Source organism: Corylus avellana, chromosome 2, assembly GCF_965113065.1.
Source record: "Corylus avellana chromosome 2, dhCorAvel1.hap1.2, whole genome shotgun sequence".
Taxonomy (NCBI): Eukaryota; Viridiplantae; Streptophyta; class Magnoliopsida; order Fagales; family Betulaceae; genus Corylus; species Corylus avellana.
In genome coordinates this window covers 14,276,531-14,337,478 of record NC_142491.1, presented here as the reverse complement: position 1 = coordinate 14,337,478, position 60,948 = coordinate 14,276,531, and the positions used below count along the sequence as shown (strand labels likewise).

The window sequence follows — 60,948 nt, the reverse complement described above, 5'->3', positions numbered from 1 at the left end:
TCACACCTATTTAATTCTTTACAAAAGCTAAGTATGTTTTGAAAGAGTTTTAAACCCTTCTTTTATTGCTTTGAGTTGCATGATAGCATGTTAATCGCCTTGCATGTGCTTGCTTAGTAGCCTAGAATGAGATATATCCGCCCTTAGGATGAATAGAAGCCTTAAAACGCGGTTTGAAGCTTTTGGCCGGAATACCTAACTCATTGACCAGACGTACGCTCTCGAGCCCGTACGTATGACTAGGAGGTTAGGTGTTTGCCCTTTAGCTCCACTTGTGCAACTTAGATTCCAGCAACCCCTTTTGTTAGGTAGGACTTAGTACCATACTCGTAGAAGTCCTCTAGTACTGCGCATAACAATGTGTTGTGCTTTGTTATAGTAGGGTTTTTGCGATATCGAAGGACTCAAGTGAGTGCACGAGGTAAGTAAACGCTTACGAACACTTTCCTTAAAAACGTGGGATATGTCAATTGACTGACCACGCGTACGATATGAGCATGTCTACTTTTTGTAATAACTTGGTAACTGCTTTAATAATTAGTTGATACGATGCATCGTATGACATGGGTACCGATACGTACGGAATAATGGCCATGAGCTTACTATATAGACTTCATTCTATAGTCAAATGTGTGTTTGTGGGCTTTGGATCCAATGGTTTCGTGAACAGGCACAACTATTCACTAATGGCTTAGTCACTATAGGACATACATTATTAGTAGTGTGTGCCACCTAAGGTCGGATTCGGTCATGCCACTAATGTTATGTACGGTAGCGTATAATGGTCGAAGTACCAACATTGTATTACAGGTCCCTCGAGACAGCACCAAACCCTACATTAAAAACTAATATTTTAATGCATACATGAGAATTATGACCTATAAAACATTAGTTTTTATGCATTAAAATATTTAGGCGCTTGCCATCGGGAGTACACAACCTTTTATCAAACCAAACAATGTTTTCAAGGTGTATTAACGGAGACAACACATCTTCTTAAAGGTTTAATTACCAACACTACACGTTTATTTCTGCTTAATAATGAGCTCATGTTATACCCAAATTGTGAGGTTTACTTACTAAGTCTTAGACTTACGCTGTTATTACTCTTATAGGAAGCTTGTTTCTAGAATTCAAGAAGTAGTATGGATGCCACTACAGACTTTACTTTTCCTATGATTGCTATCAAGTTTGTCTATTATTGTCGTTAGATGCTCCATCTCTTTAATCTTGAAGGTTATAATTATCCATTTGACGATTTAATAGTTTTCTCATATTTTATTTCACCTTCCTATGTATTAACTCTTATAATGCTTAGAGGGGTGATTCATCATTTGGCCACAAGTTGGTTATACTGATGTAATTGCTAGTAACCCTACGAGGTTAGCCAAGACTAATTTTGGGGGAGTTACATTACCAATACGTGGAAAGGCATATAGAGGCTGGAGGTCCCAAATGTGGTTAAAGTTTTTATGTAGCGTCCCTGTAATAATGCCTTGGGCAAACGCAAATTTGCTCGAAAAGAAAATTGTGTCTGATCCTTTATGCCTCATTGTGGTTTGGAGGAGGAAACAACGGGGCATATTTTATGGAATTGCCAAGCCTTATAAACCCATAATTAACTCCTCAATAGCAAAAATTCAAATCTTATAAACTGAAATCACCAATTAAAATCCATAATGGTAACTATCGGTTTATTCCTAAGATATCTCCAAAATAATTATTTCCTCCCTAAAACATGTATTCCTCCAAAATTAATAAATTTAGGAAATAATTTTGGGGTATCACACTATACTCCAATGAGGTTCTGTTCTATTTAAGAGATAATATTTGGAACAATATAAAATAGAAAAAAAAAAATTAAACATATTAAATGATAATTGGTCTAAAACTAGCCAATGAATCACAAAACATGCAACATACAGCAACTGAAAATTTATCAACTATGGACCAAAAGAAAAGAAAAGAAAATAAATCATTAGTTATTGCAAGTATACTAATTTTTAATGGAGCATGCTTACTTTATACAACAAAATAAATAAAGTCAAATCCATCGCTCCATTTTCTTATCAAAGATGCCTGGTCCATAAGTTGAAATGAACATGTCAGCAAGAAGGGGGAACTGCATCAATACAAATAGCGTAATGGGTATGGTTGCCAAACAAACAACAGGAATGACAATCCATGATTGTCCATGTAACATAATTAAAAGAGCAGCAGAAAAGGCCATCATCATGGCTGCAATGGAAAAGAAAAGAGTGGAAAGGCCTATGATCATCTTTCTTGGCAAGGATTCAAGAAAATCATCTTCTGCATAGCGTGATGTGAGGATTCCCAAAAACATTAAGACTGAAGTTGAGGAGGAAAAGAGCGACAAAGCATCAGATATTATAAAGAGCATGAACAATTTTTCGTTTAAGAATATAGGGTAGCCAGTGTCTTGTACGTTACCGCCTGGAACAGTAAAAGCTGCAGGAAACATAATAGTAACAGTGAGAGCGCCTACCACCGTACAAGACGTTGCTGTGCCTTTCATCCATTTCTCTCCCTCTTTCATCAAGTCCTTGTGGTTCTTTGTAAACAATTCCCTAGGAGTTAAATGATCATTGTTCAAAAATTCCTTAAACCTCATAGGGACAATGCTCTCCACCTCCTGCATTGTTGATTTAAATATTATAAGTCCCACCTTATTCCAATTTTTTGCAATATTACTCATCCATTAGATTTTTCTGTCAATCTTAATGGAGGGGTGTCAAAATTACCAAAATAACCCGTTTCTTATTTTATTTATTTATTTATTTAAAAAAAAACAAAAAATTGCATAGAATTACGCATTGGTCAGGATTTAACAGAATTTGTAAAAAATTTCACGCCCGAATCTTATAATTTTTTATTTTATTTGTTTATAGGGAAAACTTTACAAAATCTCTCAAAACTTCCACATGTTTTGACATTACCGCTCTAATGTTCAAAAACTCTCAATTTAGGGTATCGAAATTTTAAAAATGTACCCCTTTCATTAGGATTTCCGTTAAATCTTGTCAAAATTCCCAAAATACCCCTATTTGTATCATAAAAAATTGCATAGAGTCAAGCGTTGGTTAGGATTTAACGGAATTTGCAAAGACACCTATGCCTGAATATTTGCAATTTTTAAAATTGTTTTATAAAAAAAATAAAGTAAAAGTAAAAAAAAAAAAGAAAAAAAAAAAAAAACAAGGTTATTTTGAAAATTTTGACAAGAGTTAACCGAATATTCTAAATTTCTAAAGGAGGAAGACATTGCAAAAAATTAAAAGTTTGATACCTTAAATTCAGAGTTTTTTAACACTATGGGATAATTTAAAAACATGTATAAGTTCAAGGGGTTTTATGAAGTTTCTCATTTTTTTAAGAATAAAAAATTTGAGTATATTGAAAATTTTGACATGATTTAAAGGAAAACTTCAATTCAGTTTCTAGGGTACTAACCCTCGCAGTTAATAATGAAAGTATATGAGAAAAGTTTGAAAGGAGAGATATGACCTTAAACCACTGTAGTTCTCTTTGCATCTGCAAAGCTGCACCTGGGATTCGATTTAGTAGAGTAGAATCTCCTGTCATCCCAGCCATATGTAAGATGTTATTGCGGTTTTTATGAATCCAACTTGTCATAGATTTCTTCACAGCAAGCCCGTATATAAGGCTAAATATTTTTGCTTGCCGATGTAGGACAGCCAATGAAAATATGGATCTTGAGTCGTGATCTCTGCTCCACACAAGATCTGGGTTTGCTTTGACTATACCAAAAATAAATTCAAAATTCCCTCTCTCAATAGAAGAGAAGATGGAAAAATAAAGGCCACTTTTCTTCCTTTGCTCCTCATTGGAACTTGATACTTCTTTGCACATGCGATCCAGAAGTTCAAGGGATTGGACATGAACTAACTTCATTTCATATAAATCCTTGATTCCTTTGTCAACCACATGAAACAATACCAACTTAGCTAGATGAATATATATATATATTTCAAAAAAAGAAAGAGTTAAAAAGCTAGAAAAATTAAGTAAGGTATGGTATTAATTGAATTAACGTAGCGTACCCAATAATCTTAGGATATTTGAAACTAGTTGGCGCAATAGATCAGCTAGCACTGCAAAATAAAAAAGAAATTTCGTTACTGCTCATACACATTAGAACATTATTTCTAAAAAAAATATTATATTTTTACTTCTTCAATTTAAAAGTATGAGTTTATGGATCGGATGGTAGATAATATCTAACCAACCTCAAATTATTGAGCTGTGTGATATATATTAGCAAGCTTTATACTAGATTTACCATTCAACTTTATCTTGAACCATATAAATAAGATTAAAATCCGTTATGGACAGAAAATTTATTAATTGATTGAACAGTTAAGCAATGGTGTAGCTAAAGCGAGAGGAAAAGAGAGCTAGAGAACAATCAAAGAAAGCTCCCTTTTGTTGAAAATGCTGAATTTTTTGTTGGGACATTCTATACTCATTTTTTTGCCAGTTCGAATGAAGTTTGAGAGAATGAAAGTAAGAAAGAATGATGAATAAATAAAATAATGCATGGCATGATGATGCATGCGATGTTTGTATGTGATTCACAATTAATGATGAATGGTAGAAAGGATGCATAGCGTGAAGATGCATGTAATGTGTGTACGATATTTATGTTAATGAATGGAAGAACGCATGAGATGAAGAACATATCCACACAGCTAAAAGCCAGGGAATCAAGGACTTGGTAGCGGTTAGAAACATTATTCGTCAGAATTTGTTGTAGATCTGAAATTTATTGAGACGGTAATTTTTTATAGATATTGTCTTATAATAGCCCGAGAGGCTATTATGTATATCATAAATAATGTTTGAATTGTGCAGATTCCAAATTATATCTTTAGTATTGTACGGATCATTTTGCCTTATTAGATTGTTATATCAATAAATGGATAATTCGTTAAAAAAAAAAAAAAAAAAAAAAGTCAAAGTGTAAATATATAGTCCGAGATTTACATTGCGTTTGTGCCAGACAAATTAATATTTTTGGCATTAATAAATATATTTTTTTAATTTTACCATAAGATTTAAGTGGACCAGTGTGTTCTATTAGGCTCGCTTTCTTGTTGGATGAAATATTTGAATATAATTATATAACACAAATTGGAATATAACACAAATTTTAAATGTTAGATTTTATAAGTGTTGTACATTAGTAAGAGCATCTAACTAATGTCGCTACCTATATATCGGATTGAATCTGTCTGGTACAGACCTATTGTTACAACTGAAAATTAGTCATGGGTTAATGGATTTTAATGTCATAGATAGGTCTTGAAGTCGGATTGTTATGTATGTATGTATGTATGACTTGTAATCTTGTACCTTCGGCTATGATTTTCTTAGAGCTTTTGCTCTGTAATGTAAGAGCTTTACACTCGTGATCTTTCATCAATTAATATGACTGGAATGATTTTCTCTTAAAAAAATAATAATAAGAGCATCTAAATGTTTTCATATATTAACTCAATCATTATATATTTATTTTATTTTTTCTCTCAATATATGTCATATTTGACTTTTACTTTAAGGGCAAAGTAATTTTTGCATTGATATTGCCAACACAGAAAGAAAAATAGTTATTCGATTAACGTTTTCTATGATGAAGGCAATCGTAGTTTTATCATTTAATTAATTATGACAAGAGAAATTATGAAGTTGTCCAAAATATTATTTGTAATGTTACAAGCCAAATCTTAGGGAAAAGTAGTTTAGGCTACAACATACCTGGTCCGATGACTTTTACTTTATCTCTTTGGTTTCTTTCTACATTTTGAATGTTCATACGAAATTCCTCGGTGCCACGAGTTGGTTGAACGTGTATACCTTCCACAAAAAAAGGCTAATGAATCTCAAGCAAGAATTTAGCTCTATGATGTAGTGTGTTACAATATTTTAAAGGTAAAACAAATAAGCACCAAGTATATATATGGGTGCAAATGCGACGAGAAACTATTTTACAAAATAAATGCTCTTTATACTTTTCTATGACATTATAAACACAATATTATGTATTGGGTAGCAATCTCTTTTGGCTTGTTTTTGTTTTTTTGAAGAGAATAGAGATTTCTCATTAAGGAATCAATCAGATGGAGTAGAGACCTCCAACATCACAGCGTCACAAATACACTCTGGCGGCACTAGCTGCCATGAATTATTCACACAATTCTTCACTGCAAAATGCGCTAGGAGATGAGCCACGTTGTTACCCTCCCTTCTAACAAAAGAGACCTGCCGTTGATGAAGGTCCTGTAGCTTCACCTTTATGTCTGCAATGACATGCCCCATCCAACTATAATCTGCTTGCTCTGAGATTACTGAGTCAATGACAGCTTTGGCATCTCCTTCAAAGTGGACGTGATCCAGGCCCAGCTCGCCGCAGAAGTGTACAGCCAAAAGAAAAGCCTTCGCCTCAGCTGCTGCCGGGACCAAACTCCCCTTCTGGACCTCGCACCTTGCTGCCACCATGCTGCCATGTGAATCTCTAATCACCACGCCCAGCCCCATCCAGCCCGATTTCCTGTCCAATGCAGCATCCCAATTAGCTTTAACCCATCCATGCAAAGGAACAGACCATCGTACTCCAGCCGATTCCCCACTGAGAGGCGTACTCTGTTCTCCCCGAGCCTGGGCCGAATTAAATTCCTGAATAGCCAACTCAGTTTTTTCCATGAGAAGTTTAGGGTGTGAGAATAAACCCCCATGAACTACCTCATTTCTCCGCAACCAAATTCTACGTGCCAGACCCACAAATTGGCACAGCACCTCCTGAGAACAACTCTCAAACAGGGACGTTACCACCTGCAAAAATTCTGGCCCTGCAAAATAGCTCTTTTGAAAAATTTTGTGTCCCATAGCCCACACGTCCATAGCCGACGCACATTGCCACAAAATATGGAAACCCGTCTCAACTTCAAGACCACAAGCCGGGCATAGAGGGTCTGAAATTATCTTTCTCTTATATAGATTTTCCCGCGTCGGGAGGATATTGTGACATGCCTTCCACAGAAAATTTTTCTCCACCTGGGGCACCGGCAATTTCCATAATTTCTTCCAAACTGCATCCCCTATATTTGGAGTAGAGCTTGAGGCCATGGCAGAAACTTCCCTCTCCTTTTGCAGATGATATGCACTCTTAACCGAAAATATCCCATTCTTTGTACCCCTCCAAATAAGCAAATCCACTTGGTTAGTGCAGCTGGTGGGGATCTCCAGAATCTTTGCTATCTCCTCTTTTGAAAAAAGAGCTTCTAAAAGAGGCCTATTCCATCCCTTAGTAGTAGCATCAATTAATTCACTGACCTTCGCATCCTGATTCAGAAACGAAGGTGGTGAACTAATCTTGTAAGTAGTAGGTATCGGGACCCATTTATCCTTCCAGATATTTATTTTACAGCCATTACCCACCCTCCAAATCAAACCTTCATTGAGGAGTTCACAAGAGCTCTGAATGCTTCTCCATGCAAAGGAAGGCCTCCGTCCAATCTTCGCCTCCAAAATAGAACAATCCGGATAATATTTGGCCTTCATTATTTTGGCAACCAAACTATCCGGTTGATTCCATAGCCTCCAACTTTGCTTGGCCAATAAAGCCTTGTTGAAACAAATAAAGTCCCAGAAGCCCATTCCACCATGTTCTTTTGATTGGCTTGTTTTTGTTAAAGAGAGAGTCAAGTCCAAAACTCACGCAACCCAGGATAGTTAGCGGCTACCATACTACTATAAGCCTACAAAAGGACTTAAGCCCAAACTCCAACAAGACAATAAAGCTTACATAAACACAATTAACAATCTTAATATTATCCTCATTACCAATTATGGCTCTAACATTAACAATATTTGCAAAATAAAAATAATAAATAGCAATGACAATTACAATATTTACAGTGAAGGAACAGTTGCACTGTATATGTTAAGAATATTATGTTTGGGTTATTTACTTGTTATTTACTTTCTTAAGGTATTATTAGTCTAGTAGGTTTACCTTTCCTTAGACTATTAGGTTACTTGCCTATCTATAAATAGAGGCCTATGTATTCATTATCATTAGTTAGTAGAAAATCAATACAATGTAGTTCATTGTGTGCTTCCGCTCTTCCTATTATTCTTCCGCTCTTCTATATCTCTTCATTATTCTAACATGCTATCAAAGCATTCTAACATGGTATCAGAGCCACCTTCTATAGCCTTCAATAAACGTCTTTGACGTTTTTCGGCGCTCCTTTCGGCGACCTCCCAATTCCGGTCGTCGGCACGCCACCAAGCGGTTTTCCGCTCACAATCCGGCGCTTCCTCCGGCGACCTCCTAAATCAGGTCATGGGCGCCGCCAAGCCTTATCTTTTCTTTTCTTTTCTTTTCTTTTCTTTTTTTTTTTTTTTCACTCAAAATCTCTTCCACTCCTTTAGATCTACAGATCTGTGGAAGATCCGTCGCCATCGGCCCTCCGAGCTCCTTCATGCTCCTCCAGCAGTTTTTGCCTGAGCCAATCGTGCCGCGATCGTGACTCCTCTCTACCAAATAACCACCAGAAGTGTAGTCTCGGCCCCAGAACGGTGGATCTATGCAATCTCAGCCTATTCCAGCATTGCACGCGCCTCCACGCTCCGCCTTTAGAAACTGCCGTCTTTCCAACGTGCCTCCAAGCGCAGCTACCGCTCCTCCACGCGCCTCCACCCATGTCGGATCTTTGTGGTTCTTGCTCCATTCGGTAGATCCGTTGCCGATGATCCCAAATCCATCGAGATCGCCACCATTGGAGTATCAACGCGCCTCCACGCTCCGGCAAGGGCTTTTGTGCTTGGGCTTCATGCGCCCACGTGTGGCACGCGCCAGTCAACCCTTCTGGCTCGTGCGGCACACACGCCTCTCATGGCCGCCAGCCCTGGGGCATGCATCACACACGCCAGCAGTTCTCCTTTCTCTTCTGCAGCCACGTGTCCTCCAGAGGTGCCGCCACATCAGCCCCTGTTCCTCTGCCACGTGTTAGCTTCGAAAAAAACAAAAATCAATATGATCCGGATCCAACCATTTTCGACCCGATCCAAAATCGGTTCCAACTGGGTCATTTGGCTCAAATCGGATCTCCCCAACCTGGTCTAATACTGGTTCCTAAACCGGGTCACTGGGTCAAGCTCTCCAAACCGGTCCAAATTTGTCAACCTGATCCATCGGGTTAGACTCGGTTCACGTAATTTTCGGGTCAACCATTTTATTGGTCCATAGGTTGTCTTGCCAAAATATTGGCCCTTTTAACCGGCCCAATTTCTTCAAGGCTTTAAGCCCAAATTTTGGAATGGGTCCAAGGCTTCAGCCCATCCAGCAGGCACCGTCAGCCACAAGCTGCCGGTGCCATCCACGGTGCATTACCTCTGGCCTCCCAACTCCGGCCACCTCCGGAGAGTTTTCCGGCGGACCTAAAAAAAAAAAATCCCTTTCTTTTTCCCAAACCTTAAGTTTGAGGGGGGATATTGGAGTATTTGAGAAATCTCCCGAATCCAAGATTTCAACCCAACAGGTTAGAACTGGGTTCTGCCACCACCAACCTCTGTGCACTGCCTCCGGCCGCCTAACTCTGGCCGTCACTTCGGCAACTCTTTCGGCACAAGCAGCTTTTTCGGCGAATTCATTTTCTTTCCCTTTTCTTTTACCCAAACTTAAGTTTACACATTGAGTTTGATGGGAGATGTTAAGAATATTATGATAGGGTTATTTACTTGTTATTTACTTCCTTAAGGTATTATTAGTCTACTAGGTTTACCTTTCCTTAATCTACTATGTTTACCTTTCCTTAAACTATTAGGTTACTTGCCTCTCTATAAATAGAGGCCTATGTATTCATTATCTTTAGTTAGTAAACCTATTACATCACCCAACACCCCAGCTCACCTCCATCGAAAACCCCATAGACAACTGCCCCTCAAAATCTCTCCCAACTAGCTCTCTCCCTAGTTCCATCTCAATTCATCTAAATAGTTTCAACCCTGGGCCAAAAGCTATCTCCAACAAAAAAGCCCACACAAAATTGGGGAAAAAGCCCATTGCCAACCCAACTTTCTCCTTAGACAATTTCTCTTCCCCAATGGCTTTACCTAACCTTTTAAACCCTGTCTCCTCCCCCGCCATAAAATCTCTCCCAAAATTAACCCCCCCCCCCCCCAACCTAGAAAAACCCTTGCCTACCTGACCATGAACCTCCACCCCCTCTTCCCTCAACGCACAAAATGCACCTCAAAAAGAAAAGAAACCGTCTCACTAGTCCTCCCAAACCTTTAAAAAAAGGCCCAGGATCCTCTCACCCTACTCTATTGGATTCTGATGATATGGACACCTCATACTAGTATGACTCCATCTCCACTCTGCCTAGCGCCCCTCTCAACCAATAAACTCGCCATTTCTTCAAAGCAGCTCGCAAGGGGAAGCAGGTCTCATCTGTTGCTCTACCTTCCCACAGCACATTCTCTGATTCAGAGAACAATGAAATGTCACCCAAGCCATCATGAAAATTCTATCTTGGAACTGCAGGGGGCTTTCTAGGCCTGCTGGAGTTTGTTCCTTGTGGATGTTAATCCCTGACAACTCCCATGATGTGTCTTTTCCTCTCTGAAACTAAATCTTCCCCCCTCAAGTCTCTTCTATTCTCAATAGACTTGGTTTCTTCCTCCTGTCTCAAGTTCCCCCTGTTAGAAGGGGTGTTAACCCGGTTTGGTTTCCCAGTTTTTGGCCAAAATCGGGAACCGGAACCGAGGTACCCTGGTTCTCAATTTTGAGAAACCAGAACTGGAACCAGGACCCGGGGTCCCGGTTACCGGCCAGTTCCGGTTTTACCCAGTTCGGTAACCGGTTTTTTAAGAAAATTATTTTTTGGGCTTATTTTAGGTATTGGGCCTAAAATAAGCCCCCCTTTTTTTTCTTTTTTCTTTTTCATAAGTTGGCTCATTTAAAAAAAAAAAAAAAAAATCTGTTAGTGTTTTTTGTCTAAATTAAAGGAGCCTTGTTGTGATTGTTTCAAATAATTATTACAACAATAAATATAAACTACCAACAATAAATACTTTATATATATTCAAACAGCATATTTCATTGTGAGCCTAAGAAATTGTAAGAACCAAATTTTATGCAAAGAAATGCATCAAATAAGTGACCCAATTGACCAAATTTCCAGATGCTTAACACCTCAACATCAAAAAATGAACAACTACTACAATCAACCCAATAAACCCAACATCATAATTCCATCAAATCTTATTTAGATGTTAATATTATACACTAAAGTAACAATATATATAAATATTATAACAATAAATATAAACTAACAACAATAAATATATATGTATATAAATATTCAAACAATATATTTCTTTATTTTCCATTTTTCCTATTCTCCAAACTAACTGTCTGAAAATTTCAACTTAGCATAATATATATATATATATATATATATATATATATATATATATAATGGAAACTCGGTTCCCAGTTTCGCGGTAAAAATCAGGTACCGAAACCGAGGTACCCGGTTTTTGGATCAAACCTGTAGCTAGCTCTTCTTACTGTCCTTTCAAGTGCTTCATTGATCATTTTGGTTTGGTAGATTTGGGGTTCTCTAGTAACCCTTATGCTTGGTACAACCAAAGACAATGCTTCCATCAAATAAAGACTAGATAGAGGTATGGCCACCTTTAGCTGGATTCACCTTCACCCTGAATACTCCATTATACATATCCTAGCCTCAAACTTGGACCACCACCCCATTTCCCTCAACACTGCTTTCCCTTCCTCCCTTCTTCCTAGGCCCTTCAGGTTTGACGAATTTTGGACCAAGGATCCTACATGTGGTTTAGTCATTTGATGCAACCTGGAAAATCCATGTCATTGGCACCCCAATTCACTGCCTGGTTAAAAAGCTATACCATACCAAAACTTCTCTGAAGAGATGGAATCATATTCACTTTGGGAACATACAGGCCAACATTAAATCTACCTTAACCAAAATTGACCAAATCCAACAATCTCCTCCCTGTCCTAATTCTTTCTCTATGGAATCAAATCTTAAGATTGCTCTTGATAATCTTTTCCTTAAAGAGGAGTTTCTTTGGAAATCTAAATCTATAGAATCTTGGCTCACTTGCACTAACCTCAACACAAAGTTTTTCCATACCTCCACCATTATCAGAAGGAGATCCAATGCTATCAATTTCCTTAAGACTAATGATAGGGAATGGATTTTTGATAGAGCAGCCATTGAAGGTAATTTTGTTTCTCACTTCTCCAACTTGTTCTCCTCCTCCTTCCCTCCCATTGATGAGGAAATGCTTGATCTTTTTCCCCCATCATCACTGAGGATGACAACCAGCTTCTTTGCTCCATGCCATCTGAGCCTGAGGTGATTAAAGCCCTCTTAAGCTTAGGTTCCACCAAAGCTCCTGGCCCTGATGGGTTTACAACCTTTTTTAACAAGAAATACCGGTCTTCTATTAGAGAAGATGTTCTAGCCTGCATATGGAATTTCTTCAATAATAAGCATCTTCTGAATGAACAAAACCATAATTTCATTACACTTGTGCCTAAGCAAAGTGGTTCACACATAGTCCACCAAGTCAGACCAATTAGCTTATGCAACATCGTCTACAAGATCATCTCAAAAATTTTGGCAAATAGATTGAAAGTTCCCCTCCCCAAGATCATTTCCCCCCTCTAATCAGCCTTTGTCCCTGGCAGAAATATCCAAGACAATACCAATCTAGCCCATGAACTCCTTCACAATTTCAAAAACAAAATAGGGAAATGGGGTCTCATATTTCTTAAATTGGATATGGAAAAGGCCTTAGATAAAATGGAATGGCTCTTCATTTTGGCCGTCATGAGGAAGTTGGGGCTTCACTCTGCTTGGATCATCTGGATTTGAAACTTGTATCTCCTCTTCCTCTTTCTTAATTCTCCTCAATAGGAGCTCTTTTGGTTTGTTCTCCCCAGAAAGATGTTTAAGACAAGGAGATCCTCTATCTCCTTTTTTGTTTATTCTTTGGGGTCTCTCCAAATTGCTGTATAGAGAAGAACATCTTGGTAACATCATAGGTCTGAAGAGTACTAGAAACAACCCTACCATTCATTACTTGCTATTTGCTGATGACCTCTTTATTTTCGGTAAGGCCTCCCTCACTGAAGCTAGAAGTATTAAACTTTGTTTGGACAAATACTGTCTATTGTCCGGGAAGTCCATCAATGCTTCTAAATCCTCCATAAGATTCAGCAAAAACACCAATCCCATCACTTCATCCAATATCCAAAATATTTTCCCCTTCATAGCCGACCCTCAAAACTCCATCTATCTTGGTCTCCCCATTCTGATTGGCAGATCCAAATAGGCTGCTTTCCAAGGAATCATTGACAACGTCCACACCAAGATAGAAGGTTGGAGAGCTAAAACTCTCTCTCAAGCAGGCAGATTAGTTCTTATCAAGGCAGTGGCAGCTACTGTCCTTTCTTATGCTATGAGTTCTTTTATGCTCCCTTCAAGTATATGCCACAAGCTGGATCAAATGTTCAAGAATTTATGGTGGGGTTTCCCTTCTAAGAAAGCCAGAAATCTTTCTCTCAAGTCTTGGGATTCCTAAATCTCATGCGGGTTTAGGCTTCAGAAACATGAAGGATGTGAACCTTGCTCTTATCTCAAAGGTTAGTTGGAAGCTTCACTCCAGATCAGACTCAATGTGCGTGCCTCAGCTCTCAAGAAAGTATCTCCACTCTGGTTCTTTTCTCTCCCCCCTTCCCCATTCCTCTCCATCTTCGACATGGAAAGGCATCCTTCTTTCGCAGCAAATCATTTCTCAAGGTGCCTGTCATAGAGTCCATCCTCAGTCTTCCTTACCTATCTAGGATTCCTCCTGGATTCCTTCTATCCCCTCTTTCACTCCTTCCCCTGCTTCCTCTACCCTTAACCCCCCCAACCTAGCCATCTCTGACCTCATCACCCCAAATGCCACTTGGAATCTCCCCCTGCTTATCTCTCTTTTTGATTCCTCTAGTGTGAGGGAAATCCAAAAAGTGAAATTCCATCCTTATCCTGTCAATGATCATTGGACCCCTTCTCCTAATGGTGTTTTCTCTTCCAACTCAGCCTACAAACTTATCCATTCCCATAGAGTCTCCTCTTGACTCTAAGTCTTGGAATCTTCTGTGGAAACTCAACCTTAATGCCAGGCTTAAGCTGTTTTTGTGGAAAATAGCCTGGGATATTATCCCCACCAAAGCTAGGCTTAATTCTATCTTCCACATTTTTGCTGCAAATTCTCTTTGTCCTCTTTGAAAGTCTAAGGAAGACTCCCTTCCTAACTAGTTTTTTCGTTGCTGTTTTGCTAGAATAGCCTGAAGATCCACTTTTTGGCCTTTTGATTCCATGGCGTGGTCTTCCCTAAGCCTCCCAAATTGGATCAAAGGCATCACTCGTCCTCACACATCTTTTGGCATTTAAATAGACTCACATCTTTTTCAAATTTATGTTGTTATTCTTTGTGATCTTCTTGGGTTTAGGAAAAACAAAGATCTCCATGAAGGCATCATTCCTAACATCTCCTCTCTTGCATCCTCCATCAAGAAGACTGCTCTAGATCACTCAATAGCCTGGACCTCTCTTTCCAACAAGGTGGCTAAATCTTGGTCTCCTTCTATTCAGGAATCTTTCAAGATCAATTTTGACACAGCCATCCGTGACAAATTTTCTGCTCAAGCTGTTGTTTGCAGGGACTCAAAAGGGACTATCATCAAGGCTATCTCTCAGATTAATCCTCCCTGTGATCCAAACTTTGGAGAAGCTCTTGATGCTTTTCTGGCAGCCACACCAGCAATTGCTTTGAAGCTTAAAAATTTCACCATTGAAGGGGATTCTCTCACAGTTATCACAGCTCTTCAATACCCTTCCATCACTCAAGATTGGCACATTGACAAAATCATTTCAGAGTCGTTATCTATCCTCCTAGCTTGCTCCAATTGGGAGGCTAAAAAAATTAACAGAAGTGCTAACTTCTATGCCCATCACGTGGCATATTGGGCCGCGCCAAAAGTTCACTCGGGCTGCATTCCCTCTTACTTTCCTCCCCCTCTTTCTTTCCCTATTTGTAGTGGCAAAGATCCACCCTTTGGTTTTTATGCCCTTTGTGGTTTGTAATGTTCTCTAGTTTTTAACGCAAGTTTGTTACAAAAAAAAAAAAAAAAAAAGGACTCTACAACAAGCTTTAATGGCTGAAAAGGCTTGAAAGATGGTGATTAGTCAAAGTTAAGCTGAGGTTTAGTAAATTGTTTTCTTGCACAACACATTTGTTGTCAAATTCCCTAAAGACCCATCAATTGTGCCAAGCCACGCAATGCATGGTCACTCTGTGTATAACGACAGATTGGTTCGACCATAGTCTTACCTATCAAGCCACAATTTCCCTTCTTCCCCCTTAAACAATTAATGAGCTTGGCTTGTGGTTGCAAACAAGTTCGTTAAGAGCTGAAATACGTCATGGGTGGTTGAGTTCTTATAGAAAAAATTCTCTTTTAGCATTTCCAACGCCAACCTATGCATTGTAATGATCATAGTCGTGTTGACCGAGGTGGAAGAAGTAGGGGCGGAACTAGAAAATTTTGTTTGGGGTAAAGACAATAAATTTTTTGTGAAGAAGGGAAGGACAAACACCTAAAGCCTCATCGTGGCTAGTGAGTTTGATAAGTGAGCCTTATCATGTTGAGGGTGGAGAACGGGTTGACAGGGAGGTGGGTGTGCATAAAAAATCGCATTTTTTTTTTAGTAGGATTAACATAATACAATTCTTATATGGATTTTAAAGAGACATACTATATAGTAGATTTGTTATATAATTGAGATGACCTGACCATAAAATTCAGATTTTAGATGCTTGTAAAAAAAAAAAAAAAAATTCAATGATAGATTTTCACTGTTTAAGTTATCATAGTTATATGATAGTTGTATAACATTCTACTAAATAGCATCGCTCAATTTTTAAAGTAAAAATATCATGCTTTAAAAACAAATGAGTAATGTTATTTAATAAACTAGCATACGACTGACATACAACTAAAATAATGTAATAATGAAAATTAACCTTAATTAACCTTTTTTTTTGTAAGTACAAATCTAATGACTAATTTTAACTACACATTATCAAGTGAAACACCAAATGGGCGATGCTCCCTCCATGGTAAAATATCAGTTGGTTCACAAGCCCTCCATATTAACATACTAGCTAAGTGGTAGACCCTCCACATTAGTTGGGCAATCAACCATCACGATAGAATATTGGTTGGATAATTGACCCTTTGTATAGGTTGGGTGATCTACCGTCCATAATAGAATGGTGTTTGGGTGATCCACTGTTACAGTACAAAGAAGGTAGAGGAAGGAATCAAAAGGAGAGCTTGATTTGTAGCAGGTTTCTTGGCTAGGCAGTTGGAGAATAAGTAGCAGAAGACCTTTTTAGACATGAGCTGAAATGACACATGGAGAGGGATTGTCTTGACAGGCTAGATACTGTTAGGGTAGTCAACGGACGTGGCTTTGAAGAGGTTACGTTAGTTGCAACAGCCTGGGGAGTTATGTTAACCTACTGGTGGTTCTATTGTAATGGGGAAACTAGTATAAGTAGGCCAAAGCTTATTGTAGTTTGGCATTCAAGCTTTCTCCTCATCTGAATTGTTATCCAACTAGCTTAGCCAATTCATTAGCTAGAGTAATCCGTAGCATGAGTGTGATCATACTCGAAATGATCTTTGTGGTTACAATTTTAGCTTGAATCAATAATGCTTCATCATTTTCTCATCCATTACTTTCTCTTTTCTATTATTCCAAACACTTTTCCCTCCAAAATTACATAAGAAGCAACCAAAGTGTAACATCCAGCCTCCATATAGGCTAGGTCATCAACTCTTCGTATAAGTTGGGTGACCGACTACTGTAGATCAGAGTGCTTTGTCTGCAATCCCATCTACAGTGCATCCAGACGAGCCTAAACTCGAGAGCCTCATCTGAAAGTCTCGTTTAGACGCTTATGTTATATTGCTTTTTTAGTGCTTTATTTTCGTGACTATTCGGACAGCTTTATGTTCCATTCGGATAGCCATCGTAGCTTCTACATGTTTTACATTTTAGGTCAGCTCCAGTCCGGCTGGCAATATGTTCCATCCGGACGGGCACCGTAGCGTTCCATGTTTTAGGGTTTATGTCCGTGGCCGTCCGGACAGCCTTAAGTTCGGTCTAAACGAGCTCCATAGAAGTTCAATCCTATTTAATTTTGTGTTTTATTAGGTTTAGGATTTGGAGGCCTATAAATACATTCTTATAGCCTCCAGAAACGGAGTTATTGATTATATATGAGTTTTGTTCAATAAGAAGTTTCAGAATTGAGTTTCTTTATGGTTTTCCTTCAAATCCTAAAGAGTACTTAGCGTTTAGAGAAGATTTATTTAAATCTTTGATAGAATCAAGATCTAAAAATACCTATCCGTTCGTTATTGTTGTTATTCCCTGTAGCCCACTAAGTCACGCTGCATCACTGACCCTCCTTGGTAAAATATTGACTGGGTTGTGGGTGTTTCATGATAACGTACCAACTGAATTATGTGCCCTCTATGATGAAATGCCGATTGGGAGATTGGTTAAACTTAATACTCATGACTATCTTTGTAAACCACTCACTCTATGTGAGCTACTCATCATCTTCTCAATAAGAAATCGGGGTATTATAATATGTCAATTGATAGGAATCACTTGCTAAAGTATTAGGCAGCATACTCCTTATTTTTGAAAGGAAAAATAAGATCTTATGTGGCAATCCATTATAATTAGATGATGCTATATATATATATATATATATAAATTATATATTGTGCATAACCAAATAGTAATAATAATAATGAGAAAAATGTCCATATACTTCTCAAACTATCGCTCAATTGTTAATGTCTTCATAAACTATTAATTGAGTCAAATAATATTTTAACATATTGATAATTGGGTAATAGTTTGAGAAAGTTATGTGAACTTTTCCGTACTAATAATAATGAGAAGCAAAGATAAATACTAACGGGAGTAGATCCATCGTTTCCAAAATACGAGCTGCTCTCCACCCAGGAATGCCGAAGTCATAGAAGACAAAGCGTACAATGCGGAAGAACCTTGATAGTCTAGAGCAAGAGCCAAACGTGGACACCGCTGAATTAAATCCAATGCAATATCTATTGTGTCGTGCCAGCAACGTATAGAAAACATTGAACAAAAAGGGAATTATATTGCGAAGATTGCAAATGATCAAAAATAATGAACGAGAAATGAGTGTTTGTATGGTGTGATCATCTACTGTCCGCCAATTTTACACAGATACCATAGATTCAATTGTGATTTTGTAAAAAATGAAAGAATGAGATCGAGAAGGACCACAACATACTGTATAGCACATCTCATAATGAACGATGGATTGTTAGACTTAGGCGAAGAGTTGGTTGTTACCTAAATTTCTGGTATATATAGCCTGGGTACAAAGTGTAGCCCCGTGGACGCCTTTTTCTGGTGTTAGATCATCCAGTGTAGTGAGAGAATAGAGATAGCGAGCCAATTCTATATGCCCATTGAAAATAGCCTTAACAACTGGAATTTGTTTATCCTCTTTATCTATAATGCTGAGCAAGTTGCGGTTCTTTCTAGCCATGCACGCTGCCATCCTGTAGTTTCCAGCATTAGTTGTATTAAACAGAGCTGTGGTACCAAAGCTATCAAGTATTTCCATGTCTTGCTCCGACATTAAATCCACCAACTTCTCCACTATATCCTCATGCCCTGCATTAACAGCAACGTGAAGAGCCGTCTCGCCAAAAAGTGTGATTTGTGCCCTTGTTGCACCGGGATTGCCGTTTAGAAACTCCTCTGCAGTGTTCCAATCACCACCACGCACTGCCTTTTTTAAGGCCTCATGTCGAAGAACATGGTCAACGTTCCCATTGTTGTCGCTGCCTGCAATTAAGTATGTGTGGATATATATAATGCACAATCGACAAATTAAGTACTGGATTTTGTACATAGTTATCATATGACACTAAATTGATGGTTGAATGGAAAAAATCAATCATTTACCGACTAACTTTTGGTTAGATAGTTTACCATACCCTGCACTACCAATAAGAATAGAGTGAACTAATTAATTATTGTCCAAAAATAATAAAATCATGTTGCTTACTACGCATTGTTTCTTTATAAATAGAGACCCATCTAATGTTATTTTATATAATTCAATACAATAAAGATGTAGTTAACTGTAAACTATTTCTCCGCCTCTATCTCCTCTCTTTTATTATTTTCAGCACGTATTCCTACAGCTTCAAGGCCTAGCTTGAGGTCTTGAGTAGCCTCATCAATCTGGCGTCCAATTAGTTGACCGTGTGCTATATAATTTCGCTAAATTAATGAACATGGCTCGCTTATGATATGTCATATATATGTTAATTGTATCTTTTACTAGGCAGTTTTACCTTAAATAAAAGGATTAATAAATTTTTTAGTACCAAGGTTTTCAGTTTTTTATTTTTTCTCACCTAAGTTTTAATTTGTATCATAGATGATACTTGACTTATGCATAAATACCAGTTTAGTACCTTTGTTACCATTTCGTCAATCAAATTAATGTACTGACACGTGTTATAACAAAAACATGCCATGTGTCCTAACAATTTTTTACTACCATCCCAATGACAATTTACAACCCAAATTATCAATTGCGACAATTTACCCCCAAACTACCGAAACGATGACAATGTACCCCCAATTTTTAAAAAATAACGAAATTACCCTTACTAAAATAAAAACAAAATACTAAAAATTAACTTCTTTTTTTTTCAAAATTTTAAGGGTATTTTTGTCTTATTGAAAATTCTATAACGGTAATTTCATCATTTTGCTAGCATTGGGTGGTCCATTGTCATTGTTTTAATAGTTTAGGAGGTAAACTGTCGTAATTGTTAATTTGGAAGGTAGATTGTCATTTGGGTGGTAGTTTGAGGAGATTAAATGGATTTTACCCAAAAAAAAAAAAAAAAAACAAATATGGGTAGCCCGACCACCGGCCACCCCATTTCGGCGCCATTCTGGTTTGGTTGATGGTATGTGACGAGGGTATTAAATTGGTCCTTCCCATAAGTTAGGTAATATCTGTAATATAATTTGAAATCCATGTGAGAAAAAATAAAAAAGTGAAAACCTAGGTACTAAATAAAAATAATAAAATTAAATTAAATTATCATTTAAAAACAAAAAAAATGATGTTTGTGAAATGAGGTCTCTCCTAACAGAAGAGTGTCCTTGTGAAGGGCAACCACACGCCACCACTCTTCTTTTATTTTTTAATTATATTGTTTATTTTGTTAAGTTTTTCAATTAGAAACGCAAATGCGGCAGGACTTGTCAAACGCAAACTAAATTTCTCAATAGTGGTTTCACATGGTACGTCGTAAATTCATTCAAAAATAAATTGATGAAGTAGATATTTTTAAACCTGAGGTAAAACCAAAAAACTTAATTATCAAAATTGAAAATTAGATGACTAAGTTGAAATCAAAAGAAAGCATTCTGAATAATTTTTCCTTTTCCTTTATTATACTTCTAGATTGAATAATGTTCGAGCATAGCACTATTTAGAGCGGGTGAAAGAGAGAGTACCTGAGTTGGACAAATTATATTCTTCTGCCAACTTATCCCAAGCAGTTTTTGCGGAACTAATCTCAATAATCTGAGAAAATGTGTCTGGTCCGCATGAAATTTGGATAACATGTAAGGCCATGGAATTCTTCTTACTCCAAGCCTTAAAAGCAGCTTCATCATCTTCTTGTTTTGGAGGTTCGGTGGTTGCTTCAATTATTTCACAAAGGTCATGAGCCATCAAATAGGTGTTCACCCCAACACTCCATTCCTTATAATTATCTTTTTCAAGAACTTGAAGAACAACTGCACTCAAAAGCAATCTTTATTTGAGTATGCCTGTGCATTTTTTGTGCATTTTCACACGCAAAGAGAGAGAGAGAGAGAGACCTGAGTTAGTATTCTTAGAGACGTTGTACTTTTCTGCCAAAATATTCCATGCACTTTTAGCCGAACTGATCTCCCTAATCTCGGACAATGCGTCCGGCCCGCATGAAACCTGGAGCACATTTAAAGCCATGGAATTCTTCTTCCTCCATGCCTTGAAAGCAGCTTCATCATCTTCTTGCTTAGATTGTTCTTGTTTTTTCTTTTTTTTCTTTTTTGATGAATCTTGCTTAGGAGGTTGGGTGGTTGCTTCAACTATTTCCCAGAGATCTTGAGCCATCAAATAGGTTTTCAGCCGAACACTCCAAGCCACATAATTATCTTTCTCAAGAACTTCAAGAACAGCTGTACTCAAGGCATCCTTTATTTCCATGTTTAATCTGTCAATGTAAAATAGAAGGAATATGGTTATGTACAGTAATAATAGCAATTCATTGATTGACTTTCCTAATCTCCTTGCAGTCTATTAATTGTGGCATAATCATTTGTTACTTCTTATTTTTTTTCTGATTAATAAATATTTGTTCGGAAAACCTAAGGATCGAAATACACGATTACACAGAATATTGTGGGAAATTAAACCCATGGTTTTTATTTATTTATTTGTTTTTAAGTTCTTGTTTTATTTTTAGTACCACAAATTGTACTAAAAATTGTACACTTGTTGTTTGATCATGTTCAGGACCGATATATGTAGAGGCTTCGATGTCCATTTTGTCTTTCATGGAATTTCGTGAAATAATGCTTGTGAACGAACAGTAAGGATTGCTAACTCCTCCAATGGAAATATTTGGTAAGTCTTACTATAACATAGACCAAAACATTTGTCAATGATCAAGTTTAATAATTGATAGCGATCAAATGTTAAGTATGACTTGAATTAAAAGTCATGGTGGGACCCAATATTTTGTCTCCTTCTTCAAGTAGGAGAGGTTTTTTGGTTCAACCGGTTTACTCCTTTTGGGTTTAGGAGACTTTTGTCCAAGTTTGATTTGGAGTCCTTCTCCTATGTGTAATTGGACTCCTTGTTTGATTTATAGTAGGAGTCCTAGACCAACATGTAAAAGGAGAGTTAAAGCTTCTATATAAGGAACAAAGCACAAGGTGAATTTGTGTGTGTGCCAAAAACGTGAAGCACCAAAGGGAGGAGAAAAAAGAGAGAAAAAGTGAGAGTAAGAAAGAGAGTGTTTTTTCCCTTTTTTGTTATTATTCTCCTTTGGGTAAAGTGAGAATTGGGTGTATTTGGGGCTTTGGGTTTGAGTGGTTTTCTCACCCTGTTACTCTCTTGTACTCATCTTTTGATAGTGAATTTTCTCCGGGTCGTCTCCGCCGGTGGATGTAGGCTTGTTAAGCCGAACCACTTAAATCTTTGTGTCGTGTGTGATTGCTTATCTTTGTTATTCCGCATTCTTCTTATTTTTCGCATCTCACGGGTCTTGAAAATAGGATTAATTTCCTAACAACTGGTATCAGAGCTGTTGGTTCGAGTGGGAGCGATGGCAGGTGAAGAAGGAAAGATGGGAATCGAGAAGTTCGACGGCAAAGATTTTGGGTTTTGGAAGGTACAAACTGAAGATATTCTTTATGGGAAGGATCTTCATCAACCTCTTTTGGAAGAACAACCCGAAGACATGGATGATAGCGAGTGGGCTCTGCTTGATCGCAAAGCCCTAGCAGTTATCAGGTTATCACTGTCAAAATCAGTTGCACACAACGTTGTAAAGGAGAAGACAGCAGCAGGTTTAATGGCGGCTTTGTCAAGCATGTATGAGAAGCCGTCGGCTAACAACAAGGTGCATCTGATGAAGAAATTGTTCAACCTAAAGATGGCGGAAGGGGCTTCGGTGGCACATCATCTCAATGAGTTCAACACCATCACAAATCAATTGTCCTCGGTGGAAATTAATTTTGATGATGAAGTTCGCGCGTTGATCGTCTTGGCATCTTTGCCAAATAGCTGGGAAGCAGTGAGGATGGCTGTGAGTAACTCTGTAGGAAAGAGTAAACTGAGCTATGAAGACGTCAGGGATTTGATTCTCAGTGAAGAGGTTCGCAGAAAAGATGCGGGTGAAGCCTCTTGTTCTGGTGCTGCTTTAAACCTCGAGACTCGGGGCAGAGGACAAGATAGAAACTCTGGTCAAGGCAGATCAAAGTCCAGAAAAGGGAGAAGCAAATTCAGATTCGGCCGACAACCTGAGTGTTGGAACTGTGGCAAGACTGGCCACTACAAGAAGAATTGCAGGGAACTGCAGAAGGAGACTAAGAATGATTATGCAAACGTAGTGACAAAAGAAGTATATGATGCCCTACTTCTATCTGTTGACAGTCCCCTTGATTCTTGGGTCTTAGACTCAGGAGTATCTTTTCATACGACAGCGATCCGTGAAATTCTCGAGAACTATGTTGGTGGAGATTTCGGGAAGGTATATTTGGCTGACGGAACGGCGCTGGATGTTGTGGGCTTAGGCGATGTTCGCATTAGAGTTCACAGTGACTCGGTATGGAAGCTACAGAAGGTCAGGCATGTTCCGGAGCTGAAGAAGAATCTAATTTCAGTGGGACAGCTTGATGAGGAAGGGCATTCAATTCATTTCCACGGTGGAAAGTGGAAGGTCAGCAAGGGAGCTAGGATTTTGGCTCGTGGTCATAAGACGGGTACTCTCTATATGACGACGAACAGCAAGGATACAATTGCTGTTGCAGATACAGATGCTGACTCAAAACTATGGCACCTAAGGCTTGGGCACATGAGCGAGAAAGAGATGAAGGTACTTATGTCAAAAGGGAAACTACTGGGGTTGAAGTCAGTTGATTCTGATTTGTGTAAAGGCTGCATCATAGGGAAGCAGAAGAAGGTGAGTTTCGTGGAAGTTGGCAAAGCACCTAAGCTTGGAAAGCTGGAGCTGGTACACACGGATTTGTGGGGTCCAGCACCAGTGGCATCTCTTGGAGGCTCGCGGTATTACATCACATTTATTGATGACTCAAGCAGGAAGGTATGGGTTTATTTCTTGAAAAGTAAATCTGATGTATTTGATACTTTTAAGAAATGGAAGGCCATGGTTGAAATTGAAACGGGCTTGAAGCTCAAGCGTTTGAGATCAGACAATGGAGGAGAATACGAAGACAGGGGGTTTAAACAGTTTTGCGCAGTGAATGGGATTAGAATGGAGAAAACTATCCCGGGAATGCCGCAGCGGAATGGCGTGGCTAAGTGCATGAACAGAACTCTCAATGAGCGTGCTAGGAGTATGAGGTTGCATGCTGGGTTACCAAAGACTTTCTGGGCTGATGCAGTGAGCACTGCTGCATACCTGATAAATAGGGGGTCTTCCGTTCCCCTGAGCCATAGACTACCGGAAGAAGTCTGGAGTGGAAAAGAGGTAAATCTTTCACATCTGAAAGTTTTTGGTTGTGCTTCGTACGTCCATGTTGAGTCTGATACTATGAGTAAACTAGATGGTAAATCTAGTAAGTGTTTCTTCATTGGATATGGAGATGAGGCCTTTGGTTATCGATTTTGGGATGATCAAAATCGGAAGATCATTAGAAGTCGGAATGTGACTTTTAATGAGTATGCTATGTACAAGGATGGGTCAAGTGCAGAACCTGAAGTTACAGAGCAGGAACCGAAGAAGTTTGAGTTTGTTAACTTAGATGATCTTTCTGAAAGTACAGTGCAGAAAGAGAAACAATTCGTGGAGGTGGAGCTTGATAAACAGTGTTCACTCACGGATGAATGTGATGACAGAAAATCTTCAAGAAACTTACAGCACCGGGAAGAGTCTTATTCTTTAGCAAGAGGCAAAGAGAAACAGGATCGAAAAGCAACAAAGAGGTATGGCTTTGAAGATATGGTTTCTTTTGCTCTAACGGCTTGTAGTGGAGATCCATCGTCTACTCAGAATAGTACACTGAAAGAGGTGGAGTTACTACGGAGAGGTAAAACTTGGGAATCTGGAGAATTACCCAAAGGAAAGAAGGCTAAAGGGTGTAGATGGGTCTACAGGAAGAAAGAGTCATCGGATAAAGCTGTATGGTCGACAGGACAGATAGGGAGGCATGGTGCTATGTCTAAACCAAGTCCTATGCTCAAGTTCAAGAGGTACTTGGACTTGAGTGACACTTGTAGAGTGTGATTGCCCTTGGGGGCTGAGGCGGAGACAATCGGACGAGACACGTTTTGGTAGACTTGATGGGATTCAAGTCAAGGTGGAGATTGTTAAGTATGACTTGAATTAAAAGTCATGGTGGGACCCAATATTTTGTCTCCTTCTTCAAGTAGGAGAGGTTTTTTGGTTCAACCGGTTTACTCCTTTTGGGTTTAGGAGACTTTTGTCCAAGTTTGATTTGGAGTCCTTCTCCTATGTGTAATTGGACTCCTTGTTTGATTTATAGTAGGAGTCCTAGACCAACATGTAAAAGGAGAGTTAAAGCTTCTATATAAGGAACAAAGCACAAGGTGAATTTGTGTGTGTGCCAAAAACGTGAAGCACCAAAGGGAGGAGAAAAAAGAGAGAAAAAGTGAGTAAGAAAGAGAGTGTTTTTTCCCTTTTTTGTTATTATTCTCCTTTGGGTAAAGTGAGAATTGGGTGTATTTGGGGCTTTGGGTTTGAGTGGTTTTCTCACCCTGTTACTCTCTTGTACTCATCTTTTGATAGTGAATTTTCTCCGGGTCGTCTCCGCCGGTGGATGTAGGCTTGTTAAGCCGAACCACTTAAATCTTTGTGTCGTGTGTGATTGCTTATCTTTGTTATTCCGCATTCTTCTTATTTTTCGCATCTCACGGGTCTTGGAAAATAGGATTAATTTCCTAACATCAAACTCAATTTTTAGGCCAAAAAATATGCATACTAAATTATATACATGTATAAATATTTTAAGAAATTATTTAATCATAAATACGCAAATATTTTAACTATATATTTATGTTCAATTCTAATTGCCCTATGTGAGCCAAAATTGTTTGATCATAGGATCCAACAATTGTTTGCCAAGTAACCCTGAAACTCACTTTCAAGACTCAGCACACTTTTTCCCCATCTGTTTCATCTCTCGGTCTTTCATCGTTAAAAATGAAGGGCGACCATGTTTTCAACCAAGTTAGTTATAGAAGAAGGGTAAAATTGTAATTATATTTTTTATTTGGACTATTTTACCTTGTTCCTCTCTCTCTTCTTTTTTTTTTTTCTTTTTTTTTAATGTTTTTTACACTATCTCATAATATAATTAGGACTAATCAACTCATTAAATAGGAAGCATGGATTTTAATTACTTTCTTGTTACTCCAATGATGAACTAATTTTTTTTTTTTTTTTTAGCAAATAAGGAAAGGGTACATGAATCAAAAAACCGAAAAAGGATTTAGCTCCTCAACAACAAACCCAAAACAGCAATACTGTGCAGAAAATACAAACAAATAGGAAATTGGCCAAAAAATGGCCCCGGTCCTCTGGATCTTGGTCAACAAACCAAGAAATGGCACCATCAAAGTTGTATTTCAAGCAAGCCAAAGATCTGACTAGCTTTGAAACAACACCCTCTAAAAGGAAGCTATTGAAGGAGAGGTACTGAATTCCCATCTGGACCTGCTGTAGGGAAGAACTAATCTCCGGTTGATGAAGCAATCTCCACAAAAATATCGAACTAGAGTAGCTCATGGAGATAAATACCCACAAAAAAACAACAAAACACAACAAACAGAAATACAAGATACAAAGCAAAGCAAAATACAATAAATAAAGCAAAAACCCCTCAGCAGCATTAGCGATGGAGCGAGATTTTGGGCCGGCGAGTGTAAACCACTCACCGGAGCGTGAAGTACACACGCCGGTGATGGAGACTGGAGGACCAAAATCAAAGGAGCAAAATACCGGTAGGGGTGGAGGTAGGCGGGCGAAGGACAGAGCGCAGGAGCCATGCGTGGATGACAGCTGTCCACGCTCCGGAGTGTGTGTACAAAAGAGAGAACAGGGGAAAACAAGAGAAAAAAGAGAAGAAAATGAAGGGGAACAAGGGTGGAAGGGAGGAGGGAGGGAAAAAATTCCATCCCTCCTCCCTCAGGCAGCCACACAAGGTGGAAGGAGAACCTCACAAGGAGGTGGAAAGCTTCTCTTAGAGAGAAGGAGGAGCTTCTCTCTCTACAAAAGAGAGAGAAGTGGACAATGATGATCTAATGAATAAACCGTATAAAGAGATCTACAATAAAACATGCATGCATGCTTCACATCTTTCTTGAGGAAACCTCACAACGTACAACTGTTATTTGATCAAATTAAAAGTTAAAACTTCATCGCATATTATGTATTGATGCAAAGGGAAACATTAATGATGCATAAATGAAGCAGTGATTACTTACAGGCATAGAGACGGACGCTTGTAGTTGTTAGTCCCACTCTGCAATACTGGTTGCTGGTGGAAAAATTGATCATTATTTAAAGAAAGAGAACTGCTAGGGAGCTGGAGCTAAAGAATTGGCTCCAAATCTTGCCAAAGTGAGGTGGCAAAAGTTTTTTTATTAAAAAAATTTGCTTTCTCTCTCCTCTTGTCTGCTACCTTTCTCCCATCTTCGAAATGGACCGTCTATTTTAATCCAACAGTCAAAAACATTGCACTAACAACAAAGGTGGTGGCCAACCACTCCATTTCTTTTTAATTTTTTTTATTAATATTTTATTATTTTGATTTTGATTTATTTTTTAAATGTAAATAATAGTTTATTATTTTTTTATTAGTGGAATGATCTGGACCATTAAATTAAAATGGACGGTCCAGATCCAAGATGGGAGAAAGGTAGTATACAGGGGTGACAGAAAGCAAAATTTTTCATAAAAAAATCTTGCCACCTCAGTTTGGCAAGATTTCGGGTGCACTTCTCATTATTGTATGAGTGAGTTGCGTATAATAACAACAAAATAACAGTACATGCATGCACGCCTACCTACCAATGACACTAATGGGTGTGTTTGGCAAAGGAAGGGCCGGTCGGACTCAAAGACTAAAAAAATTCATCTTAAAATCAATATTCAATATTTTTATTTTTTACATCACATTAATCACTTTTTATTACTATTTAAATAAAAAAATCATTACAAAACAATTTTTTTTTTTTGTTTATATAAAATATTTTTACTTTTTTTCTCACATAAGTCAAATCTGTTACAGTTTTGATCAAGTTCTTTTTTAAAGCCCTTTGCCAAGCACACTGAAATCAGCTGACTGAATTTTGGTCACCCACCATGTCGTTTTCCCTTATTGAATCTTAACCGTTCATTTCCTTGCTAATCGTTTTTCCTTATTCAATTTTGACCGTCCATCTCGAAATAAAAAAAGTTGATGAGATACCAACGCTGTTTATATGGAAGTACTCCCTCTTTATCCATCTCGAAATAAAAAAAGTTGATGAGATACCGACACTGTTTATATGGAAGTACTCCCTCTTTATCAAACGCAACTTGCTTATTACTTTTCAACAAAATAAGAGCAACTCGCTCGTTAAAAAATGTTCCACTTAGCGTGGTAGAAGACATCGAGTAAAATGATGTCTTCATTTCCCCATTAATTGAGCCACGTGCTACAATTTATTTATCTATTTTATTATGTGTTGATTTGCTGAAGGTGGCCTTTGTTGACTACTTTCCAAGCGAGACAGCATGCACGTGATCTTCCCCATCTTCTCCGCAAAAGAAATCATGTAAATAAAAGTTGGTTTTGAGTTTGCACGCATTACTTTTAGAATCAATCAGAAAAGTTTCATTCAAAATAATTAAGTAGACGTACAGATTGTTTTGATAGTACATTATCACAAATACAACTTTGAAAATCCTTCGTCCAAACTTAATCAGACGGCTAGCTTTGCTACATTATGAGCTCTAAAGTTTGCTTCTCTTCTCCGTTGATTTCTCTCTTGGAAATTTCATAAGGAAACTCTAAATGAAAAATAAAATCTTTAGAAACAAATCCTGCTTTCAGAAAAATGATCGTTACTTTTAACATAAAATTTACTTTCCGCAACAATTCTTTTCTCTTTTTTCGGATCAAGACCTCTGTAAGATATTTTATAAATTCAAACTTTTCTTTTCAAAATAACATCTCAATAAAGAACGCAATTCCTGTCGTAGAATATGAAATATAATTTAACATTCATAAAATAAGTAAAGTTTAATTGTATCGGCCTGCATATCTGACTTTTTTTATTTCTACCTGGGCGTGACCATAGTAGCACCTACCCACTGGGAGCTGCACAAGAGAAACTGCAGGTGCTCCCTCAAGTCTGATTGACTCATAGCCTGACCTAGCCCAACCAAATCATCAATGAAAATTTAGGGCGGCTAATACTAATCAAGTATATGTTGCGGATTTTCGAACTACGCTCTAGTACAAGCCTTGACCACTTGCTATTTCCTTAGGTTATTGAACCACAGCCCTTAATGGTGCCTATGCATCTGACTTGTTATGAAGCTACACTCTTTAAAAAAAATTCTCTAAATAACTTGATGCTTTCAGTTGGAAAAATTGATTGCCCATCTCACAATATTCAGTTATTTTACAAAGCTGGATCTGATCCCGTGAAAAATATTGGTGAGATACCCACTAGAGGTGAATAGGCGGTCAGTTATTAATCACCTGCTAACAGCTTACTGCACTAACCGCTAACCCCTTTTGAATACGGTTAGAGAAAAACCGCTAACCGCATATATATATATATATATATATATATATATATATATATATATATATATATATATATAATACATGAAACGACATCGCTTTGTGTTTAAATATATATAAAAATCTAAAAATGATGTCGTATGTAGTAGGGTATTATCGTATTACTATATAAACGTCTTTTTTTTTTTTTTTCATTTTTCAACTTTTTTAAAGAAAAAAAAAATTATTTAAAAAGCAGTTTGTGATTATTAAGGTTATTAACCACTAATTGCCGGTTAGCTGAGGTTAGCCAATTTTACTAACCGCCTAGACAGTTACAATTAGCAGTTATTGGCTAAAACCGCTAACCGTAACCACATTTTCTGTTTTTAGCACAAAAAACTATGTTTTAAATTTTACAAGTGTCTACAAAAATTGAAAACTGGTAAAATACCACCGTAGGCCCAGCTACCTCCTGATTTTTATCACTTTGGAAGCTTTCTTATTAAATAAATAAAATGCTAGAAGTGTATATGGTAAAGAAAGACCAAAGTTGACATAGACCTAAACTTGGATGAGGACTTAGAGCAAGACTTGTTAAAATAAACAAATGCCCATTCACACTATCATTTAATTGTACACTTTTCACATTCCGTTAAATCCAATTGTTAAACTAGACGGAAAGCACTTAATTTAAGCCAATTATATATCCTAAACCACAAGGGCAAATTTATTAAGTTTTTTCTTAAATATATAATACAATAGTTGCTACAATTTTTCAAAAATAACTTTAATATAAAGAGATGCTAGAGAGGCTAAAGAGAGGCTGTCTGACATGATGTTTTATGTATAAAAGAAAATCATAAGTTCATGATTTTATGTAAAAGTTGCATATTAATTGCATGTAAACATGAAAAAATATTGCATTAGTTCATTGAAAACGGACATTCCGTACAATCATAAACTTAAAGAAAACATGGAATTGAATTTAGAAAAAGTAGAAAGCTAATATATATATATATATATATATATGTTGGGATTGCGAAAACTTGGTAAACCACTTGTTTCCTGAGCTTTTCAGGATCTTGGGATATGAAAGGATTAAAGAGAATTTTGAATTTTCTTCCAGAAAACTGAGCGGCGATTTTCACTGGCATGGGGCAAGGGGATGGACTTGTGTTCTCTTGGAAAATTTATAAGAAACTGATCGGAGTATTGGAAAATTTGTAATAGTCTAGGGTTTATTTTTTGGAATTTAGCAAACCGTGACAAAAATACCTATGGATGTGCGCGGCAAGGTCCAGGTCTTCTTTTTTTTTTTTTCTTTAAAAAAAAAAAAAATCAATCTTTATTTTATAAAATCAACATGCTAGAATGTTTGCTAATTAAAATTAAATTGCATATCATAAAGTTTTTATGGAACCATGCACATATGCTGCTAAATAGGCACTTAAAAATGATTTGAAAAATTATTTTCAATAATAACATTGTTAATGGTACAAATAAAAGAAATTAATTCCCGTTGAGCCACTATCGTGACCCAAGGAAGTGGCGGGCTATTGGTGTGACAATGGGCTTCGCCTCACAGGCCCAAAGAAAACCCATTTGCCTCACAGGCCCAAGGAAAGCCCCACACCTGCACAAGCGCCAAGAGGCCTAAACGGCCCCCCCATGAGGCTAGAGGCCCGCCAAGCAAAAGGAGGTGCTAAGGCATCTCTGACTTAACCAATCAACGAAGATCATTCAGTTCAAAAGGATTGATGGTGGTTTGAAAGTCGAAAGGAACCGCAAAATCTCAAGCTTTTATGAGGGAGGCTTTGACTTGAAAAATAATGGGGGGTCTTTGAGCAATGATCATCCCAACAAAAGAATGAGAACCTTCAGACCCAGCTTCAGTGGCGTCTGCATTTTGGGGCTCTAAAAGGCTAACTGGATCGTCCAAAAAAAAAAAAAAGGTTAGTGGGTATTTGTACCGTAATGTGTAACAGTTTATGATATGGGGAATGTGCAAGACTTTTTTTTTGTAATCTTTTTTTTTTTTTTTCTCTAAACCAAATGTGCAAGACTTTATTATGGTTTTGTCAACCGAAAGTTAATGTTAATTATTTATGACATTGTTTTAGTGTAGTAGTTTTATATATATATATATATATAGTTAATTCCTACTGCATTTGTCAAGGTAAAATTTATTGAAGCAGGAAAGGTATTGTATGGTTCACACCCTCAATTTCACCCACGTAGAAAGGGAGTTGGGTGTGACAAGTATTATATACATTATCAAAGTAACCAAAAAGTTATAAAATTAAAAAATAAAGGGTAAGAACATCTAATGCATTGCATGTTATGAAATGATAATAGGTCTTCTCCATAGCGTGAGGTGAGAATTCCCAAAAACATCATGACAGAAGTTGATGAGGAAAATGTTGTGTATGTTACAAACAATCTAGTATTTTGCTATTAGTTTTAACAATATTTTTCAGTTATTCCAAATATTTTACTGGTTGGCATTAAAATATTTTTATGGGATTTTATCATCTTTACTATATATTTATGACCGTTTGGTCATTAAGTTATAATTTTACCGTTGGTTATTTCATAGGTTAAAGACAAGTCTTTAACGCATGGTCAATTGATCATAGACCTGAATATGATATTATTGTCATGTCTGTTTTTGGTCTTTATTACATGATCATAAGTTTTATTACAATGGGTTAAATACTAGTATGGTTGGACACATGATTGATGATGTAAAGTTGAGCTTAAATGCTTTTCATAAGTGGAAAGTTAACCATGTATTTCGTGAGGCAAATAGGGTGGCGCATGGACTAGCAAAATTGGCCCTTCAACAGGTCAATGATATTGTATGGAGTGAGGACTGTCCATCTTGTATCAGAGATATTGTATTGACAGGGCAATTGCTCTGCCAATGATTTATTTATGAAATATTATCAAGCTTAATTTTCAAAAAAAATAAATAAATAAGTTTTAGAAAGAAAAAAACCGTTAACTTAATTGTGAGCTTTGAAAGAGTCAACAACTGACTTCTATAAGAAAATATCTTCTTATGTATTTTTAATGATTTGTTTACTTGGATATATATATATATATATATATATATATATATATATATATATATAATATAGCCACATAGAATTAGTGGATTTTTCCACCTATATTCTCTTCTATTTCTTGTATTTTCTTTATGTGATTTTTCATCAAGAAGATCAAAGGGTTATTCTATTACTCTTCGTTATTTGGAAGTGCGTCCTTAACGAAGATAGACGCTATAGTCCAATCCTGGAAGGTTGCATGCTAAAGGATCCGATCGCACCGAGTTATACACTCCAGGAGGCACGAATCAACCTTTAAGGACAACGCTCTTACGTGATTCTATATTAATGTGAGATCTTTCCATACTCTATTTTCATCTCTTGTATTTTATTTATTTTATTGTTAATATTTATATTGTAATTATTTTATATCAATAAGAATTTGTGCACCATCCAAAATTATTTCCAACAATCTTAAAGGTTGAGTCGTGATGGTTGCACAAAGATTTTATTAAAATCATAACAATAGTATTTAAACTTATGAGAAGTCAAATACTATAAGAGTTTGTAGTATGCAATTCGCATATGAGAAAAATGAAATCAAATCTTGAGTGGAAAGATTTTGTTGTGGAAAAAAAAAAAAAAAATCTGATAATTGATTCATTTATCAAAAGAAGAGTTTAATTTCATGTGTAGGTATTGAAAGTGAAAATATTTTGATTGAAAGAGTTTTCAATTATTTGAACTCAAATTTGTTGATTATCAAATAATTTTTGTATTGTTGGGTTATGAATCTTGCAACAAAAAGAGTTAAGCTTTTTATGGATTTTTAGAACTTAGCAATTTCTATTGTGATGTGTTGAGTTTGTTAGAGAACATCCATGATGATTAATAAAAACAAAAGTGAGTGGTTACTCATGTTGTGATGGAGAAAATACATAGGTATATAATATATTTGTTATTATTGAGTAAATGAGTAATGTTGACTATATATTGTTATTTGTTACTTAATAAAAAATATACGAGCCGAGCCTAATAACCGAGGCGAGCCTTATACGAGCTTACTCACGAGCTTATCGAAGTCGAGCCAAGCTTGTTTCGTTTAATATTCGAGCCAGGATTTATGTTCATGAAATGCTTAATTTAATATTCGAGCCGAGCCCGAGCTTACTCGCGAGACACTTCGCTCACTTAACAGCCCTAGATATAGATTGCCAAGATCAAGGCGATTGCATGGCTTGATGGGTGGAGCATGATATTTGGTGGCTTGTTTGACTCCACAATCAGTGGAGTGAGCTGGAGCGTGTCTGATTCCACAATCAGTGGAGTGAGCTAGAGATGATTTACTTTGAGCAGCTAGGAGAGAAGGCTTAGCTGGGGCAGGTTCTCTATCAATTCTTCTCTAGGCAAGGAAATGGACTGTAGTTCTCGTATTAAAAACGGATAAAACTTTCATAAAGTTATTGCCACTAGAAAAAAAAAAAATTATATATTTGAAATTACTATTTGATAGGGGTTATTCAGTATATCAAATTCGTAAATTAAACCTCAATTAGAACTCTAATATCTAATTTATTCAACCTCAATAAATTTATCTAAAACGCTTATTAATGCATGGTGTTTACTTGCTTGGTTGAGCAAAATGTTTTTTTTTTTTTTTTTTTTTTGTCATTTCCAGAAATTACAATTGTATAGTAGATAAACTTCATTGAAAGTAAATCCTTTTTGACAATATATATACCAATTAGCCATAAAAGACTGAGAAGTTATCACTTTAAGACCCATTTATTTAAGGATACAGAATGGCAAAGATTTTGATTTGGCACATAAAAATCACTACACAAGCTTCTTAGCATATGGTAAATCCAACTCACAAGCCATTTATTCATCTCCGATACTGTATTGCCGGAGTTTAGAGCTTAAAATGCAGCAACGCAGAAGTCCCATCAAAGCCTTTCTTTTTGTAAGAGGCAACATAGTCACTCACTGTGGTTTCCCTGTACTTTGGAGGATTGTCTTCCGATAATAACTCTTTGATGGGTCCGTAAAGTTTTGAGGTTGGTAGAGCAACCGTGGAAAAGACGCTCGCCACAGATATTCGTGGCCCTACCCGGTTTGCCAATACTCTGTGTTCAACACTTTTAAACTTGTCGTTTGTTATAAGCTGGAAAAACCAAAGGGAAAAAACTTGTAAATTAGAAAGGACCATTCTTAATTTTGGAGCATCAAAATTGACAAATAGAAAAGAAATTTAGCTGCACCGCAACCGAGTTAGCTAGTTAGAATCATGTATTTCATTCATGATTCTTCAAAAATGCAAGTGAATCAACTTTTGACCTTTTTTTTTTTTTTTTTCTTTCCTAATAAAAAAAGTTGGAGGGGGAGACCAATTGTATCTATTCTACCTTAATCCATGTATGAACGTGCAAGTGTAAGTGGAGTGGCACAGTAGACAATGGTGCAAATCACTACAAAAAACTAGCAATTTAGTGACGTGTCTACAGTGTAAGGTTTTTTCAAATGTCACCAATTGGTGACGTGTTAATTCCTAACACGTTACCAATTTAAAAAACCATTAAAAAATATTTCGAAAAAGGGAAAATAAAACAAAAAAAAAATTGAAAGAGAATATGTACCAAATATGGAGAACTTATTGACCTCTAGCATTTCTCTCCCTATAATTGGTAACGTACCACATATGGCACTTGATCACCTTCTGGTGGGTGACTTGTGGAATTCCACACGTCACCAATTCCCATTCTCGACCAGTGGGTTTTTAACCTGCCACCCACGTCACCAATGACACGTCACCAACCCATTAGTGACCTTTTTTGCCATTGACACGTCACCAATGGGAAGTTACTAATCCCTTGAATTTTTGTAGTGAAAGCATGAGCATGGATGAGGGTCCTTGGAATAAGGAGCAAAGATTCATGGCATGGACGTAAATTAAATGAAAGTCTCCATAGTAGTGACAAAGGTGCATGGTGCGAACAAACCCATATAGCCCAGAAAATAAAAATAAATAAGAAAAAAAAAAAAAAAAAAAAGCTTTCATTTGATGGAGAGTGTAGCAATGTGGTGACAGACTCATACATGCGGGAAAAATTGTTGAGTTTACATGTGCCAGTGTACGAAAAAAGAATGAGTCCCACATCAGAAATGTGTCACGACTCACAAGTTTGAATGGTTAATATAATATAGTTGTACCCAAACTCATAGGCATAGACTTTTGAGTTACGTGATGCCTCAACATGGTATATTATGGGTTCATTAAAAGATTCCTCTATATCAATCTCCCTAACAAGGCTCACACTTTTGCAATTTTGTCCCTATTCCACAATTCTTGTCCAAGCCCACGCCATGGACTTTTTGCCCCTCACGTACTCTAAGGACTTTCACCCATGCTCACACTTCGCATAAGTATGTATTAAATTAAAACTAAAGTTTTTGAAGAAGAAAGAGGTACATGCCACCACATGGTATAAGGTGGCATGGTATATATGTATGGAATTAAAATTGACGGTCCATGAATAGTGCTAGAAGCCACTCTAAAGATAGTGTGACTTTTAAAATCACTATTGAATTTATAATAAAATTACGATAAAATTTTGATCAAATGGTGATTTTAAAATCCATCTCATTTTTAAATAATACAAGAAGAACTTATAAAATTACTCTTGAACCATGGCTTTAAATCCCAAGTCCTAATATCACACATTAAGCTCATTTGGAAGCACCTATTACAGGACCATATGATATGTATGAAATTAAAAGTGGAGTTTTTATTTTTTATTTTTTATTTTTATTTTTATGAATATGAAGTATCATTACTAAAATTAAATGAAATAAGGTGTCACAAGTATGATCCAACAATAATAATGAGAAGACTTGCCTGTAGAAGATCTCCAATGTTAACCACTAGAGCCCCTGGCACCGGAGGGATGTCGACCCACTTGTCCTGGTAAAAAACTTGGAGGCCACCACTGTGGTCTTGCAGAAGAACATTGACGAAGTCATGGTCTGTATGCTTGGTTATGCCCAATGTTAACTCTGGCTGTGGGCAAGCCGGATAGTAATGGCACAGAATCGCAAGCCCCTCACTGCAATCAATCTCATTTAGGTGCTTTGGGTTCAGCCCAAGTGCCTCTGATAATAACTCGAACAATAAAATCCCCAACTTCATCACCAGCTTCGAGTACTGCTCCAGTATATCTCTACACCCATATATATATATATATATATATATATATATATATATATATATATATATTATTTATTAATACTTTTACTTCTTTATTAAAAATAAAAAATGGGCAAGCAAGTCCATTATTGTTAGTGACAAGTAAGAAAATTGATTAAAAAGTAATTAGAGAAGGTGTTACTCATACGGCCTACACCATAGTCTACCATTGACCAAAATTCCCTAATTAATCACAATTCGAATCAATATCACATCATCTAATTCAAAAATTATGTGATATAATTTAGTTGAGCATTTGAGATTATAAAATATTCTTAGAACTAAATTTGATTATAGACGGGCAGCCTCCCTTCATAAGAGAATTAAGAATAAATTAAAATCACATAAAAACTTAAGACTAAATTTGATTTTTCCATTGAATTTATATGCCCAGATCTCAACAATAATATTCTAGTGGATCGATTATATATTGCAAATAAATCACATATATACCTGCATGCAGCTGGCAAGTCTTCTGGCTTTGGGGGATTAGGTGCCATTTGACAAAAAAATGAATCCCTCCAAGTAGTTGCCGGACTGCTATACAGATCAAAGTTGCTGTTATACACCACCGGTTTCATGGGGTCGCGCGTATAGAACCCTTTCTTCACTTGATTATCTTGCTCATTAAACCTACGCACCCCTTCCTTCATCTCCTCCAGAACGCTCACAGGGATCCCGTGATTGACCAGCTGAAAGAAACCCCACGTCTCCAATGCATCGCGAATGCTTTCAACAATCTTCTTGCGTTTTATTGCATCTTTGTCAATGCCTTGGAGATCTATGACAGGAATACTAATCTGGGTGTCACCGGAAGATGAGTTGTCCAAGGTGTCCGGTGGGTGATGGAATATGCGAGGGATCTCAGTAATCCCAGCATCCACAAGTCCTTTAACGCCGAGCTTTGTGTCATCAAAAGCCTTCAACTCACTTGCTCTGTTATACTCTGGCTTCAGCGTTGCTGGAACTTCATCTCTGCTGGTGACCACCATTTTGGTTCTTCTGTGAGGTTCAGCTCAATTCTGATGCCAATTATAGTCTGGACATAAGCAAATGCACCATCTGGGAGAAATATTCTAAGATATTGTTGAGCTGCCACTTGATTTTATTATACAGAAAGATTGTTGGTTTCCTAGTGACTTTTAGTCAGTGCCGTGTTTGGCAAATCCTTTTCATTTCTCTTAATAAAATTCTCAAGTTCTTTTCATTAGATTATTAAATAATTTTTTTTTTTACTTTTTTCTCACAAAAAATTTAAAATTTCATTCTCATTTATTTTACAACAGTCAATTCTTATTATTATTCTAAAAAAAAAAAAAAAAAAAAAAAAAGAAGAAAGAAAGAAGCTTTCTCATCCCAAAAGTTACAAAGAAATATGAAAGTCATGAAATGCAGCTGTCTTTATTTCTGTAGAGGAAATACTATGTACCTCTCACATTTACATTCTTTGAAAGTAGTACTAAAATTTACTATTAAATTTTGGTATTATCACATTACCATATAAACAACATTATTTTGATTTTTTTTATTTTTTTATTTTTTTCTTTTGGCGAATTTTACTAACAGGTAATCGTAACCGTATGCACCAAGGGAAGAATGAAAGAGATAAATATGATCAAGATAATGAAGAAATAGATATAAGATAGAGATGTAGTTCAATTACAATTATTGTATAGTAGGCTTCTCTTATTATTAAGTTGGGATGCTGTTGGGCAACAACTTGAAGAGGTTCTTCAAAGGTATAATAAGAAAGCATGTGCTTGAGTAAAAATTGTATCAATCTGAAACTTACTCCATAGGTTGAATTAAGTTTTCACAACTTTCATGTAATTATATTTTGGTTGAATTTTTGTAAAGTATATATTTTATTTAGTTGTAATGTAATGATGATTAAATGTTTTAATATGAAATGCTAATATTTTATTTTGTTGGAACATGTGCCTGGTAATAGTTATGAATCATGTCTTGCTGATGTGCTACATGTGTTTCGCCAGGACTAATTAATCTGGAGTACGCACATGTCCACCATCTCCGACCAGCTGCTGCCACAAGTGCTTGGATGCCGCATAGCCCAAGAGCTTTGGAGTGCTGTTGAACAGACTTTTACCTCCACCTCACGAGCCATCACCATTAATCTTCACTATCTGCTAGCAACTGCCAAAGGGCAACTCTACCATCTCCGATTACTTCCACCGTCTCAAGCATACCGCCACCACAATTGTTACCATCGGCCAGCCCCTCAATGACTATGAATTCACCATATATCTTCTTGCAGGTCTAGGTCTGAAATGGACAATCTGCTTGGCCATTTGCTTGCCCATGAGATGCGGCTTGGATGATAGGGATAAGATGAGTTTGAGTTGGAACATAAATAATAGGGATAAGATAAGGCTAATTCAACTCATTAGGATTAGATTGTTAGGATTAGATTTGAAATAGGATTTCAAATCTTTAGGATTAGGTTTATTTGAATATTTGATATGTTATCATGTTATTAATTGTACGTAGTCTATTTATAGACCATTTTATTAATGAAGAAGGTAGAAAACGAATTAGACGTATGTCTTTGTGGTTTGTCCCCAATTTGATTCACTTGTGGCCCTAATTGAAGTTCATTATCAATATCCCATCTTATGTCACTATCCAACCTCGAGTACCTATCATTGAACTCATTGTTGAATCGGGCCTTTGACCTTCTTAACTAAAAACTAATTAGCGTCCAGTGAGAAAAGTTAATTCTTTTTATGGCATTCGAAATCGCATCTCAAAACATGTTTTAAGAGTCATCTAAATGAACTAAGTGGCCTTGTTGCACCTCAACAACCATGAATCTGACTCTTTATTTCTTGCCGCAAAATGTTGCCGCCTGTAGCACCCATCACCATCGTGGCTGTGGTGGCCATGGTGGCTCCAATCACTCCAATAGCAGCTATAGATCACAAGGGCATACTAGACCTTTGGGTCACACCTATTTTTCTGGTTCCTCAAGTGGGCCTCAAAGCTCAGCCGAATCAAACCAAACATGGGTACACAGCCCACGTGTGTTAGGTTTATGGCAAAATTGGCCACATCGCCCTAGCATGCTATCATTGGTTTGACCAGGCTTATCAATCTGCTGGTGAATCTTAAAGCTTATGCTACCATTGCATCCAACTCACAATTACTATCTCGACACCGGTGTCACTCACCACATCACCTTCGATCTCAACAATTTGAATCTCCAATCAGATGAATATGAGGCCTCTAATCAAACCCATGTAGGCAATGTACCCACCTCACCATAAAAAATACTAGCCCTCCAAACTTTCTCACTGAAATATATATTTAAAAAAATGGTGAGCTATCCATGGCGCCAATATTGCCTCAGAATTGCGTCGTCGTTATTAAGCGCAACTTGCTCATAATTATTCAATACATTAAGAGCACTTAGAAAAATAAAATAAAAAATAAAAAATCATCCCTCCGAGTCTCCGACGCCCGGCCTTCGTGGATGCACACATGCCACCGACATGCAACAGCAACTAAAGTTTTTAGTTTATGAAGACTTGGTCGGAACCAAGTCTCATTAAGAGCAGATTTCAGCGTACCAAGCAAATTTTTAATTTGTCATTACTAAGGCGAAATTAGAAACAACTTCCTAAATGTTATCCTTAGTTTTTCTTTCTTAAAAGACAAATAAAAAGGTTCACATTTTGATACGGGATAGAATTTAGGTTCAGACGGAACCTAGATCTTGAATTCTAAGGGAACCTACATCTTTTAGATTTTGAGGAAACCTAAAAACTCTTTTCAAACTTAAGGTTTGAGATTAATTTTCTAATATTTTTTATTAAGATTAGAACGACTTGGACTTGAAGTAAAACTCCTACACTGAAGATAAACCTAGAAGATAACTAGATAATTGAAATACAAATAGATATCTCTAATCTAAAAATTGATAACAAACTAATCTAAACTAATCTAAATGAAATCTAATTCATTTTAAATATAAATCTACTATAGTTTAATATCTACTTTATCCCTATATTACTTCGGTAATATTCCTCCCCCTTAAGGAGACCTTGTCCTCAAGGTCTAGAAATTCTTTTCTTCCAATGTTGCCCCCATTTTGCATTCTTTTTGTCTTTTGCCTTTCATCCTCTTCCTAAGTGGTCGTTCAGTGGAAACGCTACTTTGTCACCAAGTTTCCAAATCTGCACCCTTCGGTTCTCTTTGACGGTTCTGTGTGGGTTGGAGATATATGGTTGCTCTATGGGTCACTGAGGTATAGCTTCTGTAGCAAGTGGGGTTGATGAATTTTCTCGGTGAGAGATGGGTTTGTTGGGCGGTGGGTTGCTGAATTGTAGATGGCTTTGTGTTGGGACTCTATTGTTGGTGGTGATGGGGCTATTTTCGAATAGTGGTGGGCTATTTTGTATAGGTATAGCAGCACAAGGTGGTGGTGAGACTTCAATGTGGTGAAATGGATCATGCGGTTTGACAAGGTGATGTCTTTCGTTGACTGGAAATCCAGTGATGGCATGGGATACGGTGATAGCACCATTTGTGCAATGAAGTTCATCATTGTTATCAACTGAACCATCGTCAAATTTGGCAATCAATGCAGACAATTTTTCTCGAATCCTCTCATTATTTTCTTCCATCTTCTTCATAAAGCCTTCAACCATAGTCGTGAGGTTACCAAGTTGCTGTTCAAGTCGATCTAGCCTGCCATTGAACAAGATCGCATCTCTGATGCCAAATGATACGTGAATACGTAACGGGGTTCTGAGGGAATCTAGACCTTAGATTCTAAGTAACCTAGACTTTTTAGATTTTGAGGAAAAAAAAAAAAAAAAACCATTTTCAAACTCAAGGTTTGAGATTAATTTTATGATATTTTTTATTAAAATATCATCATTTAAATAGGAAGATTACAATGACTTAGACTTGGAATAAAACTCCTACACTGGGATAACTAGATAATTGAATTACAAATAGATATCCCTAATCTAAAAATACTAATAACAAACTAATCTAAATGAAATCTAATTCATTTCAAATATAAATCTACTATAATTTAATGCCTACTTTATCCCTATATTACTTCCGTAACACATTTATACAAACATAAAATTTGATTAAAAAAATTATACAAATAACTCATAATTTTTCGTCGTTAAAAACGAAGAGTCGTCATGTTGATAATATAATTAGGACTCATAAACTCATTAAATAGGAAGCACAAAAATAGTGGATTTTAATTATTTTCTTCTTACTCCAATGATGAACTAACAAGCCATATATAATGAGACAATCACATGCATGCATTACATCTTTCTTGGGCCGGGAAAACTCACAACGTACAAGTGTTATTTGATCAAATTAAAAGTTAAAACTTCATCGCATATTATATATTGATGCAAAGGGAAACATTAATTGATGCATATATAAATGAAGCAGTAATTACTTACAGGTTTAGAGACCGACGCTTGTTAGTCCCACTCTGCAATACTGGTTGCTGGTGGAAACATTCATCAGTATTTAAAGAAAGAGAACTGCTAGGGAGCTATAGAATTGGCTCCCAAATCTTGCCAAACTGAGGTGGCAAAAGTTTTTTATTGAAAAAAATTTGCTTTCTCTCTCCTCTGTGTGCTACGTTTCTCTCATCTTTGATCTGGACTGTCTATTTTAATCCAACGGTCCAAAACATTGCACTAATAACAAAGGTGGTGACCAACAACTCTGTTTCTTTTTAATTTTTTTTATTAATATTTTATTATTTTAATTTTGATTTATTTTTTAAATGTAAATAATAGTTTATTATTTTGTTATTAGTGGAATGATCTGGAGTATTATATTAAAATGGACGTTCCAGATCCAAGATGGGAGAAAGGTAGCAAACAAGGGAGAGAGAAAGCAAATTTTTTCAATAAAAAAATCTTGCCACCTCAGTTTGGCAAGATTTTGGGCGCACTTCTCATTATTGTAAGAGCGAGTTGCGTACAATAACAACAAAATAACAGTACATGCATGCACACCTACCTACCAATACACTAATGAGTGTGTTTGGCAAAGGAAGGGGCCGATTGGACTGAAAGACTAAAAAAATTTCTCTTAAAATCAACACTCAACATTTTTACTTTTTACATCACATTAATCACTCTTTTATAACTATTTAAATAAAAAAATCATTACAAAACAATTTTTTTTTTCTTTTTTATATAAAATATTCTTACTTTTTTTCTCACATAAATCAAATCTATTACAGTTTCGATCTGGTTCTTTTTTAAAAGCCCTTTGCCAAGCACACCGACTGAATTTTGGTCACCCACCATGTCCTTTTTTCTTATTGAATCTTAACCGTTCATTTCTTTGCTAATCGTTTTTCCTTATTCAATTTTGACTGTCCATCTAGAAATAAATAATGTTGATGGGACACCGACACTGTTTATAGGAAAGTACTCCCTCTTTATCAATAGCAACGTGCTCATTACTTTTCAATAGAATAAGAGCAACTCGCGCGTTAAAAAATGTTACATTTAGCGAGGTAGAATGATGTCTTGATCCTTTCCCGTTGCACCATGTGCACCATGTGCTACATTTTTTTATCCTTGCACCATGCATGTGCACCATGTGCTACATACATTTTTTTATCCTTTCCCCGTTGCACCATGTGCTACCTTTTCTTTTTTCTTTTTTTTTAAAAAAAAAAAAAAAAATCAATATGTTTTTATTGATTTGCGCAAAAGGTAGCCTTTGTTGACTACTTTCCAAGCGAGACAGCATGGACGTGATCTTCCCATCTTCTCCGCAAAAGAAATCATGTAAATAAAAGTTGGTTTTGAGTTTGGACACATGCATTATTTTTAGAATCAATCAGAAAACTTTCATTCAAAATAATTAATAAGGAGACGTACAGATTGTTTTAATAGGCCTTAAACGTCCTTGGGCGTTTAAGGCCTGAACTATCCGTATAGCATCTCCGTCTAAAATGACTACTTATCTTTTCATATTGTATCCCAATCAACATCTCCTATCCCCATTGAAGCCTTGCTCTGAGGAGATATTAAGTTGACCATATGCTTGGCAAATGAGGGTCTATTACTCATAAATAAATATAACATCCTTTGAGTTCGGACGCTCTCCCTTCATGGAAGCAACACTACATGCTACCTACAACAGCTACTTATAACTTTTACTTCAGACAAGACTTTGAGCGGAATCAAACCCTGTTATACCAAATTTACTAGATATATATCATCCATCCAACGTCTGGCCTTGTTGGAAGCAACACATGCATGCCACCGAAAACAGCGACTAAAACTTTTACTATAGAGAAGATTTGGTCGGAACCAAGCTGCCATGCACTTTGGTATTAAATTGAGTGTATTAAATTGAGTGTCTTATTAAGAGCAAACTCTTTTTTTTTTTTTTTTTTTTTGACATATCCGCACAAAAGGGGTAGGGGAGATTCGACCTAGTGACCATCGCTTCATGAAGCATAATCCTCAGCCGATTGAACTACTTCTTAAGGACAAGAGCAAACTTTTAATTTGTCGTAATTAGTCCATAAAAAATGCCATTTTGTGTTCTCCTCTTCGCTCTCATTTTCTCTTGTTTTAAAATTAAAAAAATAAAAAAAAAATTAAATTAAATTAATCATTGAATATGTATGATTCACCTGAGTGATACATGGATCTTATATATTTAACGGTTGGTTTTAAAAAAGACAAATAAGATAAAAGATTGAAGAATTCTAAATAAATAGCAAGTTCTAGCAACCGTCTAGATATATGCTGTAATTATTGATGCTGGGTAGGTAGACATCCAAGCTAATAAGATCATTTCTACGTTCAGCCTCGTTTTGGATTTATCTTTTGGGAAAATTATTAATGAGTTTTCGATTTATTTATTTTTTAAAAAATTGCTCCTAAACAGAACACTCATGCTGTCATGCAAGTGTTAGATCACGTGCTTTTATATCTGAAACACAACCATCGAGATTCAACATGCAACTTGCTTAATGAGTATAGTATTTGTCTATTTGAATTTCTTTATTGAATCAAACTCTAAAAAATATATTAAAACAACCAAAGGTGCAGTTTTATTACACATATGACTTAAAAGAAAAATTAACCTCAAACAAATGTCTAAATTTATGTAAATATAAAATGTGATTAAAAAATATTGAACAATTAAATGACAAATAATTTCAGTTACAGGGTTTGCCGAGCTGTATTCCATAACTGCCACTGCATGCAAGTCGTCCTAATTGTTGAAATATATATAAAATATAAAAATAAAAAAATAAAATAAAAAAAGAAAGTAAAGAGAGAGCGGAAGCAGAGAGAGACGTGTGGGCTACATCTTGTATATTCACTATATCAAACAATATTATATAACTCTTTATTTATAGAGAAATAATGAGTAGTAATCAAGAAATTATAAAGTAAACCTAAATTAATTAAGGAAGAGAATAAACCTTACAAGGAATTATAATAATGAAGAATAAAAATTTTCTAACATAAAGAGAAATAACTTATTAAGGAAAATATTAATAAATTAACCTAATTTAGAAAATATAAAATATTCCAATACTAATGTCTATTGTTAAATATATTGGAAAAGATATATTGAAGAAAGAAAGAGAATAGAAAGAGAGCGGAAGCAAGGACTACATTGTATTAAGTAGTATATGTAATATGGAGTATTACATAGATCTCTATTTATATAGAGGCTTATGAGTGGTGAGCAAATAAATCTAGTAGACTAAAAAAATCCTAAATACATAAAGAATAATAACCATAGAATAATATCAAATATATTCTTAACATTTATTTCCAAAAACACCATCAACTTGTCAAATTTTGGTCACCCACCTTGTCGTTTTCCCTTATTGAACATTAACCGTTCATTTCCTTCCCATAGTTTTTCCTTATTGAATCTTGACCGTCCATCTCAAAAGGATGAGATGCCCACACTGTTTATATATAGGGAACCACTCCCACGTCATCAACTGCAACTTGCTTATTACTTTCCAACAGACAAAGAGCAACTCGCACATTAAAAAATGTTACAAAAATATATTAATAAAAAATAACATTTAAAAAAAAAATTAAAATTAAATTACTCAAAGAGTTAATGTATAGCCAAACTATCCAAAATGAAAGGGGGGTGGCCGGCCAACCCCCTCCTCCCTTATTTATTAGATTCATGAAAAATTTATATACGTAGTTAAAACTGAAGGCTTGTATGTGGGCGGCAATCGAAAACAAGAAGAAAAATTTTAATATGTGGGTAACACTGCTAGAGGAAATCAAAAGAATCATAAGAAAAAAAGGGAAAAGAAAGAGAGAAAAGTTCATCTCTTTTGATGGCCTAGGTTATCGTTGTTAGTGGTAGTGTTCGTCGGAAGTGGACCTGTGGTGAAGGGAGGAGAGGGATCGGAGGAGCTGAATATATTTTTTTTGGGTGCGAAATTTGGGAAGAAACTTGTGGAATTAATGGGACAGATTTAATGGTGTATATGTTTTAATCAACAAAATAATAATACAATAAATCAATATTTAAGGAAAACGTTCTTACGTAACTTTATAACATTGTGAGATATTTTCTTAATTTCTATAATTTTAATCTCTCGCATTCTATTTATCTTATTATTAATTTTTTATTTAATATTATTTAGTACCAATAAAAAAACTGTGCACCATCAAAATAAATTGTACAACACCGTATGCTTTTTGTACTTTCATAAATTGAGACAGGTTGCTTTATTTGGTAAATTTGTTCTATGAGAAACAATACAAATGATCTAAAACTTGAGATTTATTCTTTGTTTAACAAATTCGAAGTTTAAAGTGTATTCTAAGAGTGTTTAAGCATGACTTCTGTGTGTGTCTTGAGTTTGAAGTGGTGGGATTTGAAGATCATTAGTCCAATTTTTCTGCTACATTCACTTGTTAATTGGATGGAAAAACTATCTGGAGAATGCAGCCAAGTCAGCAGAAGCCCTATTCAATTGGTGATAGGTGGTTAGATATCTAAAAATTTATTTGGATAGGTGACTCATATATTCTCTCGTAAATATTGCTCAAATTGTTAAAAATTCCAATCCTTATAGTTTTAGGAAAAACAAAAAAAACAAAAGCATATATATATATATATATATATATATATATATATATATATATATAAGACCCTTGAAATCTTGGATTTGCCAGTTTGGTATTTGTGAAAAAAAAACTCCCCATAGGAGAACATAAAAATTAATTTCTACAATTTAGAACAAGAATTTCATAAGAATGTTGTATGTCATTCTCTAATGCTCTAAGCAAAGAATATATATGAAGAAGCATAAAAACATAGCCCCAAAAGAAGGCAAGCCCCTTCATATCTCGATCTACATATCTATCTATGAAGTGGACTGTTTTATTGTTTACAGAAAATGAGGCCAGAGCCTAGAGCAAAGCAATTCTACAAAAAGCACCAACCTTTCAAACAAAAGAAAACACAAAATGAAGAGCATTTCAAAGATCCAAGAAGGTCAAGGAACATTTAAACATGGATGGACTGAAAACCATGAAAACAAAAATCTCAACACCCTCCAAAGGTCTGTTGTTTAGCACATTCCAACAAAGAACATTGAGCATAACAACAATGGTCACCATGCAATAGTTGCCTCAAACCCTCCAATTGAACAATTTAAGAACTAAGGTTGAAAATAATGTCACTATTCTCAGCTCAGTTCAACTTTCTTTCATCTATGCGTTCTATATTCCATTTCATTGTTATCCGAGGGTAGTTTTCTACAGATGATGGAAGCGGATAACCATAAACATGAAAACCAAATATGTTTAAAAAGGATTTGATTTCAGACATATATTTAGATTAATTTACTATTGAGTTTCACATGATGAAACTCAATAGTTTCTCTCGTACTAATTACTCCTGCTATCTCCAGATGTTTGTGAGTAGTCAGGAGATAAAGACAAGAAATAAACAGGTATATATGGTTTTTCTATGATCATAAGTTCCTATTTTGTTGCACCATATGCAACCACTGGAAATATCAATTGAGCTAGTATTATCTAAATACTTTCCATTAACTAATTAACTTCCATAAAATAGGTCTCTACTTCGTTACAAGCCACTCTTGCTTTATTATATGTCCAAAATCAGATCAGTAATTTAGTCAAAGGTTCAAATATCAGCCAAGATTAAGGGCCTGTTTGATTTGCGGAATAGATCCCTGAAATGGAAGTAATTCTTTTATTTGGTAAGAACCTATTCCTAGGAATAGTTATTATCGTGGGAATCACTAATCCCTTATATACCGGGATAGTTATTCCTCTAAAACATATAATAACAATTTTTTTCAAAATGTTTATTTTAACCCTAGAATTAAAGGGGTTGCCAGCCACCCCCGCAATTCTAGGTTTTTCCTTTTTTTTTAATTATTTTTTTTAAGAAGTGGGGTTTCTGGTAATTTTGGTTTAACTCCAATTAGAATAAATATGTTGTTACCAAAATAAGGAATATGAATAACTATTTCATTCCACTTTCCTCTATTCCTGGTAATACCTATTCCTTTTTCTAACGGAATACTCAATCCGCAAACCAAACGAGCCCTAAAGGTACCAACTCCTTGTTTTTAGTCCTTAACCATTGCTGCATATATGGCAGATAAGAACTTTAAGCAATGCAGTTTAACTACTGAAAAACTGCTCACCTTGACATCAATGTTGCCGTTTTTATGGCATTCGAGTACTTTCACCATTCTTGTTCAAGCTCTTATTTCAGATAAACAAATACCTACAAAAGATTGGTAAAGAACATATTTTGTCATGGCAACGAGCCTATGGTTGTGTTGTAGGGATAATCAGTATCTCAGGAGACCTTTGGCAACAAACAGGAGACAAACATCCTAGCTGTGTCTGGAGACAAACATCCTAGCTGAGCAACAAATAGGTTTTCCCACAACTTGGTACAGTAAACCAATGTGTAGCAAAGATCTTGCACCAACATCAGAGGCACAAACAATAGAATTCAGAACACTGCCATTGAGGGTCAACTTCAAACGTCAAATTTACTATTGAAAAATATGCGACCTGAAATTAAACGAAAAAATCTCCATGGTGAACAATCGTAAGTATAAAATGTATCCAGTGAACTTGATCATCTGTCCTTATACCAAAAAAAAGAAGACCATCTATCTTATAGGCCATCATGGAGTAATCAGACCGTATCGACCTTACAAGAGAGCCCCAGCTCAATTATGATGCCGTGAGGTTGAGTGAGAAAGGTCTTGTGTGTCTTAAAAACTTACATATAAAACACACACACACATATATATATAGACACACACACGGACAAATGGTTTATGGACTCCAGGTGATTAATCAAACTTCTTTTCTTATTGTCAAGAAAAATAATTAAATTTCTGACAGTCGCCTTCAGAGGAAAATCAATTTATTAGGTGATCTATGATCAGAAGATCAGTTGACTACAGATCAGCCATGGCAGTGGGTAGGTATTGGATATCTCTGATACAAGAACATCAATAGTTTTTCATTTCTGGCTAGGCCATACATACCCCCAGGGAAGAAAGCCTAGGGGGCACATTAATTAAAAGGATACATAGCACATATGGCTGAGCTATACATGCCCCAAGGGAGATAGCAAGAATATTCAAGCTACACTCAATTTTCCCACACACACCATAGGGATTAACACAATAAGAACTCCAATAAGAACTCCAGCTGCTTTGAGAGCATCAAATGAATGGCACGCGTGTATAAACATATATTCTTACTAGTGTTCCAACCCTTAAGATAAATCATGGAATGTGCATGGACTTGTGAGGTTTGAAATTTATAATATCTTGCTGTAAAAATTCCATAATATGCGAGAATGGAGGGCATTTCCAGGGCTCGCTGCAGCATAATCCAGCAAATCATTAGAGAGAGAGCTGCCTCAATCAAGGCAGCCACTGCACAATGTACAGTATTTGGAATCTCAAGCCTTTCACCCTTAAAACCAACAGCTCCTACAACCTGCAACAATGATATATCATATTTGACAAGCTCTATCTACATATACTGGAAATGTAGCTATGACCACCTATGAAATCAATGAATTCTGAGGATGAGTTATAAATTTAGTGCTCAAAACTTACCATACACTATGATAAGAAATACAAGTAACTGAATTTTTTTTCTTGCTGGTAATTGAAAAGGAAAGTGTGACTAGGAGTTAATCCATGAAGGCTTGCAGTGAAGTATGAATTAATAGCACGCATGAATAAAGCCATCTAACCTGAAGACAATTGATGCCATACCAAATATCTGTATTTTTTTCAAAATGTAAAGGTTAATCCGCATGTGTCCCCATTTTTTATTTGAAAAAAAAAAAAACTATGGGTGACTTGGACAAGCAGATCATCAATTTAGCCCATCATAAATGATTGATGTGGCTTACCATGTATTTGAATCCAAGGCCGTTGCAGGGTCACAAGTTCCCATAAAACTACCACCAAAGCTGTAAACATCAGGCTTCTCATCAGATGGCTTGTTACGGAGAATTTTGGTGCCATGCACCCAAGCTAATGAAAAGAAATAAAAAGGGTCAGTTTTATATCTGGAATATCCAACGCTTTCTCTAAAGAGAAACAATTACAGGAAAATGATAGAAACAATTTCTAAGTTTGAAGAGAACTTCCAATCCAGACGTTTTAGATGAAAGAAACGAGTTTGGCTTCGAGCGGGGAAGGCCAAAGTCACAAACCTGGATAATCAAATATGTCAAATTTCAAAAAACTATTGAATTAGAAGAAAAAGAAAGAAAGAAATCTCGCTCTCTCCCTCTGAAAGAGCTCTCCCTGGAAGAACCTTCCCCCCTGAGACCTAGTCTCCCCCCTAGTCTCCCCCCTAGTCTCCCCCTCCTCCTCCCCTTCCCCCCCACCCCTCTCTCCCTCCTCCTTCCTATCTCCCCCATGGATATTGAAGCTCTCATTGCTCAGACAGCCGCCCTCTCCTGGGAAGACCCCACATCTCAAATAGAAACTCTTCCCCATAATACTAATCCTGCTGAAATCCTCCCGTTAGTAGGACATATCATCTCCCAAAAAACCCACAACAACCACTCCGTTAATGCAGCCCTTCAAAGAGCTTGGGACTTTGCCTGCCCTTTCTCTTTTGCAGCTCTTGGCCCAAACAAGTTTCTGTTCAAGTTCAGTAAACAAGAACATATTGATAGAATCCATAGGCTTGTCACTTGGAATGTAAATGGCTCTTTGCTCACTCTTCAACACTGGCATCCGCAGGCAACGTTGGGAGAGTTGACAAACAAATTTTTTCCCTTCTGGATTCAGGTGCATGGGCTACCTCTGGTTCACATGTCTCTAAAAAATGCCATTGCTATTGGGAAGGGCCTGGGAAACCTCCTTAAGGTCGAAGAAAACAGTGGTGATAAACGGGCCTTCAGGAGCTATCTTAGGCTGCTGGTTGAGATCGATGTCTTCACTCCCTTGAACCCTGGATTCCAGCTCCGGAGAGAGCATGGAGAGCCAACTTGGATCTCCCTGAAGTATGAGAGATTGGACATCTACTGTGTCCGTTGTGGCAGAATTGGGCATTCAAATCTAAACTGTCGTGCACCTCCAGAAGAAAGCTTCCCTGATAAGTATTCTATTTCTCTCAAAGTCAATTTATTCTCAAATTTGCATCCCATGCGTGCCGGAGCTTGGGGCTATTCAGATGGCGCTCCAGCTCCCACTGACCTCAACCAAGGTGCTGAGTCATCTCAGGCAAAAGGCCCGAGTCCCAATCACCTCAACCAGACCAATCTCATCCACCTAACCCCTTCCCTTTCTTACTCCATCAGAAATCAGAACGTGCAGCCCACTACACCTACCACTGTTCTCCTTACCCAAAAAAGCAACCCTAGTGCACCCCTCACCTCATTAAATGCTCATTTGGGAAACTCCCCCACCGCTAAGAGATCTGACCCCTCCTCTTTACTTGAACCCCTTCTCATCAACCACCCCATCCTACAAACCACTACTATAGCTAACTATCCCTCTCCTGAAACTCCAACCAATCTAGTTCCTGGCTCCCTCTCCATTGATCTCCAACTATTCCATCCAGGGCCCCACAAATCAGCTGCAGAAAAAGCCCAAAAAAATTCCCATGTAACCCATACCAAAAACCAACCCACCCCTCTAAAAAGCCCAACTAACTCCACGCCACCAACTGATTTTCAAAAAATACCAGATTCCCTCGCCAAAACCTCACTCAAAAAAACAGCCCACAACAGGTCCTCTCCCTACCCCTCTAGACATCCCAAACCGTTTAAACCTCTCCACAACAAGAAAGAACCCTCAAATGTCAACCCCACCTCCATAACCACTCAGCTTTCCAGAAAAAGGAAGTGTAGTCTTGGTGCCTCTGGCTCTCTCAAAAAAGGCTCTGACTCCAACCTCCATGGAGTCCTACCCGAAGATATGGACACTACTTACCAAATGGACACCTTGGCTAATCCCACCAGTCTTGTCACCCCCCCTCACCTTCGAAATATCATCCAAACCACCCGCAAGAATAAACAGGCAGCTGTTCCTCCCTCTCCTATTCTCAGAAATTTCTCTCTCTCAGGGGACAATGATATGTCCCCAAAGAACATATGAAGATCCTCTCTTGGAACTGCAGGGGGCTTTCCAGGCCAGCTCCAGTTCGGTCCCTGCGGATGCTTATCCGCGAAAACAGCCCTGACATTCTTTTCCTCTCAGAAACCAAATCCTCCCCCTCTCTGGTCTCAGCTTCTCTCAATCTTCTTGGTTTCTACTTAATGTCTCAAGTTGCCCCTATCGGTTCTAGTGGTGGTCTGGTCCTTGCTTGGCGCCCTGGAATTGATTTAGAATGTTTTATCACAAACAAGAATAACATCTCTGCCTGGTGTTATTCTGATCCCCCCCATTCCCCTTGGATCCTTTCTTGTATATATGGCCCCCCTTGTAAGAAAGACAAAACTGCTTTTTGGGACTCTTTCACCACTGTTGGTGAAGCTTTTGTTAGTCCGTGGCTTTGTATTGGGGACCTCAATTTTGTGCTTGATCAATCGGAGAAACAAGGAGGTTGGCCTGTTGCTAACTCCTCCACTTGCCCCTTCAAACTGTTTATTGATCAATTTGGCCTTGTTGACCTTGGTTTTGCTGGAAACCCTTTCACTTGGAGTAACAATAGGAAAGGTTATGCCTCTATCAAAGAAAGGCTAGATAGAGGTCTAGCTTCCCTCAGCTGGATCCATCTGTACCCTGAATACTCCCTCATTCATCTCCCTGCCACAACCTCTGACCATCACCCCATCTCCCTCAACACCAACTACAATACTACCCTGCTGCCTAGACCTTTCAGATTTGAAGAATTTTGGACTAGAGATCCCTCATGTGAGTTTGTTATCAATGCAGCCTGGAACCAGCCGGTTTATGGCTCCCCTAGCTCCTCCCTAAACCAGAAATTAAATCACACCAAAGCCTCTCTCAAAAGATGGAATTTCCTTCACTTTGGAAATATTCAGTCCAAAATCAAAGCAACTAAAGCTAAAATTGACGAGGTCCAACAGCTTTTTCCCTGTCCTAAATCCTGTTCCTTAGAGGCTAACTTGAAGATTAACCTTGATGAGCTTCTCATCAAAGAGGAGATTCTCTGGAAATCTAAATCCAGAGAAGTTTGGTTTACTTGCACTGATCTCAACACTAAATTCTTCCACACATCCACCATCATCAGAAGGAGATCCAATGCAGTGAATTTCCTTAAATCCAGAAATGGGGGTTGGGTTTCAGATAGAGCAGAAATTGGTGGAAATTTTGTTTCACATTTCACCAACTTGTTCTCTTCCACCTCTCCCCCCATTGAAGAAGAGCTCCTGAACCTTTTCAACCCCACCATAACCGAAGAAGAAAACCTGTCCCTTTGCTCTATCCCCCTAGAAGCAGAGGTGTTTCAAGCCCTCTCTAGTCTTGGCTCACAAAAAGCTCCTGGTCCAGATGGATTCACTACCCTCTTTTACAAAAGATACTGGCCTACTGTCAAAAGAGAGGTCCTGGAGTGTGTCTGGAATTTTTTCCATAATAAGCAGCTGATCCAAGAGCTGAACCACACCTTCATCACTTTGGTCCCCAAGCTTAATGGGGCTCACACAGTTGATCAATTTCGGCCCATAAGCCTCTGCAATATTGCCTACAAGATCATCTCAAAAATCCTAGCAAATCGGCTGAAAGTTTTGCTCCCTAAGATTATTTCCCCTCTCCAGTCTGCTTTTGTGCCAGGGAGAAATATCCAAGACAATTCCATTTTAGCTTATGAACTTTTGCATTCTTTCAAGAACAAGAAAGGTAAAGGAGGTTTCATGTTTCTGCATATGGATATGGAAAAGGCGTTTGATAAAATGGAATGGCCCTTGATTCTGGCAGTCATGAAGAAGTTGGGTTTCCATGCCATTTGGATCAGTTGGATTGCTTCCTGCATCTCTTCCCCCTCCTTCTCCATTCTCATAAATGGCAGTCCCTTTGGCAAGTTCCTTCCTGGAAGAGGGTTGAGGCAAGGAGACCCCCTTTCCCCTTTCCTCTTCATCTTGGGTTCAGAAGTGCTATCCAGATTATTGTTTAGAGAAGAAAGTCTTGGATTATTAAAAGGCATGAAGATAGCCAGGAGATCCCCTGCCATTCATCATTTGCTGTTTGCAGATGATCTGCTTATCTTTGGAAAGGCATCCCTCCTTGAAGCTAACTGTATTAAAACCTGTTTAGACAAATATTGTGCTTGGTCTGGTCAATCCATCAACAATAGAAAATCCTCTATCAGATTCAGCAATAATACCAAACCCTCCACCTGCTCCTCCATCCTAAATATCCTTCCTTTCAACCCTAATCCTTCTTGCTCTATTTATCTGGGGCTCCCCTTTCTCATAGGTAGATCAAAAATTGCAGCCTGCCAAAGCATCTTAGAAAAGGTCCAGAATAGGATAGAAGGTTGGAGAGCTAAGACCCTCTCCCAAGCTGGTAGGTTAGTTCTCATTCAAGCAGTGGCAGCAGCTATCCCCTCTTATGCTATGAGTACTTTTTTGTTGCCTGCCAACATTAGCAAAAAGCTTGACCAATTGTTCAAGAACTTCTGGTGGGGTTTCCCTCCTTCAAAAACCAGAAATCTCTCTCTAAAATCTTGGGACTCTCTCTGCTTGCCGAGAGATGCTGGAGGTTTGGGGATCAGGAAAATGAGAGAAGTTAATCTTGCTCTCATTGCTAAGCTTGGTTGGAAGCTCCAAAGCAACTCAGACTCAATGTGGGTGCAGCAGCTCAAAGGTAAGTATTTTCCTTCTGGAACTTTTCTCTCCCCCTCTTCCCATTCTTCCCCCTCTTGGCTATGGCAAGGCATCCTCTCTTCTCAACCTATCATTTCCAAAGGAGCCTGCCATAGAGTCCACTCCCTGTCCAGTTTCTCTTGTTGGCATTCCCCTTGGATCCCTTCTATCCCCTCCTTCAGGCCCTCTCCTCTCTCTACAGCTTCTTTCCGTTCCCCTCCCCAAAATATCTCTGACCTTATCAATCCTAATGCTACCTGGAATACCCCCCTCCTCCTCTCTACTTTTGACTTACATAGTGTTAGGGAAATCCTTAAAATCTCTATCAGTAGCTCCCCTTGTGCTGATTTTTTCTGGCCTCTCTCCCCGTCTGGAAAATTCTCCACTAAGTCAGCTTACAAAATGATCAGCTCCCCCAGAGTTTCCTCTCATTCCTCCCCTCTTAGTGCTTTCTCCTGGAAGCTGTTGTGGAACCTAAAGCTGAATGCCAGGCTCAAATCCTTCCTGTGGAAAATTGCCTGGGATATTATCCCTTCTAAAGCCAGACTAAAGGCCATTTTTCCTATCCCTCCTTCAGAGGCCCTTTGCCCCCTGTGCAAGGTTGAAGAAGATTCCCTTCCCCATCTATTCTTCAAGTGCTGTTTTGCCCGAATTGCCTGGAGAAATTCTTTCTGGCCAGTGGACTCCATGGCTTGGTCCTCCATGAATCTCCCTAGTTGGATCAAGGGGATCTTAAATCCCCATATTACGTTTGGCATTCCAAAAGCTGAGTCTCATCTTTTCCAAATATATGCTGCTGTTTTTTGTGATATGTTATGGTTTAGCAGGAACAAAGCTCTTCATGAAGGTGTAATTCCAGATATTGCCAAACTAGCTCTTTCCATAAAAAAAACCTCTCTTTCTCATGCTGCAGCTTGGATATCTGTTTCTCCTAGAGAAATAGAAGTTTGGTCCCCTCCCCATGAAGGTTACCATAAGATCAACTTTGACACATCAATTAGAGAGAATTTCTCTGCTCAAGCAGCCGTTTGCAGAGACCATAAAGGCAATATCATTAAAGCTATCTCCAAGATCAGTCCTCCCTGCTCTCCAAACACTGGGGAAGCACAAGCAGCACTGCTGGCAGCCTCTCTAGCAGTGTCTTTGAACCTCAGCAACTTCACCATCGAAGGAGACTCCCTTATTGTTATCACAGCTCTCAATCATCCTCTGATCATCCAAGATTGGCACATTGAAAAGGCCATAAAAGATACCTTAACTCTTCTCCCTCCTTCTCCTCAGTGGGAAGCAAAGAAGATCAACAGAAGTGCAAACTTCTGCGCCCATCATGTGGCTTATTGGGCCGCGGCTAGAGTCCACTCTGGCTGCATTCCCATTTTCCCTCACTCTCCTCTCCCTCCTTACTGTAGTGGTGCTGCACCACCTTCTGTTTTTTTTCCCCCTTGAGGGTTGTATGCTCTTGTGTTTCTAATGCAAAGTTTGGTACAAAAAAAAAAAATATGTCAAATTTCAATAAAGAAAACAAATACAAATTTTTCCATCCCCAGATCTGCAATGTAATTAATAATAATAAATAAACAATCAAGTTATGTATTTATGAAAGAAGATGATCACTAGAGGAAGGGTTCACCCATCCAGCACAACAGAGAATCTAGGATGCAAAAGTGGATAGAAAGTTTAAACAATATGAAAATATTGAAAAGATACTCAACAGATAAAATAAAAAAGAAAGGAGAAAATAGCAATATTCCTGCCTATTAGCAGTCAGTTTACAACCATAAATGATGTAAATGGTTCATCAAATAAAACCCTGTCAGATAAGTTCAAAGTACAAGTAATATAAACCACCAAAGATAACAAGAACCTTACTACCATGTTACTAATCCAAAGTAATCTACAAGCCTTCTGATTGCTTTCACTATTTTAACATATGATGTTTCTTTCCAATTAAATTACGCTCATGGAGCCATTTGAAGCTGATTGCAAATTAGACAAAGAAACAAGCAACAAAGAAAGCACATTTATTTGTAAAAATGAATTTGTCATTTGTCTTACACAATGAGTATGCAGAGTTACCTTTATTGTATATGTAGCATCTACCAAAAGATTTGGAGAATTCAGGTCTTGAAGAACAATACGAGGTCTAAGTTGATGAAGATAAGTCAAGGCTGATGTGATGATGACCCTTTAAAGAGCTTAAATAGAATATTAACTGCAAAGACATACTGCATCATAAGCCATATTTAAGCAACACGTCTTATCCAAAATCACTCTAGCATTAGGCATACATTCAAAGCAACAATTATGTTCAGTGACATATAAAACTGATTTTCCAGATTGAACTACCCCAGTTAACATGGAAAAGAATTAGGATATTCTAAATAATTTTTTGCATGGAATCTTGGTACCTTGATAAATATTCTGTAACTATAGACAAATTTGGGAGCTGAGTAGCACCCCTGAAGAGAACAATATTGGGATCTTTGCAAATGTTTCATGATTGCAACCTAACAAGCAAAATTGATGCAGTGAAAACATTTTTCGATGAACAATATGAGAATTTTGACAACATCTTGAGATATCACAACCTTAGTAGTAATAAAATGGATTTGTTGCAGGCACTTAAATCATGACAAAAAGTTAACATGTTTTAGCATGGGGCGACACCAGCCAAAGAGATGACAAAAAACATTTGAAACTGTAAATGAACATTTATCACAATCATTGATCTTTAAAATAAAAGGAAAAAAAATAAAGATGAACCACAAAAATACAACTGACAGAACCACAGATATTGGACCAAAAAAACACAATACCAAAATATAAATGAATACTTATGTAATAAAGGAAAAGAAAATGCTTGTTGAACTGCGCCACTTAGCATGATAAAAAGTTCCAAAAAAACCTAAAAAGCAGTGGTAATCCTTCTTGCATAGTCTCTCAAAATATCTTACATTGATATACGTGAAATATCAATGCATAAATTTAACCAATATTGAAAAACAATCAAATAGCTAACCTGATTTCTTGAGATAATATAACTCAGGTGCAAATCTCTAAACTTTAATAAAATGCACAAATTTATGTGATTAAATATAAAAGGAATATGCTAATGCATCACAACTAAAAACCAAAAGAAAGAGTCAAGGTCCAAAGTTGACTATATATACATTATGAGCACTTGCAAACCCAGGATTTAGTGGCTAATAACTAAGATACAAAACCTTCCTTCCTTAGACAAGGTCATGATATATTAACGCGATTAGCTATGTCAACAGATAGAGCCAAAAAAATCACCAAAACATTTTTACCTGTTCCATGTTTGTCTTACATAAGGGCTTCAGCAAAACCTCATCCAATAATCCCTCGTGACAATATCATACAAGTACAGAGCTTGTTGCACACATATGAGAAGATGACCAAACATCCTTCAAGTACGGTACCATTTTGTAAATATGTTTTACTTCCATTCTACATTCTTTTTCATAAACTACATCCTGCAGCCATAAACACTTCTCCATCTTTTCCACTTTCTTCAGCAAGTACAATACGCAATAGTTCAACTACTATTTGATACAAACATAATAACCATTTTCAAATCCATATGTTTAAGTGAGCCACGTGTGAGTTTACGAGACATTGAATGAATCAAATTAATCGTTGAGAACCAACTTGTACTACAGAGATGAATTGCTAAACAGTGTAGGAAAATACTGGGTTTAGAACTATATATGAAAGAAGAAAGCATTGAGAACAACAATGCATTAAAGAAATAGTCATTTAAAATAAAAACAAGTTGAGTAAACAAATGCAATACCATAGATTATCTGATAAACTAGTGGCATGCATACTGAACCCAATCAAAAATGTCTAATGTCTCTGTATATACAAAGGAAAAGAAACTGTTGCATATTTAATAAAACTTGATGTTTAAGAAATTGATATATATAGTTGGCACCACACCAAAATACCAGCCAACAAAAAATACCCAAAATCTGAACCCAATCAAACCCAAGCATCAATTTATCATGCTTCAAAAACCTATACATTGGAAGTGGGTTTTGCAATTGGGGCCTCCCAACCTCTGTCGTGCCCAAGAAGCTTTCCCTTGACCTCGCTCAATCCACCTCACCGCCAATCTTAGGGACACCATCTGCACAGTTGTCCATACCGACCTGAACTTCCCCAACCCAAAAATGCCACCGTCCGTCGTCTCCATCTTTGCCACCCTCCCCTCCCACCACCTTGGCAAGCTCATTGGTGACTTCAATTGGTGGACTAATATTGGGTGGGGGGTTTGACTTTTGAGGGCGGGCAGGGGGCAAAGAGTGTCTTTGGGTTATAGTTTATGTTTCTTAGATATGTAAGCCATCATACACCGTTTTGAAATGATTTATGTTGACTCATAAAACCATCTTAAATATTAAAATTTTCCGATTTCAACTAATCAAATTTTCCTATCTCAACCAACCACTTGAAAATGAAAAAAAACATTTTCCCAAAAAAGATTTTAGGTAGAAACATACGGAGCCTAAATTAAATGAAGCTGGCTTATGGCTTGCCTACATTAGATATCTCATGTTCAAGATAACTGCTATTTGTCTTTCTCATGTTCTCCCAAACAATTTTTTTTTTTTAAATCAGTCATTGGACCAGCATCTGGCCACCTAATCCCACTCTCGCCCCCACCCCTCCCAGAGACACAGAGAGAGAGAGAGAGAGAGAGAGTAGTTGCAACTGTTTGTGCCATCATCTTCTTTTTTCTTTTTTCCTCACTTGTTTTGGTTTCTTTTCCTTATCTTTTAGTCAATAGAAGGGGGAGGGAGGAAGAGACAAGTGAAAAGATAAAAACAGAATAAATAAACAACACAAGAAGAAAAAAGTTAGGATAAAGGGAAAAAAAAAATAAGGGATAAAATTAATTTAGGACCAGGATGGTGCAATGAGAACATCAAGATGTCCAAAGGATCAAATACCCACAATTATGAGGCCCAAGCTTGACCACCTTTATTGGTGGCTGTCCTTCATTCCTCTCACCCTCTCCAATCTTCACTTCACAATGTTTAATGGGTTTAAATATCAACTGAATAATTAAAATGAGATTAAAAAAAAAAAATTCATAACCTGGGGCAGAACCATCCCAGAGAGAGAGAGGTACTTTTTTTCTCAAAGGGGCAGAACTATCACTAAGCTCTGAGACAGCTAATTGCTATTGTTATATCCTTTATAACAGAAAATCAAGCCTCTTAAACAACTCCATATATATTGTTTTAGCCAAAGCAAATCTTTCAAAGTAATATCTTTATCTCAAGGATGGAAATATATTTCAAAGCTCATTATTCTTATCTATGCATATCCATTTATCAGTTTACAAGACTGCTGTCGAAGCATTATCATTGTTTTCTTATGCCCCCCATTATTGTTGTCTCTACAATATTTCCTTTCATTTGCTTCCCCTTTTCCTTCCTGTTACCCTTGTAATGCTAATCTTCATACACTTGAATGACAACAGTAATACGTGAAAGAAGTACCTTCC

At 37.1% G+C, this 60,948-nt stretch overlaps 2 protein-coding genes and 1 long non-coding RNA gene across 7 annotated transcripts; all 3 read right to left on the bottom strand.

The window, feature by feature from the left end:
• Nucleotides 1-2,044: 2,044 nt before the first annotated feature.
• LOC132180633 (uncharacterized) lies at nt 2,045-21,510 on the bottom strand. 5 transcript variants are annotated; one of them, XM_088513357.1, is made up of 10 exons: nt 21,366-21,510; nt 21,168-21,311; nt 20,772-21,053; nt 18,573-19,073; nt 18,152-18,301; nt 12,077-12,079; nt 5,797-5,895; nt 4,083-4,133; nt 3,526-3,953; nt 2,045-2,653 (listed from the first exon to the last, which is right to left on the bottom strand). In XM_088513357.1, the coding sequence occupies exons 1-10, from the start codon at nt 21,508-21,510 to the stop codon at nt 2,045-2,047; spliced, it is 2,412 nt and encodes an 803-aa protein (XP_088369483.1). The 5 variants fall into 5 exon arrangements, with proteins under 5 accessions (XP_088369483.1, XP_088369482.1, XP_088369481.1 ...); XM_088513356.1 differs by lacking the exon at nt 12,077-12,079 and having other exon boundaries at nt 18,573-19,034; nt 20,775-21,056; nt 21,117-21,510; XM_088513355.1 differs by lacking the exon at nt 12,077-12,079 and having other exon boundaries at nt 20,772-21,056; nt 21,141-21,510.
• Nucleotides 21,511-34,602: 13,092 nt separating this feature from the next.
• Nucleotides 34,603-42,547, bottom strand: LOC132167983 (1-aminocyclopropane-1-carboxylate oxidase homolog 1). Its single transcript, XM_059579039.2, has 4 exons — nt 42,533-42,547; nt 37,533-38,101; nt 36,732-37,053; nt 34,603-35,000 (listed from the first exon to the last, which is right to left on the bottom strand). Exons 2-4 carry the CDS (start codon nt 38,069-38,071, stop codon nt 34,749-34,751), a joined length of 1,113 nt encoding a protein of 370 aa, XP_059435022.2. The 5' UTR covers nt 38,072-38,101; nt 42,533-42,547; the 3' UTR covers nt 34,603-34,748.
• Nucleotides 42,548-49,577: 7,030 nt separating this feature from the next.
• LOC148587385 (uncharacterized) lies at nt 49,578-57,542 on the bottom strand. The gene is made up of 3 exons (XR_015911599.1): nt 57,489-57,542; nt 50,538-50,661; nt 49,578-50,404 (listed from the first exon to the last, which is right to left on the bottom strand). It is a non-coding gene; the product is annotated as an uncharacterized LOC148587385 (long non-coding RNA).
• Nucleotides 57,543-60,948: the final 3,406 nt, after the last annotated feature.

Coding starts and splice junctions, on each gene's coding strand:
- LOC132180633 (XM_088513355.1), bottom strand. CDS start 21,510: ATGGAAATAAAGGATGCCTTGAGTACAGCTGTTCTTGAAGTTCTTGAG. Junction 4,134..5,796: donor AGTAAAAGTCATCGGACCAG/GTATGTTGTAGC, acceptor TTTATTTTGCAG/TGCTAGCTGATCTATTGCGC. Junction 2,654..3,525: donor GAGAACTACAGTGGTTTAAG/GTCATATCTCTC, acceptor TCAACAATGCAG/GAGGTGGAGAGCATTGTCCC.
- LOC132167983 (XM_059579039.2), bottom strand. CDS start 38,071: ATGGTGGTCACCAGCAGAGATGAAGTTCCAGCAACGCTGAAGCCAGAG. Junction 37,054..37,532: donor GACTTGCCAGCTGCATGCAG/GTATATATGTGA, acceptor ATATGGGTGTAG/AGATATACTGGAGCAGTACT. Junction 35,001..36,731: donor ACATTGGAGATCTTCTACAG/GCAAGTCTTCTC, acceptor TGGTTTTTCCAG/CTTATAACAAACGACAAGTT.